General features: G+C 36.2%; 3 protein-coding genes, 1 long non-coding RNA gene and 1 pseudogene across 5 annotated transcripts; 3 read left to right on the top strand and 2 right to left on the bottom strand.

Moving 5' to 3' along the window:
- Positions 1-20,255: 20,255 nt before the first annotated feature.
- Positions 20,256-25,510, top strand: LOC143578397 (monosaccharide-sensing protein 2-like; annotated as a pseudogene). The gene is made up of 6 exons (XR_013143253.1): positions 20,256-20,327; positions 21,157-21,257; positions 21,734-22,294; positions 23,291-24,139; positions 24,495-24,682; positions 25,073-25,510. The product of XR_013143253.1 is annotated as a monosaccharide-sensing protein 2-like (transcript).
- A 7,483-nt stretch (positions 25,511-32,993) lies between these two features.
- LOC143578396 (uncharacterized) lies at positions 32,994-37,310 on the top strand. Its single transcript, XR_013143252.1, has 2 exons — positions 32,994-33,240; positions 37,117-37,310. It is a non-coding gene; the product is annotated as an uncharacterized LOC143578396 (long non-coding RNA).
- Positions 37,311-40,059: 2,749 nt separating this feature from the next.
- LOC143578395 (protein CUP-SHAPED COTYLEDON 2-like) lies at positions 40,060-45,337 on the bottom strand. The gene is made up of 3 exons (XM_077061990.1): positions 44,980-45,337; positions 42,256-42,533; positions 40,060-40,665 (listed from the first exon to the last, which is right to left on the bottom strand). Exons 1-3 carry the CDS (start codon positions 45,188-45,190, stop codon positions 40,060-40,062), a joined length of 1,095 nt encoding a protein of 364 aa, XP_076918105.1. The 5' UTR covers positions 45,191-45,337.
- A 4,396-nt stretch (positions 45,338-49,733) lies between these two features.
- Positions 49,734-51,442, top strand: LOC143578387 (cysteine protease XCP1-like). Its single transcript, XM_077061982.1, has 4 exons — positions 49,734-50,252; positions 50,477-50,712; positions 50,797-50,937; positions 51,146-51,442. The coding sequence occupies exons 1-4, from the start codon at positions 49,793-49,795 to the stop codon at positions 51,359-51,361; spliced, it is 1,053 nt and encodes a 350-aa protein (XP_076918097.1). The 5' UTR covers positions 49,734-49,792; the 3' UTR covers positions 51,362-51,442.
- Positions 51,443-53,639: 2,197 nt separating this feature from the next.
- Positions 53,640-57,673, bottom strand: LOC143578394 (increased DNA methylation 3-like). The gene is made up of 3 exons (XM_077061989.1): positions 57,618-57,673; positions 55,314-55,487; positions 53,640-53,973 (listed from the first exon to the last, which is right to left on the bottom strand). Exons 2-3 carry the CDS (start codon positions 55,480-55,482, stop codon positions 53,693-53,695), a joined length of 450 nt encoding a protein of 149 aa, XP_076918104.1. The 5' UTR covers positions 55,483-55,487; positions 57,618-57,673; the 3' UTR covers positions 53,640-53,692.
- Positions 57,674-59,138: the final 1,465 nt, after the last annotated feature.

The raw sequence follows: 59,138 nt of genomic DNA, 5'->3' as shown, positions 1-59,138 counted from the left end.
GTTTGGCACTCATTGGAGCGATTGCTTCCGCAATGTCCCTTGCAAATTTGGACGTTCCCGCATTCGCAACAGTTGGTCTGAAAGTTTTGGAGAAGTCACGTGGGTTTCCCCCCGTGTTCTTTGGTTTGAAATTTTCTTCGAAATTTCTTCTCGAGTGGAAGTCTACTTCTTTACGCTTCCCTTTCGCCTTATGACGTGGGTTTGCGTGACTGTCAGATTCTTCCCAATCTTCATCATCCACATACTCGCAATCATTGCTCATGTTGAGCTGTTGTCGAGTGCTTCCGAATTTGTCATTGGCCTGTTGGAGTGAACGTAAACGTTCGTCCAACTCGGCTTGGAATTCTTTCTGACGTGCTTCCGCCCAAGCTTTAACTTGTTCTGGTGTTTGTCGGGGAAGTCTCGTCTGTTGTTTTCCCAACTGGGTATCAATGAATCCCAGGAGAGGATTGTTTACTGCACTTGCCCCGGCTTGGGTAACCGGGGTAGTGTTCGTAACAATCGTGTATTCACCGGTGTTCCCCCCAGTAGCTGGGGTTGTGGTTACCGGAGTTTCTTGGTTACCCGGTGGCTTTGTCATCGGAGTAACCTTAACCATCTTTCCAGAAGTTTGAAAAAACTGAGAGAAAGAAGAGTAAGTTCTAGCTTAATGCACGGATGGCGACAATGAAGAAACACTAAGTGACCCCGACAGATTAAGGATAATCTTAGGGTTAAGTAGATGTTTCCCACGAGGATTAGGTCCGGCAAAGATGGTTATTCTTCTCAACCTGCAAAACAGACACCGTAAGCTCGTCACTGAGAAGAGGGGGTTCCTCCTTGTGACCACCCTCCGGCGTGAGAATCAGACTAGGTTGCTCTGAATATAAGTGTATATAAAGAGAAATAGCTAGAGAGAAGATGATGATACCGTTCCAAGGTGTTGGAGTATTTATAGCCGAATGTAGGTTTCCAAGCAGGTACGGCCAGCCGTATATAATATTCCTTTTCCACCAACTATGGGCTACGTTCGTGCCATGATAGGAGTTGGTGGGTAGGCAGCGGCTGATAGCGACATTTTGTACTGGAGCGTGCTCCTCCTCGTACTATTGTCAGTGAGCTGTCACCCTGTGATTAGTTCATGGGTTGCTTTTGTCAGATCTTGTCTATTTGTCCATACCTTGGTATGTATAGTACAAAAGATCTTCTAGAAGCGTACGGACTGGCTCTTTTGGGCGGGAATATTCCCGCCCTGCTCATTCCTTCTTCAGGTGACATTACTGAAGTATAAGAGTTAGTGCCTTATGCGTGTAGCCTTACTGTTAGTGCGGGTAGCCTTCCTTCTTGGCTTGTATCCACAGCTGCGGGGACAGGCAGGGTACTGTACCAAGGGAGGCTTTCCTGCGGGGACAGCTGGCTTACTGCGTGTAAGGTCTTCATCTCTCTGAGCATGGTGGGTTCTGCGGATCCAGTTGGTCTTTGCGTAGACGTACCTCTTTAAGGTGAGTCTTGTGGGTCCAACTGGGCTTTGCGGGAACCTACCTCTTCAGACGGTCAAGTTAACCAGACCGAAATCTGGATACTATGGTAATGGATTACTTAATGTATTACTTAATGTAGTCAATTAAATATGAATTATTATATAATAATAATGTATACTAATACTAATTATTAGACCATACGTAGTGGTGTCTTTAAGGAGGGGAAAACAAGCCCAAAACTAATGTAACCCCCACCCCCCATTTAAGCTATGTGTTGGGTCCGTTTGTTGTAGGGATGAGGCATTTTACACTACACCATTTTTTTTCAAAACTAGTTACTGCTGACTGGGACGCACATGTTAGAGAATGCCCTTATGTGCCTAGTTATCACTATGTGTGGTCTTAGCAATTACAAAAGATAGCTTTACCTTTTAAAAAAAATATTATTACTTAAAGTGATTGCATCAAGTGTTGTATTGTTTGAATAAAACTTGTAAAAGTCTAAAAAGAAAAGGTTCTTAATATGTCATTCGTGAATGCAGTATAATATGGTATAGATAACAAGTAAAGGCAAATTTGATCTTAGTGGGTGGTGTATACTAGCTCATCGACGTCAAATAATCATACCTTTGTTTTCAGTGTGATTGGTTTTGCCATTTAAAAAGGATAAAAACACAACTTATTATCAGTTTATCTGTATTTTTATTGAAATTGTATCATCATCGCATACGAAATAGAGTTTGATGTTGGTTTTGAAGATTTTGTGGGGGTTTATTTGTGTACGGATGGGAAGAAAAGAATATTAATTGCTTTAGTTGAATATTAATTAATAACTAAAGCAAATAAAGCAAATTCCAGTTGTTTTATGATTATGAGTAACTTTATCAAGATCAAAAGCAAATTATGCAAAAGGTTATAATTAGTGAAAAATTGATAGATAACACTTTTAATTTTCATTTCGTTGTCAAGATAAACTTTACTCTAACGAATAATTAACTTTGTATGTTTCTAACTGTTATTTCAAAACAGTTTACAATATTTCGTTTTGAATGATTCATTTAACAGGAACAAAGTTACCATTCGATCATAGTGTGACTTCACATTGCAATGAAAGTGAATGTCATGTTTTAAAGATGGATATCGTGTTTCACATAATATGCTTAGCAGGTTGATTCCTAATAATTAAAGGGAAATATTCGAATTTGACAATCAAAATTATGATTCACATGCTGATAATGACAGGTTACTAAAAACGTGGTCAATGTCATTTCTTGAGTTTTGTTTTTGTGTGCTTCTAACTTTTATTTATGTTGTTTTAGACATTTTACAGTCTTTTATTTTGGATAATTATTAGGCACAAACGTTGAAAGTGAAAACTGGGTTTGTAACGGGTCATGTTGTCATTATGAAATAGTTATTGTAATAACCATGAAAAAAATTTTCAATTATAAACAAATAGGTGAATGTGTTTATAATGTTATTTATTGTATAATATTAAGTAAATAAAGATCGTTAATTATGATAATAACAATAATAATAATAATAATACTCAAGCACCCTTTACTATGTAACCTGCAACTTATCTTTCCTTCCTTGACAAAAGTTGTCGCACGTCGCACATCCTTGGAGACCTTCTCTTCGAATAGTCACACCTGCCAAAAGAAATGATTTCTCAAGATTTCTTAGATATTCCAGTTTTGACTTATGGCACCACCATCTAATTTAATTAATACTTTTCCCTACTGGTTTCTTTTATTTCTTTTCTTTACCCAAAAGTTGAAGTAACTTCAAAATCAAAGAAATATCTCAATGAAAGACAAACAATAAAATGCTAAACAATAGAATGCTTAAAGTCAAAAGAAGAATAAATGTGTACAGACCTCTTTAGTTTACTTGCAAGAAACCTACTATACATGGCTCGCTTATAAAGTCGTCTGTCATGATGACACTCGTTTCACCGACCTCACTATAAATTTAGTGTAAGGCCCCGTTACCGGTACCCTACTTTGGACGTTGGATTTACTCATAAACACAGTTCTAAATATCAGAGTTAATTAAAACTTTACACGGAATATAAAACTTTCATAAAACATTACATAATTCATAACTTGTCTCAAAACATCCTTTGTCTTTCAACATTAAAGTATTCAAATTAAAACATCATGAGTCTTCAGATGCCAGACTCTTATCCTTTTGGACTGCCTACCCACCAACTACCAGCAGGGCACGTGCGTAGGCTACTGTTGATGAACAGGAACACTGTTGCAGCCGGCCATACCTCCTTGGAAACCTACCTTCGGCTATAAATACCCCAAATGGTATGATCATCTCAACACATTATTACATTATTACATTACATTATCATCATATTATACCTGATATCTGCTCTAGCAATCTCTTAATATACATTTATATTTAAAGAGCAATCTAGTCTGATTCTCACGCCGGAGGGTGGTCACAAGGAGGAACCCCCCCCCCCTTCTCAGTGACGAGCTCACGGTGTCTGTTTTGCAGGTTATCAGAAGAACCATCTTCCAAGGGTCTAACCCCTCGTGGGAAACATCTCTCCAACCCCCAGGTTACCAGTAATCTGTCCGGGGTCCGGTTAGTGTTTCTTCATTGGCGCCATCCGTGCATAAAGCTAGAACTTTATTTTTCTCCAGTTTTTTCAAACTTCTACAAAGATGGTTAGAGAAATTCCGGTAATCACAACCCCAGTTACTGGGGTGAATACCGGTAACACAGTTTTTACAAACACTACCCCGGTTACCCAAGCCGGGGCAAGTGAAGTAAATTTTACGAACACTACCCCAGTTACTCAAGCTGGGGCAAGTGCAGTAAATGATCGCCTACTGGGATCCACTGATACCCAGCTTGAGAAACGAAGACTCCCCCGCCAAACTCTCGATGAAGTTAAGGCATGGGCGGAGGCACGACAAAAAGAATTCCAGGCTGAGTTGGACGAACGCTTGCGTTCAGTGCAACAGGCCGACGAACTCGAATACTGGGAGGATGACTCGGAGGAATCCGACTCCGACGCGAACCCTCGCCATAAGGCAAAAGGGAAGCGTAAGGAAATGGAATCCCAACCGAAAAGGCATTTTGGACAAGCCTTCAAACCAAAAAGCACAGGTGGAAGTCCACGAGACTTCTCCAAAACGTTCAGACCAAACGTAGCAAATGCGGGAACGTCCAAATTTGCACGGGACATTGCGGAAGCAATTGCCCCAAGGAGTGCCAAACAGATGCCTAACATAGGCACGTATGACGGTATATCTGATCCAGACGATCATTTGAACAGGTTCATAGCGGGGGCAACCGTCAGCAATTGGACGGAACCCACGTGGTGCTACATGTTCCAAATGACGCTTGTTGGGGCTGCTAGAGCTTGGTTTGATCGTCTACCGGTCAACCACATCTACGACTGGGCAGACTTCCAGCAGAAGTTTAGCCAACACTTCAGCCAGCAACGGAAGTATACCGAGGAGCAATGGACAATCCTCAAATGCATACGAGAAGAAGATGAATCTCTGCCAAACTTCATCACTCGCTTCAACTCAAAGAAGCTAAGTTTGGGCAATATCAGCGAAGATCTTGTTCGCGCTGCCTTCATCCAGGGCGCGCACGACCCAGAGCTCATCCGCACCCTAACAGGTAAAGATGGCATGCCATCCACATGGGATGCCATCATGACAGCAGCAAAACGCTATGCGGAAACGGAGAAGCAACTGGGTAGAGATCTCCCACAGAGCACAAACCTCTACACTCAAAAGACGAGAGAAGACAACGTCCTCTCCGCCCGACTAAATAAAAAACGGAAGCAAGGCATTTGGCAGTCAAGGGTAAACTTTGACACCTCATCCGGCTTGCAACATCGATTGGGCGGAAGGGATAATGCACAGCCGCACCGGAACTCCAGATGGACGCCACTCAGCAAAAGCGTCACTGAGATATTCGCCACTGAACAGCTCCCGTGGCCAAAGCCTCCAATAATCCGACATCGTCACGATGCTGATCGGAGCAAATACTGTGACTTTCACAAGACTAAAGGCCACAACACTGAAGAATGCACAGACGTAAAAGACATGGTCGAAGCATTTGTCAGAGATGGGACGCTCGCGCACCTCGTGGCGCAATAAAGGCTGAGCAGGCAGGTGCGTGTAGAACCCCAGCTGAGGAAAATACGAATCAATTCCAGCTTCAATATCGAGACTACATGCTGCGTAAAGAACGAGATCCCGAACCAGATGCGTATCGGCTCGATGGCACTCCCATCCCAACATGGAAGGGAGCTCATTTACACAGTTTGCATGTAAATCAATTCCAATTTGTAAAGAAAAGGCCAAGAGCCACTTCTAATGGAAATGATTCTCTTTAAGAACATCGAAGCTGATGATTTTACATTTATACTTTTCTGAACACTAATATGCCGGTTTTCACCGCATAATTACGTGAAGTCATTGCATGGGAAGGCGGTCCTACCCGCACGAACCCAATAACGTGACAAACCTTCACGCAGGTCAGTTTGGGAAAAAGTTCAGCACCCAAAAATGAAAGTGCCGGTCTATCCGCATGAATCATTAAAGGAAACTGAATAATAACCTAACAACCGCGCGTCGAACTGTTAAACTATGCAACACTGGTGACGGCGTTCACATTACGTGAAGTCGTTGCGTGGGAAGGCGGTCCTACCCGCACGAACCCAATAACTTGACAAACCTTCACGCAGGTCAGTTGAAGGGGAAGAGTTCAATTATCCCATTAAATGAAACTGAACACTAACCTATCGACAACCGCGCGTCGAACGGTTCAAAACAAAATTAAAAAGGATAAGGAAAACCTACACGTAGGTCAGATATGGGTAAAGTTTTGCCATCCTACTAAGTGCAAGTGACGGTTCTACCCGCACAATCACGAAAGAGGAAGCAAGACTTCCTGTTATCAACCACGTTCAAAGGTTAACTTATCCTCAAAAGGTGAGGAAAACCTACACGCAGGTCAGATATGGGTAAAGTTTTGCCATCCCGCTAAGTGCAAGTGACGGTTCTACCCGCACAATCACGAAAGAGGAAGCAAAACTTCCTGTTATCAACCACGTTCAAAGGTTAACTTATCCTCAAAAGGTAAGGAAAACCTACACGCAGGTCAGATATAGGTTTAAAGTTAAAGCCATCCTACTAAGTGCAAGTGACGGTTCTACCCGCACAATCACGAAAGAGGAAGCGAAAACTTTAGTCCATTATCAACCACGTTCAAAGGTTAACTTATCTTAATGCCTTAGAAATTTCGAAAAGAAAAACCTACACGCAGGTCAGATGAAGGTTAAAGTTTAGCCATCCTACCAAGTGCAAGTGACGGTTCTACCCGCACAATCACGAAGGAGGAAGCGAAACTTTAACCCATTATCAACCACGTTCAAAGGTTAACTTATTCTAAACACTTGGAAAATTGCTAATTTAAACTAAGTATGCAAGTCATAAGTTTATAAAGCAAGGAACCCAAAGAAAGAAATAACAATCTTATACGCAAAAAGATTAATATTTCAAGAATATATTACAAGAATGGCCGGGTAACTACCCGCCTAAAAGAATAAAACTATACAAGTCTATCTTAGCAATGGGAAGGGATCTTCAGGATCAAGCTTCAGGGCCGCTTCCACTTGGACCCGCTCCGTCAGAAGAACGGGGTGGTTCGAGGAACGCTTTGAGGACAGCTAACCCATCATCAGCAGCAGCTACTTCGTCAACCTTTTCCACTACTGGATGCGGGAAGGCGGCGTATTGGTTCAATGCTTGGTCATAAATGGCTTCGGTATCCGCATCGAACAAAGGGAAGTTGGAAGGCGGGACGCCTTTCTCAACAAACCCTAGACCAAGCAGGAAGCCGGCCTTTTCCCCATCCTCATGAGAAGCGTTGAGGGCTGCGGTCATAGCATCATCGTAAGTGGTCTCTGAAAAGACCCGACGCACAACCTACAAAGAAAACACAAGTATTAGAACCTTTTCTTACAAAAGTTGAGGCAACGCTTCTCGAAGAAGCCATTGGAGGGCAGCTTGAGCTTCGTTATGGGCGCGTTCGGCTTCGCTCTTGTTAAGGTTGGCAAGTAAAACTTCCTTTGCGGCAGCCTCTTCGACGCCCTTAAGCTTCCGCTCGGTGTGGTCAAGCACCCCCCTCTGGTCCAGGATTTCCTGGAGTTTCTTGGCATCTTCCATTGCCAAGGCATCATGAGCGCGTTGGAGAGCCTCTAAGTTGGCCTTGAGCTCCTCATTCTCCACACGCAAAGGCTCAGCAACGGCTTCAGCCTTGGCAGCCCTCTCGGTTGCGTTTCGCGCAGTCTCCCTGGCCAGCCGAAGCTGTTCATTCACAGCTTGGGCAGCCTTGGAGCGGGCCTCGAGTCGCGCCTGAACTTCAACCTCGAGGGCCTTGAAGGCCTTCTCCTTGTCGGCGGCAGCTGCCGCCAGCTGTTGGTTCTCCTCCCGAAGAGCACGCGCCTCAGATATGTCCTTGGCGCGAGCTGCTTTCAACTTGTCATTTTCACGACAAAGCAGCTCGACGCGCGGCTGCATCCGGGCTTGGAGAACCCGAAGCTCATTGGTTAGCCTACCCTCCTGGTAGCTAGCCATGGCTTCCCCCAACGCACCATGAGGAGCAGCGTGGCGAGCCCAGTCCACGCACTCCACAGGGGTACGAAGGGTTGTTCCTCGGCGTATGTTCCATCGCGGAACATACACTTCATTGGAATCCGACACTGCAAAAGAAACAAAGGCAGTAAGGAAAAGATGATAAAAAACAAGGGAAAAAGAAAGGAACCCTACGCACCTGTAGGGTCAATGACAGGCCGATAGCCGCCAAACCCATCACCTGAACCTAAAGGAAATCCATCCAACAGGTCAGGCAGACGGGAAGGTGGCAAAGATCGGCGGGAAGCCCTGCGCGTACCTGATGGTCCGGCCATCGGTGCCGGTGGCGCGGGCATGGTGGCAGCCGCCGTGGTCGCCGTTGTGGTCGCCGCCGTGGTCGCCGCCTTGTAAGCAGCAGCAGTAACCGCCGGCTCTGTGAAGGATGCTGTAAAAATCGCACTCACAGCCGGCGGGTGACGTCATCTCAGCTGGAACAGTCTGCTCTGAGGGAGCAACTGAACCAGCGGAAGCAGGCGCGGTTACCCGGGTCGACGCCTCAGGTAGGCTGACCAAGCCTACCGTCATTGGCGGAAGGGTACTCCTCTGCGCTTCACCCCGGAATGCGTCAACATCCACGCCTGCACAAAGAAGAAAGTGTTAGATAAATTTATAGTGATAAATCTACAAAGAAACTATGATTGTACTTACGGGTTTTCTTGACCCTGAACGTACGGACGGGCGGGGAGGAACCCGATGGAGCCGGCCTCTTGGTACCGATCACCGTCGTCGTCGCTGGATCTCCGGAGGTAACAGTCGTAACCTCCGGAGCAGTGGTCCCCTCACCACTGGGGTTCCCCGCCACCTCTTCATTATCTGACTCGGAGTCAGATAGAATCACCGGATCAGCTGTGGAGGCCTTCTCCTTCCCTTTCCCGCCGGCAACCCTCTTCTTCCGCACCAACGGAGGAGCATCTGAGGATTCCTCAGAAGAAGACAGGTCAGGAATTCCAGCAGCGGGTACAGCCTTACCTGGCCGCCGGAGGCTCAGGATCTCGTGGCCCAGCGGATAGACCTCCACAAAACGATCCGCCGTTTGCTCCAGGATGGGCAACTCGCCCTCGTCCAGAGCACGAGTACCCATCCGCGCGGGACCGTCGGTTTCCCGCGGGTACAGAAGCGACTCCAAATCATTTCCCTCTGAAATAAAAGAAACAGTTAGAAGACAAACTCGTATCAAAAAGAAAGACAAGACATACCATAGGGAATAGAGTTCAAACCATATTCGAGAAGGATGGGAACCTGAGACGCATTCTTCCACACCCGGCTCATCCCTAACATGACCATCCCGGACTCCGCAAACCGGTAAACCGGAGATTGGACCCGGGATATCTTCGAAAACCATTCCGCCTCCTGGTAATTGGGGGCGTGAAGGCTCGGTATCGCTTGGCCATTTTTAAACTTCATGGCAAGGGGGATGGCGCGGGCAGAAATATAGAAGAATTCCTGCTTCCACGCGCGAAGACTGCGCTCGGTGTCGCAAATCTTCAGACCCTTGATACGGGTCGTCAGGGTGTACCACCCCTGGATGCACCTCCAAGTATAGAAGGTCATCAGGCGGTCCACATGGGGCTCGATGCCCAAAATCCGGCACACCCACTCAAAATGGCGAATCTTGGCGATCGCCATGGGGTGCAGCTCGGTCAAATGAACACCGTGCCTCTCCAGGACACGGTAAACAAATTTAGTCAATGGGAATCTAAGATTCCCATAGACAAAAAATGCAGCATAAACCCCGATCTTGCCTCTGGGGGCATCGTACACGGTCTGGTGGGATTCAGGAAACTCAGGCTCGAGATGATCGAGCATGAACTTCCTGACAACATACCGGTACTGATCGCCGGGCAGGGCACACTGGCACTCACCAGCAGTACCCCTGTCGTCAGCTATAGCTTCAGCATCACGAGAGGACATCTTGCAGAAGAGGAAGAGAGCGATTTCGAGAGAATGCTCGATTGAATAAAGGAGTATTCGCCGGAAATCGCCTTAAAGATAAAGAGAAGAGTGAAAAGTGTGAATTGCAAATAACCCTCTCCCCCTTTATATAGTAATCGCAATTAATGCGGTGAATTTAATGCGGAGGAGAGAGAAATCAAAGGTGCAATGAAACTATGACAAGTGGCAAAAAGCAAGCTGGCAACAGCTGTTGAAAGGACGTGTGCCAGTAATTTCGCGGCCACGCGCCCGAAAAATCACGCCCACGCGCCTGAAAAAGCGTCTGGAATGACCATGTTCTGTCACGTCACCATAACTTCCTGCACGTCCTGACACAGTCAGAAGAAACCGTCGCACGACGTTTCAGAGGTTTGGACTGTTCTTATCTTTTCACAAACTCTTCGAATTTCAAAATTCAAAATTCGAAAATATTAAAAAGCGGGAAAATACCGCTTACCTTGGCAAACAAGTAACCATAAGCCGGGTGCGGGTACAGTGTTAAGGCAAAACCCTTCACATACCTAGCACCCGCAGGGAATTGAAGCCAAGTACCTTGGCAAACAAGTAACCATAAGCCGGGTGCGGGTACAGTGTAAAGGCAAAACCCTTCACATACCTAGCACCCGCAGGGAACTGAAGCCAAGAAAATCTTGGCGAACAAGTAACCGTAAGACGGCCGCGGGTACAGTGTTAAGGCAAAACCCTTCACATACCTAGCACCCGCAGGGAATTGAAGCCAAGTATTCCTCGGCAACCAAGTAACTATAAGACGAGTGCGGGTACAGTGTAAAGGCAAAACCCTTCACATACCTAGCACCCGCAGGGAATTGACGCCAGGAATACCTTGGAAGTAAAGTAACCGTAAGACGAGCGCAGGTACAGTGTCAAGGCAAAACCCTTCACATACCTAGCGCTCCGCTGGGAATTGAAACCAAGAAGGATCTTCTGGGCAATGCTTGCGGAAACGGAAATAACATCCCCGCATAGCGGGAACGTCGAGAACTACGTTGTTGGAAGTTCCAAGATGGAATTGATGGTTTTAACATAATTGATCACTATGTTCAAAACTACCAAAACCTCATGGAAAATACATACAACTGGGACTCAATGCTCCTGACTTGCGAGGAGGTTACAGACCTACCCGCATCATACCCAAAGACCAAGCAGGAAACTCGGGCATTTCTGCAAGTGACAAGGACTTCCGCGGGAGGAATCCCTATGGAAAACCTTAAAAAACCCCTTTTCAAAACCCTTTGCTTAAGTCCAAAAGTTCACCTCACTTTATTAAACACGCATGAGAAGAACATTGGACTGGGGGGACTTGAAGAGGTAGGTCCCAGCAGAGCCCAGTTGATCCCGCAAGACTCACCTTAAACAGGGACGTCTGCGCAGAGACCAACTGGATCCGCAGGACCAACCATGCTCAGAGACGTGACGTCCTTACGCGCAGTACGCAAGCTGTTCCCGCAGGAAATGCCTCCCATGGTGAAGGACTCCGCCTGTTCCCGCAGCCTCGGATACAAGCCATGAGGGAAGGCCACCCGCGTAGCATGGCTACACGCACAAGGTACTTAGCTCTCGATCATTCAGTGTCACCTGAAGGAATGAGCAAAGCCGGGAGCAATCCCGCACAGAGGCGGGAGGGGGAATACTCCCGCCCAAATAAGCCAGTCTGTATACTGAAGGATCTTTTACTGTACCTGACGAGGTATGGGCGAAAGATCTGATCAGAGATACGACAGCTCACTGATACAGTATGGCGAGCAGCAGGCTCCTGTACTGTATCACTATTAGCCGCTGCCTACTCACCAACTACTGTCATACCACGTGCGTAGCCGGCAGTTGGTGGAAAGGGAATAGTATACAGCAGGCCTGGTCACTATCAGCCGCTGCCTACCCACCAACTACCAGCAGGGCACGTGCGTAGGCTACTGTTGATGAACAGGAACACTGTTGCAGCCGGCCATACCTCCTTGGAAACCTACCTTCGGCTATAAATACCCCAAATGGTATGATCATCTCAACACATTATTACATTATTACATTACATTATCATCATATTATACCTGATATCTGCTCTAGCAATCTCTTAATATACATTTATATTTAAAGAGCAATCTAGTCTGATTCTCACGCCGGAGGGTGGTCACAAGGAGGAACCCCCCCCTTCTCAGTGACGAGCTCACGGTGTCTGTTTTGCAGGTTATCAGAAGAACCATCTTCCAAGGGTCTAACCCCTCGTGGGAAACATCTCTCCAACCCCCAGGTTACCAGTAATCTGTCCGGGGTCCGGTTAGTGTTTCTTCAATCTCAAACCAGCTGCCTCAATCTGTTAACATGCGTGCATACTAAAAGTCAGCTACGCTGAGTGAGTTCTAGTTAATCAAACATAATACAATACATACATAACTACATACTTTCGTTTATAATATACTTATTTACCTTCGCACTTTCTTTCTTTCATATACTTACCTTACGTTTTTAAGAGCATTACGCCCTATAACCTTCGCATATATTATTAGGGTATGCAACCCTTTATCCTTCGCATATATTATTAGGGTATGCAACCCTTTAACCTTACCTTACCTTTCATTATCATATCCATACGTTTAATACTATACACAACATAATTGTACATACATCCGTATTCATATACACATATCATACATACTACACTATACCTGCCTTAACAGTACATGCAATGCCCGAAGGTCGTTCACGTACTGTCAGGCATACATACATATATATCAAGACATACACTTACCATTTAAGGTGAGTGTATTAACATCCACATCGAGTATGCACACAGCCCCGAAAACATAACAAGGAAATGGGGCTAGAAACTCACCTGAAGTCGGTTACGTTCACCGTTGATGGTAATCCCTTTCTTCAGTTGTGCACGGCTGACTGTATAATAATTACACGTATCAATTAACTATCACTACTCATATCATCTTTCTAGTCTTAGCTATTACCCACAACGAACGGGGGTTCGGGGGCAGCGCCCCTGGAAGCGGGGGTCTAGGGGCGGCAGCCCCTAGCAGGGTCCAAGGGGCAGAGCCCCTGGCTGGGGTCAAGCTGCCAGGTCAGCTTGGAAAAATTTTATTTACATTAACTGTCTTAACGCATTTTTCATTATGATTTTAATTCATTTCTCAGCGAACTTAACTTTTGGCGAGCTTAATATCAAGCGAATTTAACATTAGCAAACTTGTATTAGGCGAAGTTCAAAGTGGCGAACTTGTATACAAGCGAACTTAATCTTGGCGAAATTAAGCATCCAGCGAACTTAGCTCAGGCGAAGTTATAGCTTGACGAACTTATAACTAGCGAAGTTCTCATCTAGGCGAACTTACAGCTTAGCGAAGTTCACATCTAGGCGAACTTACAGCTTAGCGAAGTTCTCATCGAGGCGAACTTATGCAGGGATTAGTTGCAGGCGAAGTTGCCCAGTAGCAGGCCCTGTTTGACCTTAACCTCCATAACCACCCCCGTTTCAGCCGGTAACCCTCCGATATGGTGTTAACCCTCCCCGCGAACAGTCCCATGGTCATTTTCAGGTAAAACTCGGTCCGGAAAGACAATAAGTTTGGACCTTTAGGCTTTAAAACGTTTAATAACATAACTACGGTTCATCCTAAACGAGTCGTTTATGTTTACGGGTTCATTAGGTTTGTTTTATCATCAAGTTTACATCTTTACGTTTCGTTCATACCGATCCATTCCCGTTCTAAGTTTCGAGACTAAACGCTTATAAAAACGTAAACTTTAAAGGTAAACGACATACCTCTACGAGCTCGGGCTATCGATCTTGTATTTATCTCGTGTAATAAAGATCTTCTTGAACTAGCGTATAATCGATCCATAACTTCGCTCAATCTCACGGCCGCGTATATGTGTGTAGGTGTGTGTGTTAGAGAATAAGATGGAAGGAATGAGGGTTTAGGGTTTAAGGGGTATTTATATCCCTTAAAGCCCATGGACTTAAGATCCATTACCCTTGATCCATCTTAATTGGTCTAAGTCCATGATCTATAATTAATACTAGTTAATTATTTAAGCCCAATAACTAAACGCGACTTTCTTTATTAAATACGAAATTTTAGGATGTTACATTTAGGCTTGATCTTTAAAGATAACCATGCCATCTACTTCTAGTACTTTCTGTTTCAAGATAAGGTTACTAACTAGCAATCTCCTACCACCGCCTTTCATATACTAAGCCCAAAACCGACACCTCCACTCGTCATCTCCACTGCGCGCCACCTAAATCGACAACTAGAAGTGCCGCTTGAACCATTTATTGATGCTGCAGATTTCAGGCCAACATCCGCTTGAGCCATCAACCATTTGTCAAATCACTGTATAATGTATAAAAATAAGGAATTCCAATGGTCTATTTTCGAAAATGTCTTGTGTTATAGTAGAGAACGAGATGCTAAAATTTTAACCTACATATGAAGAAGATAAAACTGTTTATACTCATTAAATAATTAACTGACTTAATTCAAGTTAAAATTTGAATCCTACTGGGTGTAACTTTTCCTCTTTTGTGTACTAATATTTTAGTCTAGGAAATATGTTTTATAAGAAAACTATTTAGATGGCTATAAAAAAATTAAGAACTACGTCTTCAAAATAAGAACAAAAAATGTTTTTGTTTTAGTAGAATCTATTAAACATAAAAGAAAAACATGAATAAAATATACATTAATGAACTTCATGAATGTGAGATTTTTAACCATTCATGTTAAAAAAAAATTTGACGTTTAAGCAATATTAAGTTAAAAGAAGTGTGCACCTTACAAACTTTGAGAAAAGAGAACTCATAAAATGATTTTATATTGCATTGTAAATGATAATACAACACATAAAATTGTAATAAAGATTCAATAAACTAAACTGTTAAATCTATAAGAAATTTTGTATTATAATAAATAAATACGTTCGACAACTCTAAATCTGGATGACTTAATAAATCTCAAATAATTACTAATGTGCCACTCAATTATATGATATTAAATAATAATATTTATGAACTTACAAGAAGAGTAATAAATAATTAGTGTGGCCGGACCTCGTCGAAATTTGGTAATATAAATCTCACTGAATATTAATTACATGTAGGATATTATGACCCCCTTACAAAGAACAAGTTTGGAATTTATTGAACTACGTTTAAAGGTACGGATCATTACCCCACTCTTCATTGTTTTCATATTTAGTGGATCTAAACCCATTGAGTTAGTATATATTTTATAACTCCTCACGTCTTTGAATTATCAATTCACTTGGATGTCCGTTGGATTCAAATTCTGATTAAACATTGGATTTAGCTTTTATGTCATGCGATATTATTATGTTTGATTATACTCATTATCGCATGTTCCGATTTATGTTACGAAAATATGTTTCCTATGAGTTTTATGAATAAGATTATTTGTATTCCGAAACCATGAGTGTCGCTTCTCGTGGAGTGTCCCACGAGCATGTTGTTGCGGCACCGACAACATGTGCACCAACCGTGACGGTGAGATCATTCACGACGTCTCTTAAGTACAAGTGTGGTACATATGGCTATTAGGAGGCGTATGGATCGATCCTATGATTAATATTAAGGAGATGGATAGCGGGTATGCCAACTCGCCATCTCGTGTGATAAATATGCAGGAGTAGCTACCTGTATATTGTCACGTTTTATGTTCGCTCAGGGGTACATCCGTATGATACGTTTTATTTTAATTAATATTACTTTGCATCGTATAATCAACTGTAAGTTCAATTTAAACTACGTTTCATTAAATCATTGATTGTTTGAGCCTATTATTCCGTACTGAGCATTCAGCTCATTCCGTTATTTTAAATTTTTATATACAGGTCCATAGGTTACTTTGGGTGGGATTAAGAGCGAGGAATAAAACATCAGGATCATAATAAAATATCATTTCAACCGTGCTAGTGTGTAAATTAACCTTAAGTTTGTCTTATTTAATGTGTTATACCTTTGACAGGTAAATATATAAATTTATATATTTTGTTCAAAACCATATTATTGTGACACGTCAGCCCTTCCGGGCTGGGATGTTACAGTTATAATGTTTATAAGAGTAACAAATTAACTTTTTAAAAATATATTTGTCATAACGGAATGATGTTAACAAATAAGTTGTGTTGTGGTATAATTGATTGTAGTTAACATCTTTGAGTAGGTTTCATTGTATTTCATTTGTAGTAAACACTTCCTCAATGAAATAAACCATATTTTTAATAGAGTAAATTGTGGTTTTTGTCCATGTGGTTCATCCAAATCTGCGATTTTAGTGCAATAGTTTCAAATTTTCGATTTTCGTTCATGTGATTTTATTTCACTTGCAATTAACCCCGAACCCACTAACCGCGTTAAGTCTGATCGTTAAGCCCCATCAGCGTGCCCCCCAATGAGGGGAAATTTTATCCTTTATTTCCCCATATACACTTCAGCCCCTCACGCAAGGGGGCTTGCGAATTAGGGTTGGGGTTTATTTGGGGAGAAAAGAACAAAACTCCATTTTAGAGTAGGGGCACACTGATGTGTTTAGCGACCATACTTAGTGGGGTTAGTGGGGACAGGTTTAATTGCAAGTGAAATAAAACCACAAAGACGAAAATCGCAGATTTAAAACTATTGAACTAAAACTAAATAAACGAAAACCACAATTTACTTTTTTTGTTTAATATAAATTATTCTTATAATATTATATGCTAACCTAAACCAAAGTAACTAAAGTGTTACATGTGATATAAAAGCGTGTGCCAACCTGCTAGAGGATATGGGGGACATATTTGTGGATATCCAATAACACATACCAAATACTCTCGTGTCCTGTCATCTCTTGTACCACTTATTAGTGATCTTCTTTTATTTTACTTTTAAAAGAAAACATATGATATTAAACAACTTGGTGTATTTGAGTCATAATGCTAGGTAATTTGGATCGTGTTAAATGGGTTTTCTTGTTTAAAATTTATCTGCAGATAAAATAACATCCAAGTTTATTCGTTTTCGTTTAATCAGGTGACAGTCACTATCATATGATTCAGATGGGGTTTTGGTCTAATCAATTGTCTTTTCATGACATTTATTAGCCCATGTTATGTGGGTTTGGAAAACAAAATACTCAACGTCTAAGTTGGATGAGTGCAATGTTATTTGCTTATGTTTTCATAAGGAGCTGATTACCGGGTGAAATTTGAAATGTACAAGAAATTAGATAAGCCAATTAACTAAAATTTGATCAACAACGTGATATCATGAATTGACTTATTCGCGTTCACCCGAATGTGTTTTTTTTGTAACCTAATACCTAAATATATATAAGATCAGATTTTCTAATAACTAGTTAACTTTCATCTGCTACCCGTTTTACATGTACATAATTTAGATCAGTAGGGTCAATTCAGTTAAAAACAACAATCCTACATAATACTTACACGTGACACGACATTATATTAATTAAAGCAGGAATGCATGTTTTCTTTTTAAGAGTTAAAACGTTAGTCAGGAATTTATAACTTAATTCGCTTGAAACCAACTTTTATTAAAGTGTTAGGCTAAACTTGCATCCCTCTCTTAATTTTTTAAAGTCAAATAAATTTTTTTATATCCGTCCTCAAAATATCATTATTTTTAAAATATATTTAAAAAAAAGAGTTAAAAACACTTTTTGTGAAAAAACTAAATAAAATAGTAACATAATTAGTAAAAAAAAAGCATGTTTAAAGGGGATACGTTTAGCAACACCTTTTATTGAATCGGATCACTTAAAAGTGAGTTTATACCTTACCCACTACTACTAGCAAGACCAAAACTTTTAGTCGAGTTATTATAAGGTTATCTTTTCTACTGAATAGAAGTATAAAACACGTATCTCTTTTAAAATTAACGCTAAACGGTAATTTGATTTATTACTAAAATCAACACATAATAAATTGTTGTTTCATAACGCTAACACTGTAGTGTATTGTTTTTTAATTGATTTAAATAACATATAGAGGTGTTTGGTTGTACACGTTTTAAGTTTTGTATGTATTTCTTTTGACATTTTAATAATCAAAATCAACGTTAAATAATTGTTTGATTACTACAGAATGATATGTAATCATAACCTTTTCGACATCTCACGAATTTTCTATAATTTTTCATTGTTTACTTTAAACATAATTATGCTTGGGTGGTGTCATCACTTTAGCAGGTGCATTTTTTTCTGTTATTTTTAGTTTAAAAATATTAATTAAACTTTAATTACATACAACTATTTATATAGAGATGGTAAACTGATGATTTAAGGTTTTTATTTTTTACTTGTTTGGGGACATAATTATGCATAGGTGGTAATTTGGTATCTTATTTTTTTAGCTAAGAAAAAATTAGTTTATTAATATCATCTTTTTAAGGTTGACCGATAATATTAAATTCTAATTTTCCTCTCCTTGATATTATTTAAGTGTTAAATGTATATTTCAAGCAAATATTTATTTTTTTCTACTTTTAGATTAAGTGATTCATGAAACCTAATATAAATCAAATGATGTTGATTCAAATAATTGCGACAAGGACACCCTCAATTGTGTGTTGCGTGGGTCACATTCTTTCACCATTTATTATCTTTCTAACGTGTAATAAACATAAAAGAAAAGGTGTACACTAATACAGATAAACTTAAAATAGACTAAGGGTTTAATGAACTACAAGACCATCAATCATTGTCTTTGGGATCTTTTTTTTTTAAGGTTGGGACACTTGAACCCACATGAGACCATGAATGAATTGAGCTGCTTGTAAACTATCAGCGCATTAAAAATTGAAAATGAAGTCGGGTTAAAACGAATTTGAATTTAAAGATGACATGTATATGACAAGCTTAACTAAACTTATGTCTAAATACGTATCTATAATATATATAAACGAAAACATAAAAATCCTACGTGTCGCGATGTGGCCGCTCCCCCTTTTTTTGGAGTCACCAGATTTGCTTGATTTTTAAATAGAGGCTTCTCATGCATTTGACCCGAATTCATGGGTATGGGTCCTATCAAACCCAGATATTCCTTAAACGGGTTATAACATCTCATTAAATAAAAATTATTCTCACCAAATTATTGATGTAAAAATCCTATAAAATAGGATATGCTAAAAATTAATATCTTATTTATTTTAAAATATATATATTATTTAAATTAAAAAAACAATTTTATAGTAAAAAAATAAACGGGTATTGGGTCTCATCAAACCATAAGTATATTATTAACTTTCATAAATATTATTTATAATTAAAAAAACCAATTTTATAGTAAAAAAAATAAACGGGTATTGGGTCTCATCAAAAACATATAGCTTTTAAACAGGGTTATAACATCTTATTTATTTGTGAAACAATTTATCATCAAACCATAAGTATATTATTAACTTTCATACAATAAATAAATATAAATTCAAAAAACAAATAAATAATAGAACAAACAATATAAAACAGCCCCCGTAATACGGGAGATAATAACTAGTATTATTTATATATAAGTATAATATAAATTTATTTTTTTGTCACATGTCACATTTGATGCATCCTTGCTTTTTTTTTTCTTTGCCGTATTTCTCTCCTATTAGTTATCTATATTTTCCTAATTCTTTTTATTATTTTTTGTTTCCCGGCACTCTATTTATTAAAGATATATTGGTTTTTATTAATCTTAACTATCATCTTTTGGTCGTTGCCGGTCCCAACTAACGAATTGGCTGCTGACGGTCCAAACTTTTAACGTATTTGTTTCCAACGGGCTGCGACTACCAGAATCCTAACGTCGTTAATTGCAGATCTCCGGAAAAACGTTATTGACAGGAAAAATCACATTTTTTTTATTATTTAATTCGTGCAATATGAATTTTATCGCTTTCATAAAAACATGTACAGATTTATTAACAATGCCGTTTTTTATTATCTAACAATATTATACGATGGTCAATAATCTAGTTAAATTATAAACTGATCAATTTCAGTTTAAAAAAAGTTACCCACAAATCAAACTAACTTTAGACATCCAAGACAAGTGTTGGTTTTGAAGAAATTTTGAGAAATTTAGTGAAAGGTTGGTGACTTGGTGTGATTAAAAAGCAACTTTTTCCTAACTTAATAAATCATTTATAAAGAAAGATTGTAACTTTTAGCATACTCTGCAAGATTCCATTAAAAAAATTCTTGGCCCATCTCTCTGCTTTCAGGTATTTTCTGCTTCTTCTATAACTATAGATACAATATGTGTGTATGCATGTGATGATCATCTTGATGTAGTAAACAAAGCAGTCAAAGCTTAAAAGCCTGTACTTTCAATCTTACTAGATCTTGAACCTTTGTACTTTCTTGTAATCTTTCTTTCTTGATATCAAAATGGGTTGCAAAAAAATTATTTTTTTTTCAAGATTTTTATTTTGTGAGTATGAAAGTGAAATGGGCATATTTGTTTTTTAATTTAAATAATTTTTAATCTTTTTTCTGATAAAAAACTCGCAGCCTGTGGCTCTCTCGATAAAATCTTGAATAAAACTTGCTAAAATTTTTTGATTTGAAACAACCTGAGTTGGCTCATGTTTGTAACCGAGCCAAACTCAACCCAAGACTCGTTTAACTTCAAAATCGAGCTCGAGCTCGAGCCTAGCTGAGCAATGGCAAAGCTTGAACGAGCTTGTCGGGGGAGGGTGGGGGGGACTCAAAATGTATTCAAAAAAATCATAAACGCGGGGGCGGGCTCAAATTTTCAATCGACAAAGGCTAAACTTACACGACGTATACAAATTTTCGGACGAAAACGGGTAAATTTACACTACTGCGCAAAAAAACAGGGGGGGGGGGGGTTCCTGGGCCCTCACTAAGCTTCGTCAATGGCTGAGCTGCCTCATTTAATTTCGAGCTCGACCCACCTTGGCTCGTCTTGTAAACAATCCTAGGAAAGAGAGGGGGGGGGGGTATGTTAACATATGGAGAAAGTTTATTATTACCAAAAATCTTATATTTACAAATGAGGTTTTTTAAGTTATAGGGTTTGAATTGAAGAAATTGGCCCTTATATGACAAGATGAATGGTGTTGCATTGGTTGCTATTATTGCTACAATTGGTAATCTTTTGCAAGGTTGGGATAATGCTACAATTGCAGGTACTACACTTCTTTGAGTCTTTCTCTTTATTATTGTAGTGATAAACCTAAACCGAACCCCGCTAGGGGTGTTATTTGGGTCTTGCTTGTGGGTTGACGGGTCAAACCCGACACAAACAAGAAAATTTAACATGAACCAGGAAACCGTGTTAGAGACATTAGCCCAAACACAACACGAGTTAAACTGAACACGGCCCGTTTAACTAAAAAATAATTTTTTTTATTTATTTACTTAATTTTTTGCATATAAATACTTACATGTTTACAACAAACAATACAAATGTGTAAAACTATAAAGCATTTTATGTTTTAATCTTGGTATAAAAAGCCCAATCAGTTTAAGTTATAACATAAAACAAATGCTTTTTAAATGTATAAAAATAAGCATGTTAAACAAGTCAACCCGTCTATATTATATTTTCGTGTTGTGTTAGAAAATGACGCCTTTATAATATTGATAATGTGTATGTATATAGGAGCTGTTGTATACATAAAGAAGGAGCTAACTCTTGGAAGTACAATAGAAGGCCTAGTTGTTGCCATGTCACTAATCGGGGCGACCCTGATCACAACTTGCTCCGGGCCCATATCCGACTCGGTGGGCCGCAGGCCCATGTTAATCCTCTCATCTTTCTTTTACTTCATTGGTGGATTAATAATGCTTTGGTCACCTAATGTATATGTTCTTTTACTAGCAAGATTAATAGATGGATTTGGAGTTGGCTTAGCAGTCACTTTAACTCCTATTTATATATCCCAAATCGCGCCTCCTGAAGTTAGGGGGCTGTTAAATACACTCCCACAGTTCACGGGCTCGGGTGGAATGTTTTTGGCATATTGTATGGTTTTCGGGCTGTCGTTAATGGCTTCGACAAGTTGGAGGTTGATGTTGGGTGTTGTTTCTGTTCCGTATTTTGTTTATTTTATATTGACGGTTTTCTGTTTGCCCGAATCCCCGAGGTGGCTTGTGAGTAAAGGGAAAATGAGAGAGGCTAAGCGGGTCTTGCAAAGATTGCGTGGCGTGGAAGATGTTTCGGGTATTTTTTATAACCCGTTTTGGTAGGTGATACGAGTTTTGGGTTGGTATATTTAACCCGTTTGAAAAACGGGTCGTGTTTTGGTTGACATGCTTAACCCGTTTAGTTAAATACGCCGACCCAACGTCGGCTCGCCAATCTGGTAAATTAAACAAGTTGACCCACTAACCCATTTCTACCATTTTTTTCACAACGAGATTAACAAGTTTGCAACTTGATTATAACCTGCCAACCTGTAAGACACGTTTAACTAAATGGGTTAATGTAGGGGTGGCAAATGTGACCCATTGAGTTGAATGAGTTGTATTATAAATGTATATAATGGGTCAGAATGGGTCAAACTAAAAAAAGAAAATGATAGAAACGGGTCAAAACGGGTTGAAATTTATCGACTTTTTTATTTTTATTCTTTTTATTGGAACGAGAAAAATGGAGGAAACTTTTTAGTACTTTTACTTTTTTAGTTTTTGTTTTATATTTCGAGTTATGAATTTTTAACTATTTTTTTTGAATTTTATTTTAACATTTTTTTCAACCTTGATCGTCATTTTTGAGAAAAAAAAAAGTTGTTCGACCGGTTGAATCGGTGAACCGGCAGCCTATCCTATTCGGTTATGAAAACATCTATATCTATATCTATATTCTCTAATAAAAGTCTACAAGTTTTGCCACTTGTCACTCCTACATTAAACATCACCCTTTTTATCAAATTTATAATAATAAAATAATAGTTACAATTCTTAAAATTTATGTTTCAAAATTTGTTAATTTAATATTTACTTCATTTTTTTTTCAAACATTTGATATTTAAAATAATCTTTTACTTTAAAATTGTTTTAAAGACTATTGTACAACGACTATATTAATAGTGCTTAACGAGTTTATTGTTTCTTGTATCTGATTATTTATTAAATATTGTATTTTCAAGACTACTCCTGTAGTACACGGGCCTCAAACTAGTTTATTATATGTAAACGATAACATCTTGAATAATAGGTGAAATGGCATTACTAGTAGAAGGTTTGGTGATCGGAGGTGACACATCGATTGAAGAGTACATGATAGGTTTAGACAATGCAGATACCAAAGACCAAGATCAGTTATACTTATACGGGCCCGAAAAGGCTCTCTCATATATAGCAAAACCGGTCAACGGTCAAAGCATGCGTAGTCTTGTATCCCGTCAAGGGACCATGGTCAACTCGAGTATCCCACTAATGGACCCGCTCGTTACCCTCTTTGGCAGTGTTCACGAAAAACAACCCGAGTCAGGAAGTATGAGAAGCATGTTATTCCCGAACTGGGGTAGCATGTTTAGTATCGCGGGCCCGCAAGCGAAAGAAGACCAATGGGATGAAGAGAGTGTGCAGAATGGAAATGATGGGTATGGAACGGACGATGGAAATGAATCGGATGAGAATTTAAATTTACAAAGCCCGTTGATTTCCCGCCAAGCGACTAGCGGGTTGGTGGCCCCACATGGCGGCGTGGGGATCGGTGGTGGGTGGCAGTTGGCGTGGAAGTTGTCGGGGAAAGAAGGTTCGGACGGGGAAAACGAAGGCGGGTTTAAGAGAATGTACTTGCATCAAGAACCGGGCGGGCCCGGCGAGTCAGTTTGCGGGTCGTTTGTTTCGGTTTATGGGTAGTGGTGGTAATGTTCAAGCTTCGGCTCTGGTGAGTCAACCTAGTATGTACTCGAAAAAGCTCATGAGTCAAGTTCCTGTGGGGCCCGCAATGGTTCACCCGTCGGAAACCGCTTCGAAAACGCCAATGTGGTCTGCACTTTGTGAGCCCGGGGTTTCACGGGCTTTATTTGTTGGGGTTTCAATCCAAATGCTTCAGCAGGTAAGTTTTTCGTGCACGGGTCGGCTCATTTTGAGCTGTACTTATAAAGCTCGAGCTCCACTCGTGAGTGGTTTAATAAAGATCGAATTCTGTTAAGCTCGACTCGTTTATTATATATTTATACATATATAATTTATTTTTTTATATAATACAGTATATATATTTTGGTTACTTTTATCATGATTTTATATATAACTATTATTATCATGTAAATATATTGAATAAAAATAGTATAAATCGTAGGCTTGTTAGACCCCGCAAGCTTGCCCGAGGTATATGCATTTCTTGAAAAAATAAACTTCGGTAAATTTTTTTGAACAAATTAATGAAAATGTTGTTTTGTATTTAAATGTAGTTTTCAGGAATAAACGGGGTTATGTACTACACACCTCAAATCCTCGAGCAAGCGGGTGTGAGTGTTCTTTTATCGAGCCTTGGCCTCGGTTCAGATTCTGCTTCTTTTCTTATCAGTGCATTTACAACTCTTTTAATGCTTCCATGTATTGCTATCGCCATGCGGTCCATGGATATCACGGGTCGAAGGTAATTTAAACTTGTTTTTACACTAGCACTGATATAATCAAAGATGGTCAAACGGGCCATGCGGGCCAGGTAACGGGTCAAACGGGCTTGGGTCAAAACGGTTGTTTTTAGTGTGAAAAGACAAAATTGCCCCTCCATATACAATCAAAGGTGGCCAAATGGGCCATGCGGGCTGGGTAACGGGTCAAACGGGTTTGGGTCAAAACGGTTGTTTTAGTGTGAAAAGACAAAAATGCCCCTCCATAAAACATAACCCAAACTAATCCATTATGGGTAAACGGGTTGAAATGACCCATATACGAGCCTATATTACTATATACATATATATACCTAGCACAATGTGAAAAGACAAAAATGCTCCTAACCGTGTTACTAACTCTTTCATTTCAGGGCTCTTCTGCTGACTACAATCCCCGTACTAATCGCGTCTCTTGTGACCCTCGTTATCAGTAACATAATCAACATGGGATCCGTAATACACGCGGTTATCTCAACCACATGTGTGGTCGTCTACTTTTGCTGCTTTGTCATGGCTTACGGCCCGATTCCAAACATATTATGCTCGGAAATCTTCCCAACACGGGTTCGTGGAATCTGCATTGCCATATTTGCACTAGTCTTCTGGATATGTGATATCATTGTGACATACACGTTGCCGGTGATGCTTTCTTCTATCGGGCTGGAGGGCGTTTTCGGTATTTATGCTATCGTGTGTGTTATTTCATGGGTGTTTGTGTTCTTAAAGGTTCCGGAAACAAAAGGGATGCCACTTGAAGTGATCACTGAGTTTTTCGCGGTTGGAGCTCGAACCAAGAATGAGTGAACCAAAAAAATGCAATATTTGTGTAATATAACATAAGATAGAACATCATTAAACCGGCTTAAATTATTGTGTTTAGGGTGTGTTTGAGTTCAATGTAGCCCGGGCTCATGGCCCGTGAGCCGGAAATTATTAGGAGTATTTGACTAGAGGCATATAAACTTGAATATGGTTTGTGTTATGAATTATAATTATTATGATTATCAACACCTAAAATAGATATGACTTCTTTTCCAAGTTTTCCCATTCCTATATAATATTCTTGTATGTCATTGTATTATATACATATAATTAATAAAATCTTTTCATTTCTCCCTACATCTCTTCTCTCATTCTTTGGCTATTAGGCTTGTTTCATAACACGTTATCAGCACGAATTGCTTTAGAAGTGGATCATATTGGAGTGGATTATGTTATTATCAACTTATATTGAACTTGTATATACGGCCAACAAAAGGTACATGAATTTACGATTTGATTATGTTCGTATCAATTGGATTTGCAAGTTTTCTTTCTCCTAGAATGAATAGTTAATTAATTTATGCAAGATGTTTAGATTTTATCAAATATTTTTATAAATCAAATCTTAATAGTAAGTCTTGTTTTAAACATAACTGTGTTTTGTTATCATGGTCTATTAAGTCTTATTTAAACTTTATTAATGAACTATTATATATGATGTGATGATAGGTTTACTTGATATCATTGATATTGTTTATATATTTTAACATTATTTGTATCCTCTTATTTCTTACGTCTGAAAGGTACGGATTGAATCATTTAATTATTGTATGAATTCTTATATCTAAAACCATGATTCTTATTTTATTTATTAATATTCATCTTTGAATACTATAATGAATTATAATTATTATCTTTGAAAAAATATATATTTATTTTAAAAGATTTCAGTCCAATAAAAAGATTGAATCACATCAACACAAAATAAATAAATAAAATAATTGTTTATTGTATTCTTTTTACTGTGAAAAGGTAAATAGTCTGACTAATCGTTTGAAAATTGTAAAAAATATACTTTCTTTATTACGCTAAAGGAACTAGTTTCAGAAGTATAAAGAAATATTTATTTAAACGATTATCATTAGTTGAATTATATACAGATAATATACACACGATTTGGATTTATTATAGTATATATGCTCTTAGCTTAACTAGCCATGATTATTTTTCTGTTAAATTACGTGGCCTATTTTAATCGAGTGTCATACATTTATCTTGTTCCAATAAAATCTATAATACATCGTTAAAAGTGGTTATTTTCAATTTGCTATCTAGATATCAAGGTATGTTTCATCTCCAACTTAATTGATTATATTATTAGTTTTCTTAGTCGTCATCATATTTGGGGATGTTGTCGTACCCATTTTATATTTAATTTTATTAATAATAGTTTATAAATAGTATAAGGTTTGATATAAATCAAATTAATGGTTTGTTGATAATGTTTAGTTAAGATTCTAGTGTAAATTCTGTGCACATGCATATGCACCGTATCTTATGATTTCATCATCATCATCATCATCATATATATATCATGTTTGTTTTGAAAATCATGTACTTGATGTTGATAAAAGTGTCTAATAGTTTTTATTAGGAGATTATCACTATCGTAGTTATACATATTTCCATATGTTCTCATTTATTTATATAGATAATATTGAATTGAACAATAAAAAAAATGTGTTTATTATCACTATGATGTAAGAGTATATATATGTTTAAACATGGGTGACATATATTTACTTAAAGAGTATATAGCTTGATAACTTGATGAAGATATTTGTTTATTTCTTAAACAGGAGTGACATATATTTGTCTGTATCTAAGATATACTTGTGATAATTTTATCTTGATAAGTAATACATAAATTATATATCTTTGATTGTAATTGATGAAAATTTGCAGCTTATTATAAACTTTTATAACTTGCTTTATAACATGTCATAAGGTCATGTATTGTATAATTCAACTTTATGTATATTTTTATTATATATGCTATCATAGAAACCATTGAATCAAATAATTAAAATAAAGTTATGGTTTATTACTATTATTATGAAGTATTATTGTAATGTTTGGGTTATAGTAGATCTTCTTATTTATTTAGGATAATATAGCACCTAAAGTGTTATACCCCTAAAATCTCATTATCGATTTATAGAAGGCCATAAGATTTTGGCTGATATTTATATTATGGAAAACAATTTACAATTGTCAAACCTCAAATATGCTACCGAAGTAGCAATATTATTAGAAGAGTATAAAGGTTTGGTGTTTCATATACTTATGCTTGAAAAAACAATATAAACCATGAAATTGTTTGGTTTTACTCCATTCGCTAAAGTTCATGGAACTATGTATTGGTCGTTGTCATCATGAACATAGTTGAGTAAATTGTAATGATGGTCATGTTAATCGTGAGATCGACCATAAGAATTTTAATAAATTTTTGTTGATAATGAGATTAACCACCATAAGTGGCAAAAGGGATTGATAGTATACGAGAACAAAATATGAAAATATAAAGTGATAAAATGTGATCGTTGAAAACGATAGTAAATTGTTCTCATTTATAGTTGCATTAAAGAAGCATAATACATCTACGATCATAAACCTGAAGTTTATGGATCATGATTATCTAATGGCGTGACCGGTTAGACCACACCGAGTCAATGATGTGACATTTATTGAAGAACCAAAATATTATTCCTAATAATTATACATGTAATATTGCTCTCAAGGGAAATAATTTATTTACCAACTGAAGGAGACGTAAATCCCTATATGTTATGGAATTGAGAAAAGGATACACATATCCTAACATGATAACATTTAGTGTTTTGAAAATCGATGCATCGTCTAAATGGTTATCAAGATCGCAACTTCATGTTTGCATGATCTATGGCTTAGCTAATAAGATAGCAAGCATATTATTCCAGATTGGTATATTTACATTCGGTTATAATAATGAATTTGATTCCCAAGTTAATAATTATCATTGAAATAAGTGTTGAACTTCATAACATATTATGTTCTCATATAAATTGTTTTGTTAAAGACGATTACTCAATGCCTGTAATTGGTTGCAAAGGCAATTATCACGAGAGCAAAGGTTCATGTTTGTATGTGAGTACATATGATTTTACATGTCTTTAAACTAATTCACATCAAGCCAACAAGTTATGATACTTCCTTCCCATTGTAATTGGTTTTTGGTCAGTAACCAAGTATTTCTCATCTAATGTGTGTTATATACTGAAATTAATCCACCACAAGACACAAAGATGAGGCCACAAAGGAAGTTGGGAATTTATGTCAATATCTATGATTATATACTTAGAGCCATTAATGTGATATTTGTTTATAGTTCATTAGTTTTCACTTCAGTGAATCATCATTCCCAACATTAGGGGGGAGAAATAAAGCAGTTGGAAAACGAATTTAGTTGGAATGAATTATCATTGATCCTCAAACTAAATTATATGAACTAAAAGTTCAAAGGATAATTCATATATAAAGATTAGCGAATCAATTACAGGACGATTCACTGACCAAAAGAGATTGTCCAACTACGACACCTATTCGAACTGCTAATGCTCCAATTAATAAATGTCCCGGAAGGACAAAGCATATTGATAATAAGTCTAACGCACGCATGTAGCGTGGTAGACTGATCGGTTCCAAAGGTAAAATTTCCTCAAAAATTGGAGCAAATAATGAAGATGGTCAAGTCGAGGTGCAGTAAAAGGTCTCTTGAAAGAGATTAGACATGATGGTTCTTGAAGAACCTTAGGTACCTGAAAACAAAGAGCTCTCAATAAATTATATTGTATCATGTTTACAAAGATATGTGGAATCGAAATAGAGTCGACGTCGTTATACTTATATATATATATATATATATATCATTAGCGCTTGAAATGATAATGATGAGGATCAAGATTCTAAATCTGCCTACAAAATGATTGGCCAAAGTTGAAAGACGCAAACAAGGCAGAGTTGAATTCTCTAAATAACTGAAAGTTTGTTGGACCAGCAGTCCATACAACTAAAGTTGTAAAATGTGTTAGATACAAATGGGTATTTTATATAAGTTATGAAAATTAAATTAAGTGGATATAATGCAAAATTGGTGGCACAAGGATTTTGCAAAGACTCATGACTGATTATAAGGAGATGCATTCTCCAGTGGTGGAATCAATGACATTATAAGGAGAACTTACTTTACATGATTAAATAATTCAAATCCTTTAGAGACTTTTTTGTAAACTTTCAGTATCAACTGAATCACAATATTTTATTAAACGCATAAATTCTCTCTCTGTATTAACTGAATCACAACATTGTGATTCAGTTGATACTGAAAGTTTACAAAAAAGTCTCTAAAGGATTTGAATTATTTAATCATGTAAAGTAAGTTCTCGAGAACACATTGATTGTTGTGTATAGAGTCATATTTGAATACGTTACAATTATTGAACATAAATGAAGCTTCTGAAGAGTTTCCTAAGGTAGTTGAATACTTGAAAGGTTAACTGTTACATCTTAATGATTGAATTCGTGTGTATCAATAAGCATACACATAGAAGAGAATGTACATGATGAGTACAACATCTCAATAAACAAAGAAATTTTACAATATGGATTTTTGATATGTGATACAAAATGATGTGTTAATGAGCAAGTTTGTGCAGCAAAAATCCTGAAAAAGTGAATGTGTATGCATAATTTGTCAAGTTAAAAAGAAGTCCATTGGTAAATGCATGGATTTATGCTTATGGACTAAATTATTCGGATTGAGCTTGGCACAAATCAAGAGATATTTTGATAAAGAGGGAGGATAAGTTGGATATAATTCGCCATACTTTTATCAAAATTTCACTCTTAAAAGGTTATTATAATCACAGTTTACAATGATGTACATATCATCAAGAGAAAGTTATGAGATTTTAAAGAGAAAATTCTTTTTGAAATTCTTTTTGAAATACCTTGACACAGTGTGATTATTGCTCGACTTATAGTTCGAGGATATGTGTTATATGTTTATAAATCCATCAAAGTGCATATTAAAATGTTGACAAATTTTACCATGGACAAATTTAATCCTTTTAGCACGTTAAAGAATGTATAACAATGATTATATATCATTTCCTATATGACTATGAAATATTATTGGTTCGGAAATGCCATAATGAATTGTGTATGTGCATTATGTTGTACTATTAGCTATATATATGATTATTATTTTCTTTATTTATATTCATCGACATGTATCTAGCTAGGAGACATCAGATTGGGTTAAAACATATATTTCAGGTATGAAAGATATGTGCTATATTTTACTAACCCGTCAAAACAAGTTTGGTTAGTCTTGTTGATGCAGAGAAACACAATAGGGTCATGGATACAATGATATGTTTACAAAATGAAGCAATAGAAGTTTTTAGGTAAAGATCATGCAACATTGTTCAGCTTAAGGATTTGCATGTCAAGAGACGAAGACGCAAATGATTGACTACAAAATTTCTAGGCGGCATACATAGAAGATCGATGGTTACAATTTTAAAGGATATACAAATCAGGGGGAGACAATACGCGCTGCACTCTTTTTCCCTTGGCTATGGTTTTGTCCCAATAGGTTTTCCTAGCAAGGTTTTTAATGAGGCAGCATCCCGAAGCGTATGAAGTTGATAACCAAGGGGGAATGTTATGAATTATAATTATTATGATTATCAACACCTAAAATAGATATGGCTTCTTCTCCAAGTTTTCCCATCCCTATATAATATTCTTGTATGTCATTGTATTATATACATATAATTAATAAAATCTCTTCCTTTCTTCCTACATCTCTTCTCTCATTCTTTGGCTATGAGGTTTGTTTCACAGCAGTTTGAGTTATTTGTGAGATGAATATTTGTGAAGTGAATAAATATGAATTATGGGCCATATAGGTTTGGCCCATTTAGAGTTGAAGGCTAAGGGCTTGTCTCATCTAGCACAGTTATAATTGATCAAATTATGAGAGAGAACATAAGGATAGCAAAACATTTCTATTTGATTAAAGAGTAATAGAATATGCAGTTCAAAAATTTTATGTCATGTAATATTTAACTTTATGAAATCATATATTTGCTAGCATTCAAATGCTTTATTAAGCTCCTAGAAGTTCCATATATACAACACATCAAAAAGCTAGGATATTGTCGTTTAGACATGTTTATTTATTATTTATGTACGTGCTTGCTTATTTTACCGTCGTTTGGACATGTTTAGATGGTTTATATCACTTTATTGATATACTAGGTAACAACTATTGACTTCAATAGTAAGGGCATGTTTGAGATTTGCTTATTTGAAGCTTCTTTTGACTTTTGCTGAAAAAAAAAGGTTAAAAGTGAGTTTTGATAAGGAAACTTATGAGTAGCAATAGTCAAATTCCCCAAGCACCTTAACTTATTATAAGAGTTAGTAAGTAGTTTCAATAAGCAATCCCAAACACCCCTAATTACTTAAACATAACAAGAGCATATGGAGTCATTCCGAATCTCTTTTCTTTCATCTTCCCCCAAAATTGGGAGGTTTTTCACCTTTTCGCGGTTAAAAAGCCCCCGAAGTTATCTCGACCCATTGCCTAACATTTCATGGAAAACCAACTTATACTCCCTGTAAACCAATGAAAAATAACCCGTCAAAAAACAAAGAGGGCATAATTCCCACACTTACTAGTTTTATCCTATGCTCCACCAGCTCCATTCCATATGCTCTAAGAGAGGAATAGCGTATGACTTTTAAACCACATGGTAACACCGGCCCTAACCCATGTGGGTAAGGCGCATAACTTCATTTCATGGCAAATGTTTGCCACATAAAATCAATTCATTGTTGACCACTGAATGAAATAAAATAAATTAATTAAGTTTTTAGGGTACTTGTGGATATGTGTTGCCAGTAATTTTGTGATTTTGAATAATTAATAGTAAAAATGATGTGACGGTACCGATCCCTTTCCCCCGGTAATTATCTTTGTTAAAAAAATTAATATAAAGTGGTTTTTATTTTTTTTTGAACGACCAACTAAGTAACGCCGGATACTCCGTACGCGGCCCCCATTGGCTAAAGGTAGCCCGAGCCGGCCACTAGTCAGGACGGACGGAGCCCATAGCGGTCCACCTATTGAGGGATTCACCGGATAAAACCCGACCCCCACGACCGCCAAATGACACGACAACGAGGAGCCGGTAAAACCGGGTGAGATCAGGACTTAAACCATGGCAAGCCAGGGTCATCTCCCATATAAATTGATGATAGTGTGGTTTAAACCCCCTGCATCACACTAGTAAAGTGAGTGCTTTACCATTGAGCCACGTCCGGTGTTTTTTGTGATAAAACAACTAAATAGAAAACATTTTTTTAATTAAAATAAATCTCTCTTTCCTCATTTTTAAATCAAACACAGACATTAGGGTTTCCAATTACACTGCAGATCAAAATCCACCAATCGTTCAAATCATTCATCATAATCAAATCAAACCATGGGGTACACTAAGGGCTTATTCTCCGTGATAGCACGAGACGGTGAACCGTTGGTGAAGAAACTGGCCGCTGTGTCAGTCTTCGGTGTGCTTCCGGCAGCCATGGTGGCTTCACTCATCTATTCGCCTCCAGATTTCGTCTATAACAAGAAGTCTGAGTCTAAATAGACAGATCTATATAGGTTTGTTATTATTATTATTATTATCATTATTATTGTTGTTTTTCTGTTGGATCTGTTATAACGACCTAGGGTTTGTTAGTTTGTTATTTAGATGATTTGTGGTGTTGATTATGTATGTGAATTAGGGATTTATTCATATGGATTGCATATGTTCGAAGTTTGCCGAGAGTCCGAGTGCGAGTAGACTTGAGCTTGGTTTATAATGCTCGAGCTCAGATCATGACTCACAAGTAGTTTTTCAGGCTCGAGCTCAGCTCGTTTATTATACATACATACATACATACATACATACATACGCATATATATAATTATAATTGTATACATAACAAAATATATTATGTAGTTATTTTCATCATAATTATATATATATAATAATGATTGTATAAATTTACTTTAAATATTCTAAATAAAATTTGTGTAGATATTAGGCTAGCAAACCAACTCGAGCTCCATAAGAGTAGCTCGAGCTCATTTAAGCGTGGCTTGTTCGGGATATTTGTGAGCAAATCTCGAGTAGTTCGTGAGCGGCTTAGCTCATATACACTCCTGCTATTTGATTTGTGATGATGGTGAACCGCTGGTGAAGAAACTGGCTGCTGTGTCAGTCTTCATGGTGCTTCCTGCAGCCATGGTTACTTTGCTCGTATACTCTTCTCGAGTTTTTGTTTACGACAAGAAATATGAGTTTAAATAGACAGATCCGTATAGGTTAGTTGTTATCGTTGCGTATATTGTTTTGTTGGATCTGTTATAACGGCCTATAGTTAGTTAGTTAGTTTGTTAATTGAGTGTTTAAGTTGCGATGATTTGTGTTATTGATTATGTATTTGAATCATAGTCACATAGATCGCAGTTCGCTCCGGTACGGGAACGAGGAACGGGAACGCAATTCGCTAGTTGGGGCGTATTCGGTACGAAGGGGGGTAGGCTCATTTCGGTACGGTCCGGTACGGTGTACCATATAATCCGGTTCGATGTTCCCAATTTAAAACAGAATATACCAAATTCAATTTACCATAGATATAACATAAAATAAAAATTGCAAAATGTCACTGGAGAAACTGAAATTATGTATAAATTTGGGTTTTTGGTACGAATGATTGAATAAGAAGAGTAGGCCAGTAGGGTAGAGATATTAATAACATGAATATATGCCTAATATAAATCGGTCAAATTGATTGGGTGTCTTTGAAACTTGGAAACCCAGTAATTATTGGAAAAAAGGAATCGAGGAGTTTCCTAATTTGCTGCCCAAAATTACAGGATCGATTAAATTGACAGGAGAAAGACGAACCTGTCAATTGAAATCGATTTCTCCATCAATTAACAACGACGAACCATTCAATTGAAATCAATTTCTCCATCGATTGTGAACGACGAACCATTCAATTGAATTCGCGATTTAATAGCGATTGGGAACGTTTGCGATTTCGATTCGGTACAAAACGATCCAATACGAAAATCGTGGCTTGCCCAGCGAATTATGTGACTATGATTTGAATTATTGATTAAGATGGATTGCATATGTTCAAAGTTTGACTATTTGATAGGGATGTATACCAGCCGAGCACGAGTGCGATTAGTTTCGAGCTCGGCTTGTTTAACTTACAGAGAGCTCAAGCCTGGCTTGTTTCGGGCTCGATTTTTAATGCTCGAGCTCGGATCGTGAGTATTTTTTTAAGTTCGAGCTCAGCTCGTTTATTATTAATTAATCAGTTTATATATAAAAATATAAATTATGTTTTAAAGTAAAACTTATATAAATATTAGGTTCTTGAGCCACAACTTGAGCTCGGGAAGTGAAGCTCAGGCTCGGTGTCGTTTGTTAAACAAGCTAATTCTTAGGCTCGAGCTCGTTATAGCTTGGCTCTTTCAGAGCTTTTTGTGAGCTGATGTAGAGTTGTTCACGAGCGGATTGGCTCGTTTACACCCCTACTATTTGATTTGTGAATTGTGATAATGAGAGATGATGAGCCGCTGTGTGTGTCTTCGGTGTGCTTTTGGCAGCCATGGTTGCTTCACTCGTGCATTATTCTTTAGATTTTGTTTATAACAAGAAATCTGATCCTAAATAAGTAAATAGAGAGATCTATATAGGTTAGTTGTTATTGTTGATTATATTCTGTTGAATCTGTTAAAATGCCCTAGGGTTTTTTTTGTTGGTAATTGTGTATGTTCAAAGTTTGACTATTTGATTTGAAGATTATATGCTTTATTGAAACAGATGTTTTGTTGATTTGAGTACCAAGTCGACTGAGTGGCTGCGTTTGTTTGGATTGTGATTATTTGATTTGAATATCTTATGCTTGTTTGAATTTAGTTTTGTGCTGATGAGATATGAACTGAATTGCAAAAGCTTTTTTGTTTATTTATAACCGATAGTTATGGACTACACATGTTCAAATTGTGATTATGTGATTGTTGAGTATGTTTAAATCAGATTGCGTGGATATAAACGATGAATGAATTTTAGGAGCAGTTTTTTCATAATGGATTTGTGTGGGACTGTGTCCTGCAATTACTCTTATGACTGTAGTGGTGTTTGAATAGATACTTAAGTAGTATATTTTTAAACTTTTATATTGTTTTTGCAATTTAGTTTGTATATTGGTTTTGGATTTTTTTGAGGCATTTGATTGAACTCAATAACAGATTGAATATTACCTTCTATAAATTGATGTGAGGTTACTTTTTATATCTAAAAAGCTAAAAAATTTCACATACAGAGCACATTGACAAAGTATGATGAGATGATACATTTTCATCAATTCAAGGATATAAGTATATAATGGGATACTCTCAATACAACATTAGTTTTAAGTAGAAAACCTCATATGTATGTATTGCCTGACATATATAATGGAGTTAGAAAGACACAAAGTGTTTATGCGGTTCTCAAGGTTTTTTACTTGAAACTCATTTTGTAATGAGCACATTCGTATACGTTAACATGTGACAACTGGCATGTGTGTCTTTCATTGTACAAAGTATGTGGCTAAGGCTACTGTATTCTTGTATAATCATCAATACAAAAGCTTACTTTTTTTTTGTTTTTAATTACGCATGCTAGTTGTTTTATGGTTCAATTCATGGTAATATCTTCTAAAATAAGTTTATAATATTCTTGTTTGAGTTGCATACTTTTTGTGTTCTGATAATAGTAATTTAGGGTATTGTAGTGAACTAGTTTTTGAGTCTTATAACCCATCTATCGAGGTGACTGCGTTTGTGTTATTGTATAACTTTACGATAGGTTAAGATTAACTATTAGTTATTATAATGTGTATATATGATATGTGAAAATTATACCTGTACAATACTGCTTTTGACTTTACTTAGGTGGTGTCATTAGCTTCACATATTGGTAGGGGTGTAAACGAGTCGAGCTCGTCTCGTTTAACTTACACGGAGCTTAAGCTTGGCTCATTTCGAGCTCTGTTTTTATAGCTCGAGCTTGGCTCGTTATTAGATTTCAAGCTCGAGCTCGGCTCAGGCTCGGCTCGTTTACTAATTATTAAGTTTTATATATTTACAATTATTTTATATATGTTTTTCAATTATAATTTTTCGTATAAAATAATATATATTATTTAGTTACTTTCAGTTATCTTTTCATAACATTATATATATATATATATATTAATTAATAATTATTAAATATATATATTAAAAAATTATAGAAACGACAATCTTGTTTAGGCTCTCGAGCATTGATAAGTGAAGCTCGGGCTCGAGGCCCGAGCTCGAGCTCGTTTATTAAACAAGCTTAAGTTCAGGCTCGGGCTCAGTTAATGACTTTTCGCTTTATGTTTCATTTTCTGGAATTTATAATCTTTACATTACTTAGTTGGCTAATAACTTGTTTATATGTTGCAGCTTGCTTTTGCTTGGAAATTGTAGAAAGGTGTGTGACAGAAGGATGGACCACAATAATTCCAATGGTTAGCCGTATTTGCCATTTGGAAACCTAGTGTTGCTGCTTTAGGCTATTTGTTTCTGTTTTTGATATATACTTAATTGATTGTCATAAAATAATATTGACCAATGCAGCCAGGTCCTAAACCTTATATCTTTGTCTATTGCTCTTTTGGTTACTGGGTAAGGATGAAAAAAGTAATTTTTATGCATGGGTCAAAACGGGCTGGGTTGAGCCCATCCAATTATGTGTATTTGTGTGTTTCTTGAATTAGCTAGACCGAGAAGTGAAGTCTTTTCAGTATTTGATAACATGTTTACCAACTCTTTTTTTTTTTCAAAATGAACCCAAACAAATAACGAAACCACCCGGAATTTTGGTTTTTATCTCAAAACTGACCCAAACCGATTGCTCACACCCAAACCGGCACTACCATCGCAACCACGAACTCTGTTATCACCGTTTCCTGCCCTCCGCTAATCATAATTATAGCATGAACCGGTTTAGACACATTTTTACAAACAAAAAATTGCAGCTGGAGTACGTGTTAATCATAAGTTGTTATGATCCAAACCAAAGTGATACTTCATTTAACCAATTTTAACCTGAACCAAACACTTTTGTAAAACAGTTGTTTTGACTTGAACAACGGTGATGTTTTTTTGAAACATTTCTTTACATGAACTCATTTAACTAAATAATGGTTTGATCCAACGGACCGACACCCGTCCTGTCCCCTCTTCTGTTCGTCAAGCTTAATCTGATATTTCAAACTAGTGTATTAACGTAAAGGAGTACACCGAACAAGAGTCAACCCCTGGGATAATAAGTAACAAATATCCATCCTATAATCAAATACAAGATTTATAGCTATGATATGTTTGTATTAGAATGGGTGATTGTTAAGATTTGTGATCTTAGGGGTATTAGGTTCAAAACCTGACTCAAGCGAGTTTTCCACAAAAGTTCTAAATGGTGTTTTTGTGTAAGTCAAGCCTAGAGCCTCAAAATCAAGATGAACGGTTATCCCGTCTAGAAAAACTTAGTTTGGTTTTGAGGGTAGTTCTAAATGTTAAAAAAATGTGTACCTATCACATATCATTTAGGTAAAATAGGGTTTAACCAATGACAAATAAATTTTAATAAAAATGTTCATTCATATTTTTTTTTCTACAGAACACTATGTATTCACATTTAAAAAATGTTTTTATTAAGAGAAATAATTTTTTGTTGCTATAAACATGCCCTACAAATTGGTTGAAAATATTGACATCCTATTATATATAAGTTTTTTTTTTTTTTTTTTTTGAGTAAAATGTCATTTTCATCCTTATGGTTTGACAAATAATGCGATTTTAGTCCAAAATGTTTATTTTTTGCATATGAACCCTCCACGTTTATTAGTTTCTGCCAATTACATCCAAATCACTAACGCCGTTAAATTTTATCGTTAAGTCAGGGGTATACATGTCTTTTCACTCTTTCTTTATTATAATACTCATTTCAGTGAGTGCGGTTTTCATCCCTCTGGTTTGTCCAAATCTGCATTTTTACTCTAATGGTTTCAAATTTGCAATTTTCTTCCCTATGGTTTTATTTCACTTGCAATTAAACTCGAATTCCATAATCTCCTTAAGTTTTGTCGTTAAACCCATCAGTGTGCCCTTCACGTGATGGACAATTTTGTTCCTTTTTCCCCAAATACACCCAGCCCCTCACCTGATGGGAGTTGCGAGTTAGGACTGAGGTTTATTTGGGGAGAAAAACAACAAAACTGATCGTCACATGAGGGGCACGCAAATGGGTTAACGACCAGACTTAACAAGATTAGGAAATTCGGGTTTAATTGCAAGTGAAATAAAATCATAGGAAAGAAAATTGCTAATTTGAAACTAATTGACTAAAACTGCAGATTTGAACATACCAGAGGGACGAAAACCGCAGTTCACTGAAATAAGTATTATAATAAAGAAAGAGTGAAAAGACGTGTCTACCCCTGACTTAACGATAAAATTTAACGGGGTTAGTGATTTGGATGTAATTGACAGAAATTGAGAAACGTGGAGGGTCCATATGCAAAAAATAAACTTTTTGGACTAACGAAAATGACACTTTACTCCTTTTTTTTTCTAATAAGTTTCTGATTTAGTTACATAAAATAATGGATTGTGCTTGCAATGCATTCATATTGTATGATGGTGAAAACCCAAGTTGAGATTGACATACGTCACTATTGATGGTGAGTTGACGTCAAAAGCTATCAAAATCCAACCCATCCACTCAACTCATTAAATGTAATCTTGCATACAAACGACATCGTTTAACTTTTTGCCACTTTTAGCCCTTTTGGATTGGACACATTTAAATTCACATTTCCCCTATCCAATTTTTATCCAAATCAAGAAACTCAATCCAAACACAAATTATTTAACTTTTATCACAGCTTTTGTAGAATTTATTTACCTATTTAAAGTAGTATGGTCCCCTATGTCATATCATATGGTTAGTAAAACTAAAAACAAATTATTAAACACGACTTCGTCCAACGCCCCCACAGCATTGCTACGAGCCTACGATCACTTGGGCATCCTGTTTCTAATCTTATACTGCCACCATTGAAAAAATGATCCATTCCCTCAAACTCCGTTTGCTTAAATGGGAACGGAGCATTGGAGATATAATTTGTCTCACACTGGTGCAAGCTAACATCATGGAATTCTCAAGTGCTAAAATAAGCCTCGATTTTGCACATTTTAGCAACATGGGTAGGGGTTTGGTAGGAGGTTGATCTGAGGATAAAGGTTATCATTTTAATCTAAGGAAACTCAACCCAAGCACAAATTATATAACTTTTATCATAGGTTTTATAGCATTTATTTATATATAAAAGTACTATGATCATATCATATAGATGGTAGCATTGAATTATTAAACCCGACCTTGTCTAATGTGGCCACCACATTGCTACGATCACTCGTACTCCCCACTTCTAATCTTGCATTGCCACCATTGAAAAGGTGAGTCATTCCCCCAAACGCTGGTTGCTCAAATAAAAACAGCGGAGTAGGGGGAATGTAATCAGTCTCCCACCGGTGTAGGCTAGCACTGGGGAGTTCTTGAGTGCTAAAATGAGCCTCGGTTTTGCACATTTTGACAACATGGGTAAGAGGGGTAGGCGATTGATTTGGGAATGGAGGTTTAACCATGGTTTGGTTTAGGGTTGGAAATGTAGGTAGGTTTAGAAGTGACTTGATGTCTTGATCATGGATTTCTTGATGGTTGCCATCAAATAAATATTGGCTTTGGAAGGGTCGCACCGGAGGATTATGGTGGTGCATCATGGCGGTTGTGTCGTCGTGAAAGGGCCTTTTGGTAATTTCAACAGGTTTGGGAGTTGAGGGTGATGGTTCAAGTGTTGATTGGTGGGGCTCAAAGTGAGGGTAGTTCTGTCCACCATTTGATTTCTTTAGCCCTAGTTTATGAAATATTCTACAAATCACCCATTCATCCTGCAAAATAGCTTGTATTATATGCATCAATCCTTATACCAATATAGCAATACTAACTGAAAACAAGATAAAACAACGGGTATAAACATTTTTAATAATATTTATTTGCCATTTTTCAAAGATGTTACAATCTATCTATCTATATCTATAATATCTATAAATGAAGACATAAAAATCCTATGTGTCGCGATGTGGTCGCTCACCCTTTTTTTAGAGTCACCAGATTTGTTTGATTTTTAAATGGAGGCTTCTCATGCATTTGACCTGAATTCATGGTTATGGGTCTTACCAAACCCAAATATTCCTTAAACGGGTTATAACATCTCATTAAATAAAAAATTATTCTCACCAAATTATTGATGTAAAAATCCTATAAAATAGGATATAATAAAAATTAATATCTTATTTATTTTAAAAAAAGATATATATATTATTTAAATTAAAAAACCAATTTGATAGTAAAAAAAATAAACAGGTCTTGGGTCTCATCAAACCATAAGTATATTATTAACTTTCATAAATATTATTTATAATTAAATAAACCAATTTTATAGTAATAAAAATAAACGGGCATTGGGTCTCATCAAAACCATATAGCTTTTAAACCGGGTTATAACATCTTATTTATTTGTGAAACAATTTATCATCAAACCATAAGTATATTATTAACTTTCATACAATAAAAAAAATACAAATTCAAAAAATAAATTAATATTAGAACAAACAATATAAAACAACCCCCGTAGTACGGGGGATAAAAACTAGTGTAATAATAAAAATACATGAAACTATATCACATGCCTACTTTATTTTCTCGTTGGGATCATGGATTCATGACTTATCTATCACACATATGAATATGAACATGACATGAATTTTTATATATTGATAAAAGCACGATTTTTCACATATTTATAAAAATACGTCTGTTTAACTTTGAAAATTTTCTTCTGCAATTAGTATTATATATCATGGACCTCCAACAAACAAAAGAATTATGTATATAAAATAACTATGTTTAAACTATATAAAACCCAACGTTGATTTCATTTTTATCTTTAAAATTGACATAAAATATTTCAGTTAGTATAAGTTATTTTCTAAAAATTACAAAATTAAACAGGACACTCAACGAACTAGTAACGTCAATCCAAAGACAACCCGTTTACCCAAACATGTTTGTAGGTTCAGCTAAAAAATTAATCTAGGCTCATATATTAAGCCAACATCAAGAATTTGATTCACATACAAATATTACTAGTAATACAAGTAAATACAATTAATAAAACTATATTATTATTATTATTATTATTATTAGTATTTTATTTTATTATAATTTTTTACATCATTTTACATCAAATTATAATGACAAATTAATAAAACTATATTATTATTATTATTATTAGTATTTTATTTTATTTTAATTTATTACATCATTTTACATCAAATTATAATGACAAATTACTAGTCCAGCCAGAAAGTCAATCAATTTTGATTGATGAGTCATAAAAGTCAACCCAAAGAAAACGACAAAGCATATGCATAAAAAGGTTGTACAGTTAAATCTGTCAGAGCATATAGTAGTTGTACCTTACACGTGTGCCGATAAGAGAAGTCCCCATCAAGGCGGTACTCATGCATGACCCATTTGGTCTTTTCACCATGTGGGGCCCGACCCTTGTAAAATACTAGGGTTTTTTTCATACCCAAAAAGGTCCGACCCGACCCGCTACAGTACACTTCCCGGTCCTTGCCCGTTGCCTTCCAGTAACCCGCTCCGGTGGCTCGGTTTGTTCGCAACCCGGTCGGGTATTTTCGATCCCGCAAGCTATAGAAATACCACTCTCTTTCACCCATTTTTGCCACTTCTATGTATACAAACCACAAAGTAATAATATTAGCTACACAATTGTGTTCTATGTACCATATGTATAAAAAGATTAAATATTAAATAAAGAGTTAATTATGGTTTTCGTTCATGTGATTTTTCAGACCCTAAATCACAATTTCCGATAAGAGATGCGCATGATTTGATTTAAGTCGTTTAATGCTAAAACCTAACTAAAAACAAAAATTTTGGATTTTGAATTTTCAAACTTTTTGGTTTTCAGTATTAGTTTGGTTTCAGTTTATTCAGTTTTAAAAATTTTGAGTCGAAAAAGGATTTACACAAAATAATGAATTTGGCCTAAATCATTTGTTAATAACTAATGACGAAAATATGTGGGTTACATAATTTTTTAATCCTTAATTAGTAAACTAAATAAATAAATGAAAATAGGTTTGGTTTTTTTGATTTTTATTACATGAAAAACCAAAACTGAACCGGAAATTTAGTTTTCCAAAAAAAATATAAAACAAATGGCCAGTTTTTGTTTCGGATTTCGGTTTCATGTACACCTCAAATACCAAACAAATTTCTAGACTCAAATACCGTTCTTTATTTTCTTTATTCTTAAAAATTTATTTAATGATGGAAATCAAATTGGTTCTACAAACTACAAAGGGTTGGATATATTAATAGAGCATTAATATGCTTGTACATAATGCTTAAATAATTGTACATTAAATGAAAACTCAACTTATTCTGATTCAGTTTGCATTATTAGTTTGTACCGTACTACAATTATTTATCAATCAATGTCTTTTCGTTTTTAGTGACCAAAGAAATGCCATGAATGCATGGTACTTGATTACAACTCTATTTGCATATGGTACAACTGGTAACTAAGAGCATTCACATTCCGTTCTCCATCCCCATCTCTATAATTACACTACAAAACATTATATTTCTCTTTCCTGTTTAACTAAATAATACTTTTATCATTACAGTTTTCTCTCTCCCCTACTCACAACCAATCCAACAAATATTAAAAAATAAATAGGGGCAAACAATGTTCCCTAAATGTTTTCCCAAATTTACAAAAAATCACCACATTTCTCTCTCCACCCTATAATTTACACTCACAATCATTCAAAACTCATCCCTGTAATTTACCAATCCCCTCATATAATTATGGGGGATGGGATGAGATGGGAATGCTCTAAGAAGCACATCACATTACATCATAACCATTTTAGTGTAAGTATGAAGAAAGAATACAATTTTGATGTCAGAAATGAATTTAGATGGATCTAGATGCATTTAGTGCTTGTACCCTTACAACTCTCTATGCATGTATCAAGATTGCGCCTTGAAGACAAATGTTGTGTATAATTTATAATAATAAAATAATGCAAATAATATTCTTTACAAGTGTATTTTATAACATATAAATATATTAAAACTAAGGGGGTGTTTGGGATTCCTTATTTTACCTCCTTGTAACGTTTAATATTGTAACTTATGAAACTTTTTCTCAAACAATATCAGCAATCCCAACATTGTAACTTTTCAAAAAGTTAATAAGTTATAAGTTGATGAAAATAAGCGATCCCAAATACCCCCTAAGTATTAAGGTGTATGCTTGAGGACAGAATGTGTGTTTGTGTTTATATGATTACTAAGTATGCGTTTATTTTTTCTTTTGTGTTTGATGGTGAATTAAGTCATTAACTTTAGGTTGGTTAGTGAGTGCATGTCAATGAGAGTTGTGAAGTATGTATTTTAGAAAAGTGTCCTAAAATTTTGTGTTTGAATGTGTAAAGTACCAAAGTGTCCCTCAAGTGTGTGTTTGAGTCCCTAATTAAAGAGTGTGTTTGAAGATTAATTAGTGCGTGCATGCAAGTGATAGTTCTTAAGTGTGTGTTTTAAGATGAAAGTGTCCCTAAAGTGTACATGTGTTTTTGAAGGTGAAGTTTCCCTAAGTGTGTGTTTTTAACCTAATTAAAAAGTGTGTTTGAAGGTGTATATATCCTCAAATTATACAATGAAGGTTGTGTGTTTACCACAAAAGATGTCCTTAGTTGTGTTTTTAAAGGTGAAAGCATCCCTTAAAGTGTGTGTACTGTTTGAAGGTGAAAGTATCCCTAAAACTGTGTGTGTTTGAAGGTGGAAGTATATATTTATCCCTATATTAAACTGTGTGTTTGAAGGTGAAAGTTTCCCATAAAGTGTGTGTGTTTGAAGGTGAAAGTATCCCTAAAACTGTGTGTATTTCAAGGTGAAAATATCCCTAAAACATTGTGTTTGAAGGTGAAAGTTTATCTTAAAGTGTGTGTTTGAAAGTGATGAAAATATCCCTAAAAGGCTTAATTAAACTTCGTATTTGAAGGTGAAAGTATCCCTTAAACTATGTGTATTTGAAGGTGAAATTAGTATCCCTTAAACATGTGTGTGTATCAATATTTTAGAAAGAATATATGTACATATACCTGGTAACTCCCATGGTTCACAGCGGTTAAGATCAACTTCAGCAATATGAACACCACAAAAACCAGAATCAAAAACCTTAGAAGCAAGATAGAATGTAATAAGCTCTTCATCTGTTGGATGAAACCTAAACCCTGGTGGCAAACCACCATGTTGATCAGAATCTCTTCCACCATCACCAAGTTCACACAGTATCTCTTCTATGTTAAGCATTATTATTATTATTATGAGTGAAATAAGAATAATGAAGGGAAGCAGGGAATTTAAGATGATGAAAGTGTAGGTATACAAGAGAGGGCTATATAGCCCTAATCAACAACACTGAAAAGGTGTCCCATGATGGGTAAAAGGACAAAATACAAAACCAAAAGAGATGAGTGATGACTATGAGTGAATGTGTCAATCAATCTCTCTATATTATACAAGTTTTTTTTTTTGTATACTAATATATTATAGTAGTTGGTTAAATAAACTAAACGCAAACCCATATAACTTTTAATGGATTTTGAAAGGTTTATCACTCGCATACAGTATATCTTATCCGGTTTATTCTTAGAACATTGGTATTTATTGTTAACATACAATTGTTGGAATCGATTCAAATATCATAGCTAGGAAGTTCCTACAAAATTCTTGTCACATATGTATGTAGTTCGAACCCTTTCCTCAAATTTAACCTAGCTAGAGTTATGGACATACATATTTCATTTTTCAATATCATTTTCATATACACGAAAAAAAAAAAGTTCTTAGATTTCGATGAATGGTGGTTAGACAAACATAAAAAAGTTACGTCGAAAGAATAAAGTTTTTAAGCAACTCAATCCAGGTCACATTGATCTTATTGTTTTCACAAACGAACTAGGCTGCCTTGAAAACATGTAGGGTATCTAAATTTGTATAGAATGATGAATATAAAATAGTTTATTTTATGTTATTATTTATGTATCTCGTTACTAGTAATTTTAATTTAAACTAGTTTTTGTTTATATTTAACTGTTATACATCTAGCACATCTATTATATTTAATTATAATATATAATATAAAATATAAAAGTCGGATATGCTATCATAAGTAAAAATGTAAATATACAGAAAACAAAACAACAAGGACAAAAGGGAAAAAAAAAGAGAAAAAAATATATAAGTTTTTATGTGACTTTTATCATTATTATGAGTATAAATAATCTTAAGAGTATAAATAACATATATTTATAGTAGGCTAATTATCGATTCAAAACTACAAAAGTAGAAAGCTACAACTAACATAGAGTGTCAACTAAGCGCAAATATGATAATTATTACCATGTCATAAAACCCCATATAGACACAAGATGCAAAGTCAGAACTATCACTTATAGATTTTTAACCGTAATTATGCGTCTTCATAAACTTCTATCTCAGACTATGTTCTTATAAATGTATAAATCTAACAAATCATGTCTAACGTTCATTCTAACAAATAATGTCTAAAACTAGATTAATAATTTATTAAATATTTAGTTCTTCATCATTTATTTTATTCAACTAGCGTATGAATCTAAGTCTTAAATTCATGCTCATATAATGGATGGAGCATTTAAAGGCAGAGGGTAAAAAATAGAATATTGTAAAAGATGAGGGGTACGGAGTTTATGCGTGCGTGTGAGAGAAAAAATTGTCAGAGGATCAGAAGTAGAGTTTCAGAAACTAGGTTTCTAGACTTTTTACTTAGCCTGTCACTGCCCTCCAACCTCTTTTTTAATTATTACTATTTGCAATATAATTTTGTTAATATACTTATTTTTTTTAACAGTTAACGAATCATTTAAATGAGGTATTGGCTAAACTCGTCATATCAGTAGACACTCGTATTTTGATCCGAGCAAAACCCTCACAAAAGGCTAAAGTCCGTGAACACTCGTCCGAAGGCACGACGGTGCAGAGAGGTAAAACCTATACAATTAAAGGATATAACTAGTAAACACCGCCACCATCCTCGTCTACTCTCATATCATCACACGATGCGCCCAAATGATCTTTGTTGTATGGTGTTTTTGTTGAAAACTTGAAATGAAATTCACTCCTTAAGAAGAAAAAAACTTAATATTTCGTTTAACCATAATATCATATAAACAGATGCCTGTTTATGATATTTTTTCTTTCTAACAACATGATTGATGATAAGATTTGTTAAAGGCATAATATTAATAACATCTATGTAAGGGTTTTTTTATATGATATGGATTTTTCTTATAGGCTTAACAGAAATAACGACAACTAGATGTCTAAATAAAATATATTTAAACTTTTAGGGAAGTGGGGGCGCTTGCCATGAAAGCCCAACAACTCAAGTGTCATCTCAACAAACCATCGCCTACCCACAAAACCCATGGTCACCGACGACCATGCAGCTTTCTCTTTCACACACTTTCTATCGGGTGATACAACCAGACCCTCCCCTCCCCCCCCCCTCCCCTCCCAAAAAAAAATAATAATAAAAAGTAAAAAATAAATACCACTCTTACATAATTTAATCAAATAACATCTTCTATATAGTTTAATCAAACCCTCACACCTTCTATCGGGTGATACAATCAGACCCTCACTAGCTCCCGAGGCGGTTCGCTTCTTGGAGCGGGTGCAGAAGGTGGTCCACAGTGACTCGCAGAGCCCGAGAAACCAATGATTTATATTTAGTAGAATATGCTTTGCGATTCAAAAGGGGATAGCGGCGTAGCTTGTTGCTCGCTTATCCATTATCCAGATGTAGTTTGGTTTGTGTTAAGAGTAATTAATAAAAAAACAAAACAAAAAAAATCAAATAATGTTATTTAAGAAGAAAAAAAGTTGATCACACGTGTGGGGAATTTGGGTGAAAAAGAGGGGGCAATTAATTGGATATATAGGGGTGACATAAGGCTGGTCTAGCCGTCTAGCTACTTCTGTTTGCTTGCTTACTCAACTAAAAGATAGTGACCACAATTACTATGGATCTCTCCGTAGCACTATATCTACTACAAAATATATTGTTTTATATTTTTTTTAACAACAAATTTTATTTAACAACGCGTTCGGGTATCCGTTGCGGGTAGGTGAAACCGAGTGGGTACATCATCACCGCTATTGTGAGTATCTCGTACCCGTTGGAAGGAGAGACTACGGGTTGTGATATGCCTTTAGAAATTTGTGTTTGGTGGAGATAATACATGTTACGATATAATCACTGGAGGATAAAAATAAACTTTTACCAATATAACTACATATCTCACATTTTATTTTTGTTACATTTTTCTTCAGTTTAACCATTATGCTTAAAGAGACTGTTTGGTAACCTCAAGATTCCATAAGAGACTACATTTGAATAAGTCAGGTCGTTAACCATTACCAACACTTTTTTTATGTAGGAGTCAACTGATTGTTTCGGATTTGATGCCAATTAATGATAGGAAATCAATTGGCAGCGAATAGAAATTTGATTTGAATATAAAACGGATAGATCAACGGGTTAAGCAAAATATAGAAATCACCGCTTGTACAACTCGTCGCGCAGACTGAGATACATAAATCACCACTCAGTTCTAATTTAGGCTCCAAGAATAACATTCAAAAGTGACGGGTTTGAACTAGCATGGAAATTCAATTAAACTCACAAACACATGAGATAAACCAACCATTAAAACTTCATTCATAATACTCATCCAAAAATTGATCTTTCATGTCCTCGATATAAAATACATAAAGAGAGAATATTGAGAAGAAACAGCCCACCTTGTTACTAATTACTTTTTTTAATATTCAAATATTATTTACATTTCCCTCTTAAGAGACGTGAACACCCGAACTCTAATTTATTACTAAACCATATTTACCACCACACCAAATAGCGTGGGGGCTATTAATTACTAATCAGGCTATGTGTAGTTGAGGAGCTACAAAATGTGGCGATTTACGCTATGTGACGCCCAATCATCAAATTGTATGTTTTTGTTTTTGTGAAGTAATGATGTTGTATCCCTACACACACACACACATATTTCACTCACAAACATAAATAATATTAATATATACAAACACAAGCCTGGCGAGGAAAACTCATCCCCCCCCCTTATCGCCCCGTTCATCGCGGGAGGAGGAGGGTGGGGGTGGGTGGGTGTGTTTGGGGGTGGGGGGCGGTGTTAAAAATGAAAATCGCCCCAAAACCATGCCTTTTCTCGCCCACTACGGGCTGCCTTTGGGTGGTGGTAAAAAACTAAGTGAAAAAGTGAAATAAATAAATAAAAATTAAAATACAAAGAAAATAAACATAAAGTGGACGTGGGCTCATGTGTGATGGTAACCTCCTTTGGGTCAAATGGACCCAAATATTTTCCGGTTGCACCTTGTCTTTTTGTTCGGATATCGTTGACATGGGAGGCGTCTATCAGTAGTATAAATAAGAAATGCAATATTTCTAAAATCGAGTGGTTTAAAAATCATTTAGTGTAAATGTAATTTATATATTTTTTTAATGTTATAGCGTAGGACTGTTTCTTAATAAAATGCCGCCTTTAAAAAAATCCGACCGTATCGATTATTATAGTTTCCATTCATTTTCAGGTATTCCAAACCAGTTAGGGACAGAAATCTTTTTGAGAACTACATTATTGACTGATGCTTCTAAGTGTTGTCAAGGAGACATGCTTGGATCAAAAGATTGCCAAAAAGAACCAAACTTTAAGGAAACATATATAAAATTTCAAACATCTTAACTTGAAAGCAACACAAAACATGCCTTTGAACCAAACAAAACTCTATATAAACCACACTCCATTCATACAATCCACAACATCAACAATGGCATTCATAAAAAACACATCACTTTTCTTTGCATTCGTGTCGGTTTTGGCATGTTCGGCTTTAGCCCACGAGTTTTCAATCCTCGGGTACGCTCCGGAGGATTTATCGTCCATTCATAAGGTTGTTCACCTTTTTGAATCGTGGATCGCTAAACATAGCAAAATCTATGAAAGTTTAGATGAAAAGTTACATAGGTTTGAGATCTTTATGGACAACTTGAAGCATATTGATGATACTAATAAGAAAGTTAGCAACTATTGGCTCGGGCTTAACGAGTTTGCTGACATGACTAATGAAGAGTTCAAGAACAAGTTTTTGGGGTTGAAAAGTGAGCTCGCGGAGAAGAAAGACGTGCCCGTTGAAGAATTTAGTTATAGGGATTTCGTGGATTTGCCAAAATCAGTTGATTGGAGAAAGAAAGGCGCGGTTGCTCCAGTCAAAGACCAAGGTCAATGCGGTAAGTAGAAGTAATAAACATTAAAGTAAATGTTAGTTTTTACATTAGATGTGGTGTTTTTAAACTCATTTCCTTTATATAACTTTATTATTACAAGATAATTTTTCCGAGTTGATACAAACCGAAGTTTACTAAAAATGACTTTTTTTTACTCGTTATCTCACGTAAACAATCGGGCTGTAATACCGCCACCAGTTTCTTGAATGATATTTAAATGTTTACAGGTAGTTGTTGGGCATTCTCGACGGTGGCCGCAGTGGAAGGTATAAACCAGATTGTAACCGGAAACCTAACAGTGTTATCCGAACAAGAACTAATCGATTGTGATACGACCTTCAACAACGGGTGCAATGGCGGTCTCATGGATTATGCATTTGCATACATCATGAAAAGTGGTGGACTTCATAAAGAAGAAGAGTATCCTTATATCATGAGTGAAGGCACTTGTGATGAGAAGAGGGTAAACCTTTTAATCTTATATATTGTACACAAATCTAAAACGTGCCGGGACTCGATGATTCTAAAAGATTTTGTGTTGTTATAGGACGTATCTGAAAAGGTGACAATAAGCGGGTATCATGATGTACCACGAAACAATGAAGATAGTTTCTTGAAGGCGCTTGCAAACCAACCCATTAGGGTTGCCATTGAAGCGTCGGGTCGTGACTTCCAGTTCTACAGTGGGGTAAGTCTACAACCACCTGTTTTATGAACTGGTTGATTCGGACTATGTTTTATCTAAAAACACATCAAATATAAAAACTTAGCTAAAAAGTTTTTTTTTATGGGTAAAGCCATCTCATTTCAACCCGATTTTGCCCGTTTACCCAACTTGTCTGATGTCACCATCGAGTTAAAAGATTTTCTAACTTTGAAAATGTGATGTTGATTAGGGTGTGTTCGACGGGCATTGTGGGACCGAGTTGGATCATGGAGTAGCGGCTGTCGGGTATGGAACAACCAAGGGTCTAGACTATGTCATAGTGAGGAACTCGTGGGGACCGAAATGGGGCGAAAAAGGGTACATAAGGATGAAGAGGAAAACAGGGAAGCCCCATGGGATGTGTGGCCTTTATATGATGGCTTCTTACCCTACAAAACAAAAGTAAAATGTTCCTAAATCTTTACTCAATGGTCCTAACTTTGATTTCAATAGTATCACGGACCATTCACTGTCACATGTATTTCTAATATTTTCGACATAATTACAAATTTTGTCCTTTAAAAAAAGCCAAATTACGGTTCGTGTCCTTTTTTTAGTTTCCTTGCAGGCGGTGTACTTTAAACTTTTTTTTTCTACACGTTATGTCCTTTACGCTAACTGGGTTAGAAAAACTCAGTTAAATGCCCTCACGTGAGGCGCACGTGAGGGCATTTTTGTCTTTTCGTCTACCCTGCAACTTCTTCTTCCTCTTTCTTCTTCATTTTTGTACGACTCTCTCTCTTTCTCCCCCCCCCCCTTCTCTCTCTCTCTCTCTGTTTAAACCACCACCACACCACTAACGGCCACCGGAGACCATGTTAATCGCCTCCACCACGCCTCCACCATATACCCAGCACATGAAACCTGGCCCGTCGTGATCCCCTCCACGTCATCTACATCATCATCACCACCACAGCCGATTTTCCGACAAGGAGATCGATGACTGCACTGGTGGTGGTCACGGCGACGGTGACGGTGAGTATTCCGGCGACCAGAACAAAGCTCCAGATCTAACTCGCAGAAATTTACAGTTAATTTGAAGTCCAAACCAGCGATAACGGTGCCCTAACCGCCGGAAAAAGTCCGTCGTGTATCACCACGTCTTTACTGCACTCTCTCCACCACCACTTCACGGCCGCCGCCACCACCGCCGGAAACCACCTCCTCTCCACCCTAACTGATATCCAGAGAAGTGATTCAAGTGTGAGCATTTTAGGATCCGGTGATTGGGGATTTGGATGCTAGATCCGCAATTTATGAAAGCTCTAAAATACGATGATGATGATGATGATATGAAAACAGATTGTGACGGAGATTGATTCATCGGCCCGACCTAACTCGTTTCGACTCCCCAGGTCTGACCCAGGTACTGTTGGCCGGAAAATCGATTGTGACGGAGAGGGTTTGATTCCGGTGAAGTAGAAGATAGGGGGACGGTAGTGATGGATTCTTTTTAAAGTGTTAATGATGGCAGGTGGTAGTGTAGGGCGGTTGGTGATGGTGGTGGCGTTTGAGTGTGGGTGATGGTGTTGGTGGGTTGTTTGGGAAGAGAAAGGGCTGAGGTGTAGGTTAAGTTATATCTTATTAATTGAGATATGCAAAAATGAAGAAGAAAAGAGGAAGAAGAAGTTGCAGGGTAGACGAAAAGACAAAAATGCCCTCACATGCGTCTCACGTGAGGGCATTTAACTGAGTTTTTCTAACCCAGTTAGCGTAAAGGACATAACGTGTAGAAAAAAAAAGTTTAAAGTACACCGCCTGCAAGGAAACTAAAAAAAGGACACGAACCGTAATTTGGCTTTTTTTAAAGGACAAAATTTGTAATTCTGTCAATATTTTCATTTTCCACTTCTTGGTTTATTGTTGTACTTTTAAGTCTTTACTTATCGAATGACTAAATTCACCATTACTCCGCCACGTTCTATTTTATCATAAATGAGTCCATATACAAACGTATAAATGAACTTTGCCGCTTGTGAGCTACTTGAGACTAACTCACACGAAACATAAAGTAGCTCGGGCCTAAAAATAAACTTGTTTAATGAATGAGTTTGAGGCCCATACCTATCAAGCATAACAAGCTCAGCTATTAATTTAAAAAATATATAATAAATTGCATATATAATTTTTAAAAATCAAAACTACATAAGATATACTTTGTTAATATACAAAAATAAAACAATATCTATATACAAATTAACTAAATAAATAATAAACGAGCCAAACTTGAGATTGAAGAAATTCTTAACACCTAAGTTTAAACTTTGGATATAGAGCTCAAAACAAGCCAAGCTCGAACTATGTTAAATAATCTATATTATGCTTTTTTATATATATAAAACTACGTATAAATAAAAAAACAAAATATTTATATCAACAAAATAATTAAATACATATCAAACAAGCCAAGCCCAAGCTTTGGATACATAGCTCAAAACGAGCTAAGCTCGAGCTTTGTTAAACTAGCAAAGCCGAGCAAGGTTGGACGAGCTCTAGCTTGGCTCGTTTAGACCCTTCGTCAATTACTCGGTTAATTCAACCCGTACTAGAAACTACTCATCCATACCATAAAACCATAATATCAAAGTTCTACAAAAAGCAAACCCAAGTAAAACTAGTACAAAATAGGCAAAATAATAAGAATTGATAACATAAAACTACAACACCTAGAACTAGAACCGGGGTTTTGGCACCGAGTTGACTCAAAACCGACCCCTAATCAATCAGTAACAACAAACTAAGAAGCAAGAGCAGGGGTACCCGGGGCACTGGATTGTTTGACCGGTATGGTGTGCTTCATCACCACGACTTCCAGTATGCCGGTCTTCCTAAAAGTCGGTGAGACCAATCTCGGGTCGACCCGGCCCGGTAAGTTGAAGTTGACACTGAAATTTCCGGACGGGGCTAGTTGTTGGACTTTGGGCTTGTATTTGTTGTGATTGGTCATAAATTCACTGTCTTGGATACTACCGGTGATTTCGACCCGCCCGTCAACGCTCACATCAACCTTTAGATTGCCTGTCATGATATATATTATAAGAATTAGTATTTACTTTTTGGAATTTAAAATAGTAAAATACCTACAACACTCAAGTAGATTTAAAACTTTAGCTATAAAGGTTATTGCTAAATGGGCTAGTTAAAGGGCCAAGCAAATTGGGTAATGGGTTTTAGTATGGGTTGAAAAAAACCGGGTCGGGCTCGGTTGACCCCCAAATAATTAATAAATCAGTTATGATTGCAAACCCATGTTATTGCAACAGTTATCTAAATCTTTGAATGAAACAATTAAAGAGTTTGTATAGTTGTACGCCTTATAAACAGACTTTAGGCAACTTTCAACCCGTTTGGCCCGGCACGGCCCATCTTGACCCATAAACCTTTAGCTAACTTTTTTTTTTATTTTAAATTTGACCCGTTTGAGATACACACAACCCTAGTCAACCTATTTATAAGTATACGGGTCAAAATTTTGATGGCGTATATACACACGCGTGCGAAGGTTCCAAAACTATATTTCTGTGTAGCAAAGCTAGCTTAATTACAACTTTACGGCTAAAAAACCAACAGTCATAAATGCCTAGTGTTCAAGGGTACGAGGGTCAAATAACATTTTCATTTCAGCAACCAATTATAGACATCAAAGCACATACGGTGGCGGTGTCTGACCATTTATAATTAAAGTATTTTAAAATTTGGATTGTCAACTACTAGTAAATGTTTTACTACTCCCGCAATTTCATTTTACACTAGAAAATTTATAAAACTTAGTATTTCTATAAACAGAAAGCACAACTATTTCAGCACGTTACAACTCAAGATTCATTCAAAGTTTAAAAAGATCCCGTTTTATAAATATTGTGACGGTTTTAAACATGTAATCTTCTTTTTACTAAGCCTGACTTGATCTTTTTCAAGCTATTCCTTTTTTATAAAATTAAAAAACAAAAAAGACTATGCAAGTTAGTCATTTACATAATGTAAGTAATACATTTTTGGTTTTGGGCTGCAACAAAACCAGATCAATATAAATTAATATTCGTTTGATTAACCTAAATTTATAAGCCATTTTAAACATTAACTTCCAATTTAAACATGATTTGACTGCTCGATATGTATCAGATAACTGTTTTGACAGAGCAAAATGTCCCATTACTAAAATGCCACATATAATTGTTCTTGAATAGGACTTTATCAAGGTTTAAGCATAGTATCTCGTATTGACAACCCAAAAATGTAAAATAATAAATTATAACAAACAAATCAAGTAAGTGGTAGTATTTTGTTAATTTGAAGGTTTCACAGTTGATTGTCATATTAATAATTTTGTAGAAATAAAATGGCAAATGAGTACTTACACTGAGGTTTACAGACACCAGGTAGGGAAACCCGAAAAATGTAAGCTTGTTTACTTTCACCCATGTCAACTAGGCCAAGTGGTGGTGCGTGTTTCGCATCCAAAGCTGTACCACTCAAAATAACTGGTGGCTTTGACTCCATTGACTTTGTTCCATCGGCCACTGTCATACTTCCTGAGAAAAATAACAAAAGGGATATCATTGGGGCTGCATTAATAGTTCGATGAAGGATTTGTTTTGTGCAAAATGCGTGTTTGTTTGCATGCACCTAAAATTAACAAAGTACCGCATAATTTTTGTGTGACATTGTTGATTTGATTTAATATGGCGTGTGATGTCCAGAAGAATAAATTACAGGACAGAAAATTAACATGTATGACAAAATATAAAAAAACTTATAACTACCAATAATCCATGGTATATACGGCTTAAACAAATAGCAATTAGCACACATGATAATCTTATCACTGTTGTTTAGAAAAAAAATGTCAAGTAAAATGATTCAAAATGATAATAAGTCATTCTGTACTGTAACCACCATTCTTGTCTCACTGATATCAATCATGTCCTAGGTTCTCAATCCTCACAACCCGTTATCACTTTTTTGGATCCGACTATCCGATTATTTCTGTACATTCACTTTTTACCGTAAAGCGTCACAAGCTTGGTTTAAAAAAGCTTGTTTGAGGCGCAAATGTGCGGGCTTCGGACAACTTAAGGTGCAGTTTGTACAAAAAATGCAAAAAAAGCGCTGATGCGCACCTAAAAGAAGACCTAAAGCGTGCGCCTTTTGTACACTTGTGATTTTTTATGCATTCAGATTTTTTATAACGAGCTCTTTAAGCTGTACATGTATGCAATTTATATATTAAATCATATATAAAGCTTATTTATGTCTAAATATTGAGTAAAATTGGCTATAAATCTATATATATATATATATATAAACTTATATATAATATTGTGCGCCTTGCGTACAAAAAGCCTAGTGCTTTTTGCCTCAGCTTGGGACCCTGTCTCCTCAGTGCGCCTCGCGCTTTTTAAAACCAAGGTCACAAGATCAATCCATATCACTGGAGAATAACATAGAACATACTTTTACTTCTCTCAAACATTTCGGGCATCTTCTTTACAACAATAATCAAAGAAACATGCCTTTTACCAAATTCAGAACATATCAGAAAGCCTAAAAAGTATAGTTCACAAACTCTACAAATCAAAATCACTGCTTTCAGTAGTCTTATATTTTCACCTGTACATTAATTACAAACTTTGAAGAAATAACAAACATTTAGTTAGTTTGTATCTAACTAATGAGTCAGTAAACGAGCCTGAGCTGGCTCGCGAGTAGGCCTGTAAACGAACCGAACAAACACGAGCAAGGGCATGCTCGTGCTCGTTCATTTAACTATAAACAAACACGAACACTTAAATGAACAATATTTGGTGTTCGTGTTTGTAAAAAATAACATGTTCGTGTTCGTTTATTTAAAATCTAAACGAGCAGTTCACAAACATAAACTAACATAATTGAACAAAGATAAACAAGCATATTTGAACATTTTTAATGAACACAAAGAAACATAAACGAACATGAATAAACAAACATATACGAACATTCACCAACATAAATGAACAAACAAAACATGTGTTCACGTTCGTTCGTTTAATTAAACGAACACAAACTTTTTGTTCATGTTCATTCGTTTATTAAATAAACAAACATCCCGCCGAACGGTTCACGATTCGGTTCGTATACTATACAGGCCTACTCGCGAGTCTAAACGAGCCTATTATTTATATATTATTAAATATGTATAAAATAAGTATGTGATATACATTATATTATTAAACATAAAATCTATAATAAACATATCAACAAAAAATAAAGTATAGATATATAAGTAAATTAATAACTACTAAACAAGTCAAGCCCAAGCCCGAGCTCGGCTCGGCTCGGCTCGTTTACACCTAGCAGCCAATCTAGCCGAGAAGCCGATTTGACAACCGGAGTGGTGTCCTGAAACCCTAACACTAATAAACAAACACAAATAACTGAAACTGAAACTGAATAAAATTGAGTAACAGTAACTCAGTAACCTAATAAATATAAATCTAGCAAATAAATAAAACATAACGCATATTAATCTAAATACAACATTTATTTAAACCATAAATTAACCAGATTTAAACCATATATAATTATGCAATAGCTTGAGATCTATAGAGAATCCACCTGCAATTATACAACACATGGACTCGTAACGTACAAAACAGTCCGATTAATAATAATCGGAAGCTTACCCTAGGTTCGGTAATCGGAAGCTCACTGGTTCTCGGAGACTGTTAGCGACGGAGCTAATTAATTAATGCGGGGGGCCTTTTGTTTTTTTTTTTTTTAAATAGACCCGAGCTAGAGTCGTTTTGAGTTATAAGAGCTTAAGCTTGAGTTCGTTTTGTTTCAAACTCTTTTCTTTTTCTATGGGTTGAGCTCACACTTGGCTTATTTATTATTTTATTAATTAATTGATTGATATAAGTTTTTACCTAGTTTTAGATATTTTGTGAAATCTATAAGTTAAAAATATACAAGGTTTGAGGTTGGGCTTGATAACTAAAGGAGAAAAATATTATGAGATCAATATTAAATTTATTTAAAAAGTAGTGATTACATTGAAACAGAAGACAATCAAGTAAGATGACGTGCTACTACCCCTTTTTAATAACTAAAGGAGCTTTAGGGGGTGTTTGGGATTGCTAATTTTCATCAACTTATAACTTATGAACTTTTTAAAAAGTAATAAGGTGTTTGGAATTGCTTATATTGTGAGATGAAAAGTTTCATAAGTTACAGTATTGTAACTTATTAACTTAATAAAAAAGTTATAAAGAAGCAAAAATAAGGAATCCCAAACATCCCCTTATTTGAGGCTTGAGCTCGTTTCGAGCTTTTTATGAATATGAGTTGTGTATTTTGCGAGTTGCTTTGCTTGTTCGCATCCCTATTCGTGGTTTAGCTCCTATAACCCCTTCAATTCAAAATGAAAGTTTTGAACGAATGATATTCTGGTGTTTAGTTTAGTAAGAGGTTTAGATTGTAACTAAACAATCTATATTATATGCTCAAAAGTTTAACTCAGGTTTGAACTTTAAGCAAAATATTAAAAGGATTTAGCTTAAACCAAATGACAATTTTGTCCCTAATATAAAAGGCAAATACTTTTTCCGTCTCATTAAAATGTTTATAATTTTTTTATTTGTCTAATTATAAATGTCCAATTTTAAAATTTATTAACCAATTTTTAAGTTTACCCTTAAACACACACAACTAACATTAATAAACAATATTATTGGACCCAATTTCCACGAGCATTGTTGTCATTTGATAAGAAAAAAAAAAATAATCATTCAATTAATCTTGAATTTTGTGTTTTTCAAACCATGACACTTACAGAGGGACGGTATGAGTACAAAACTAACGCACTCACCCATCCCACCTCCTCACAAACAAAAACGTTTAAATATAAAGTAATAATAATAAGCTTATTTTTTTATTTTTGTTTTCTTTTAGTAGTGGGTACCCTCTCAAAAATAAATATTTTTTTATAACTTTTAAAAACTATTAATTTTCTGGGAAGGGGTGAGGTGGGGGTGACAAGGGTACGCAACACCCATGCCAACTCCCACCACACAAATTATTTTTGCTTGATTCTTTTAACTTTTAAGAATTTTTTTTGTGTGTGGAGGAGGAGAGAGGGATATGACAGACCTATAATATTTTTTTGAGACGGAAATTTGCAGAAGTTACCGTCTTATATAAATGTT

The sequence above is a fragment of the Bidens hawaiensis genome, unplaced genomic scaffold (assembly GCF_021521415.1).
Source record: "Bidens hawaiensis isolate Kalapana, Puna unplaced genomic scaffold, B.hawaiensis_p1.1 tig00029268_1, whole genome shotgun sequence".
Classification (NCBI taxonomy): domain Eukaryota; kingdom Viridiplantae; phylum Streptophyta; class Magnoliopsida; order Asterales; family Asteraceae; genus Bidens; species Bidens hawaiensis.
The sequence above is the reverse complement of the archived record's forward strand: the minus strand, read 5'-3'. Positions and strand labels throughout refer to the sequence as shown.

Coding starts and splice junctions, on each gene's coding strand:
- LOC143578395 (XM_077061990.1), bottom strand. CDS start 45,190: ATGCTTAACATAGAAGAGATACTGTGTGAACTTGGTGATGGTGGAAGA. Junction 42,534..44,979: donor TGAACCATGGGAGTTACCAG/GTATATGTACAT, acceptor TTGTATACATAG/AAGTGGCAAAAATGGGTGAA. Junction 40,666..42,255: donor CTTATCGGCACACGTGTAAG/GTACAACTACTA, acceptor GCTATTTTGCAG/GATGAATGGGTGATTTGTAG.
- LOC143578394 (XM_077061989.1), bottom strand. CDS start 55,482: ATGACAGTGGCCGATGGAACAAAGTCAATGGAGTCAAAGCCACCAGTT. Junction 53,974..55,313: donor TGGTGTCTGTAAACCTCAGT/GTAAGTACTCAT, acceptor ATATCATGACAG/GCAATCTAAAGGTTGATGTG.
- LOC143578387 (XM_077061982.1), top strand. CDS start 49,793: ATGGCATTCATAAAAAACACATCACTTTTCTTTGCATTCGTGTCGGTT. Junction 50,253..50,476: donor CAAAGACCAAGGTCAATGCG/GTAAGTAGAAGT, acceptor AAATGTTTACAG/GTAGTTGTTGGGCATTCTCG. Junction 50,938..51,145: donor ACTTCCAGTTCTACAGTGGG/GTAAGTCTACAA, acceptor GATGTTGATTAG/GGTGTGTTCGACGGGCATTG.